Here is a 72,089-nt window from a genome sequence, read left to right as displayed (position 1 = left end):
TACTTCTACCTTACTAACCGAATTTTGACGTTGCACGATTCCATACATCATACACATCATACTTACCTGATACAACTATTCTATTTACTCATCCAACAATTAATCATCGATAGCACTTTATTACTAATCACCAAAGTATATTAAACATTCATTTAAATCGGTCCACAACATTTATATTACTCAGCAATGTAACAATTCAATTACTCAACAAATTTCACTTAACATCCACGTACATTACCTATACATAGCTAACGTTCAAAGTTTAAATTTTAAGCAAACATAAGAAAACAAAATGGTTAAGCAACCCAAAATGGAGTACAACAATACGGTGAACTTTACCAACAATTTACTCAAAATGTGATATTTTTGTCATAATTTGTCATTTTTCTGTTGGAGTGTCCCCGACAATAATGTGATCACAATTGTCGATCATAATGATCACATGTTTAAATCTCATTTTTAGAATACGTAAGGGATGATTCATTTTATAGTCAACTGATCAACATTAATCGGTAACGATTGGCTTGCTAGAGTTTGACGTTGCTGTCGTGGGACGGTGGTGGTCAGTTGATCCCTTAAGGTCACACCTAAAGGATGATGCCCTTATATGTAAAGTTGATTAATTGTATGACGATACAAGTTGATCAATTCCTTAAAATTGAACAATTCAATTGTGAGAGAGAATATTATTTCTTATTTTAATGAGATTAAATAAGATTTATTTTAGTAATAAAAATGCTTTATTACTAAAATTGTTTATTGTTTGAGAAACAATAGAGATAAGAATGAATGATTAATTATAATTACAAGATGTTGTGAATTATAATTATATGACCCATTTTATTTATGTGATCAAGTATCACTAGTCAATTTGTTGTATGTAATTTAATTAATTTATAAAATGATATTTATGTGATAAATATGCATTAAATTAATTAATAACATGTAACATACTACATGTGACATATTGTGTGACAATTGACACATTGACAAAAATAAAATGGTAGTCCATTTATAGAGGATGGACCGAAAAAGGAGGGAGTATTAGTGTGTTTTGGCTGTTTTATTTTAATTGATAAAGTAGCATGATGATGCCTACCTACAACTAGCCTTACACCTACTCTTACACATCTTACACACTTAATTCTTGTGAAGACAAAATAAGAAAAGTAACATGCCCTATGTTGGATGTTCAAACCGTGAACCCTCCTTTAATTTAAGGGAATTAGTTCTCTTATTATTCATTCTATTATTATTACATAAAAAGTTATCCTCTCTCACATATTCATCTTTTTCTTCATCAAAACATGAGATTTTTGATTCAAATTGTTCATAAAAGATTACTAATATTATTAATGTAATATATGAGTATTAGTAATCAATTTTAAGGTACACTACTAAATAAATATCTAGCACATATTATTTAGTAGAGATAAGGGATAATATTGGGTGCAATCAAGAGGAGTGACTTCTATACTTGAAGTCTTTGGAGGATCATCCTATTACCCATAATAGCTCAAGAACAAGTGAAGGTAGGAGACCTTACTTGTGCCCATAAACCGAAATATTCAATGTAAGGAACCGGTTTTGCTCTACACTTATTTATATGTTTTGCATGCATAAGATTCTTAAGTTTTTATGACTAAAACTTTATACTAAAATATGTGATATTTAAAATACGATTTCTAACAAGTGGTATCAGAGCATTATGGTTGTTGCATGCAAGATCGGGATCGTTTTTCTGAGATAATACGATTAACGAATAAAACTTGAAATTTAGGATTTATGAAGATAAATCACGAAATAATTTTGCATGTTAAAATTTTCTGGTCCTAAATGGATTTTAGGTCATATGGACGATTTATGGATTTTTATTGTTCATTTTATATATTATTGGCATTAAAATATGATTTTTATGAGAAAAATGTCATTTTTGGACGAAAAATAGCTAAACTTCGAATTTTTCAGTGGATTTTGGATATGTTTTCACATGTAATACATACTGATGGCCTGTAAATTTTTATGTTAAAATAAGTTGTTTTGCTCGAAATATGAATTTTATAAGTTAAAATCGAATTTAAATGAGTAAATAGGTTAATATGAGTTATATTTCGAACCTGGTCATGGAAATTTAGTATATTATCACATGCAATTTTACAAGATATATGTAAAATATTTGGCTATAGTAGAGTCTTTTTGCATGATTTATGAATTTTTGATGAAAAATCACATAAATAGTGACTATAATTAGTTATAATGCTAAAACATACTTCATGACTAAAGGAAAAACGTCACATATTGCATTTTATCATATATTTCAGATCTTAAAGTGAAAAGTTGATGAAAATAAATTTTCTCATATTTTAATGGTCATATTTGTTAAAACCGATAAACCGCAACATCGTTTTTCTCAATAAATTTTCAAAATTTTTAACCTAAGTTTTGAACATTATGAGTGTCATGGTATTTTTCCAGAATGTTCATGAGTTTAAATTTCAAATTTTGAAATTATTTGAAATTTTTATAATTTAATTTGAAGTTTATAGCATAATTTTGTATTTTTGGTCCATAATGAACAATATTAAGAAATCAAGTTGAATTATTGTCAAAATGTTAGTGAAGACTAAGTTTTGAGTCCTAATTTGGTTAGGGTAATTAACTTGAACATAAATATGAATTTATGTAACTTGTGATCTTAACAAGTTTATAATCACGTAAATCCATAAAACCCGATAAAATATACGATATTGGCTCTTAAAAGGCGATTTAGCATAAAATTGAGCATGTTCATATATATTATAATGTTGCATTTTATTTATGATTTTCATATTTGTAATTTTTGAATTATGTAATTTTACTTAGTATGGCCTTAGTTTTAATTGGTATTACCCGAAATGTATGGGAATATCGATTCGGTTGTAATTATTGTGATCTCGTATCACTGTTTTGAAATTTAATAGATTTAAATTTTTTAATTACAAATGTATAATAGGAAATTATGTAATTCATTTTGTAATTTAATTATTCCGGAGTTCCTTCAATACGGTGCCATTCTAGAAGCCGGTCCATCAAAGAAAGTGTTGCCTTGAAGTGCGTGCCAAGACCGAAGTTCAAGGGACCAAAGGAATTGGTTTCCGAATTTGTAATAGTTTATCATATTTACTATTTTAGGAAGGTCACACTAGGATTTTATTTTTATGCTTTGCATTTTATTTATATGTTGCATGCATCGCTAAATCGCCATAACTAAACATGCATTCTATTTTAATCGAGTTTATCAACCGTGTCAATTACAATTATCGTAGTTCACCGCTTTAGTTCACTTAGAACGTGATAGATAATAAATTGACATGACCTCTCACTAAAATAAAAAATTGAGACTTAGCCTTACCAAAAACTAGAAACCATGAAAACCTATTTCGTGAGGGAGTGCGCTCTGCCACACCGGGGTACAAACCTTGTTACGTAGTGGATGATAATGCCTATCCACCGGATTCATGTTGATCAGGGTTGTATCGCCAAAGCGTGCCCAATTTAATGTGGATTTGGATCATGGACACATTTATTCGAAATTTGGGTTGAACTCAACAAAAGTATTCTTGACCATAGCCGGATGTGTTTTGAGCTAAAGATAAATATTAATGTAATTTTATCGACCAAGAGTTCTAAAAGTAGAATCGATTAAAGAGTTAATCCACCGAGTTATATTGATAAGGGTTGTATCGCGAAAGCGTGCCCAAGTTAATATGAATTTGGATCTTGGAATCATTTATCATAGTTGAGTAGAGGTCACTATGTAAATGTTTTACTTGTTTACAAGTATTATTATAACGATAAATGTTAGTTTTCATCATTCCGTTGTCGCATCGTTCGCATTTCATTACCTCAATTTATATGATATCATTTCGATTATAGTACAAAATCTCCATTAAAACATCGTAACTTGAGACAAATATGAATTTTTCTTCTAAAACCTCGTGTTATCCATTGAAAGGATCTCTTGTGAAGAGTATAGATAAAAGTTATTCGTGATCAAAAGGGTTTTTGATTCTTGACTAACATATCTACTTACAATGAATTGTTTCTCATATGCTTAATTGAGTTAAGTACTTTGAAATGTTAAATCATTTTGGTAACTAGACTTGTTGGAAATCAAAATTGACCAAAATACCGCAACTACTTCAATGAAAGTTTTACGACTAAACGAATGAATTGAAGAGTAGTCTTCATAAAATTCAATTTTGCTTCTCTAAGCAAAGACTCATTGAAATGAGTGGGAGCATTCTCTTAACCGTTAAGAAAAGGACGAGGTTCAAAGAAGTAAAATTAGAATGGAATTGATACAAGGTAATGGTAAAAGTTAAGTTATTGAGAATAACGATACTAAACCTATCAATCCCGACCGATAAAGTTTCCATTTTGGAAGTGTTGGACACTAGAAAGGAAACTACCCCAAATCATTGGAAGATTAAGCATGTTAGTTGTGGGACATCTAATGAGACTTTCTTCTATAAATGTTTATTTGATTGACATAAATTTTGCTTGTACTACTTCGTCAATATTAGAAACCGGTGGTGGTTTTCATCATTGTATTCGATACATAAAGATGATTATGATATGACGACTAGCATCAAATAATGTTGAGAGATAGAGTCATTGTGTACTCAATCTAGTTTTGGGTTTATAGTTGTACCTTAATTATGACTATTAAGTGAATAAACTCTAAATAAGAATATAATTTTGTTCAGATACAAAAGAGGTTTCAATTTTGTGACCCTATACACCACGATTTGATGTATGGCTAGCCCATTATCAAGGTGAATATATTCTAAACCAAACTAGAATGATACAACATGTAGATGATGCAAGACTCAAATTGGTAACCCAAGATTAAACCTTAAATTATGGAATGATGAACGCAAAGAGTTATCGAGTACTCTTGAAACTATTAGATTGTTAATCTTATGGTATATGCGTATCTTGTATTCAAAGCAAGATGTCTCGTGCTTTTTGGTTGAAAAGGAGATCGAGAATGAAAATCATTGATACAGAATAGGTTGATCATTTCTTTTACCAATGATTTAAGTTGACATTAATGTGTTCACTTAATAAGGTAAATAGAGAAATCTTTGAAGAAGTTCAAAGAGTTCCAGGAATCACGATTTAGTTTTGATGGGATTATCAAAGTGGAGACTTTGATATAAGCCAAAGGAAATGTGATATTGTATCACAAGTTAATCTCTCTTAGCACGCATTATGGGATAATGTGTGGTTGGATAAAGAAATTAAACCCTATTCGATATGGTATGGACTTTAATCAAGTTACTTTGAGTTACTTGATCCTTTTGGGGATTTTATCATTTTGTCTAAAATATTTTTCCACTAAATCTAAAACGAATCATATGAGATATGAAATGGTAGGGTACCATGTTTGTAAGTTTTCAAAAGAAACAAATGCTCATTTTTCCTTACTATAATCACGAGTACAACGGGTTTGTGGCTCGTGAAGCTGTCTTTCTAGAATACAAATTTATTTCTAGAAGACAGAGTGGGAGAAATTATTCAAGAGCCACAAAGAATGTTATGTTGCAAGAAACTGGTCTTTCGTGGCTACATTAGACGTTTTATGTAAGACGTTGTTTCTTCAAAACCTAGAGGTTAAAGTCATCACTTGTTGAAGATGATGAATTAGTGTTACTTTTAGAAAGTAAAGAGCTTGTAACTTACAAAGAAATTGTTTGATTCAAGTTGATTACTTCTGAAAAGTAATGAACATATGACTTACATGAGAGTGTTTAAGTCACAACTCAATACAAGGCTTAGAGCCATGAAAATCCGAAATAAATTCCAAGTGAATTGTTAGATATCAAAGCTTGATTGGTAGCAAAGGTTTTTGCACTAGTTTAAATGCTTAAGTCTATTTGGATCTTCTTAGGGATTGTGTTTCATTATGAGATATATATAGCGAGTGAATCTAAAACCCACTTCTTCAATTAGAAGGAATGTATTCAATACATATCTTGAGTTTTGTAGATTCTTGTAATCCTAAGATAATGTGAAACTTAAGAGAGGGTCTTAAGTAGGACATCAATGAGTTGGAATTAATGTTTTGATCATGTTATAAAACTTTTCTCGATAAGTCGAGAAGTTGTGTTTATACATGGAGTTTAGTGGGAGTTATGGTAATTTTAATTAGTCTAATATGTGGATGACATATTGATCATTGGGAATGATTTAAGACTTGGAGATATATAATACATCTTTAATATCCAGATTTATGGAGATAAATCCACATGATATTAGCGTCAAATAAGAAGTCTTATGTTGATAAGATTCATGACTAGTTCAATCAAGTTGAACATATTTGATTGATTCCATTTGCTTCCGCTGCCGGATCAATTAAATAAGTAATGATGTATCGCACTTCATATACTTTGAGTATTATGAATTGTTTCAAATCGAATTTAAGTAATAGTTACCTAGTAGCCATATAGATTATCCTTAAGCACTTGAGGAAGTATAAGGATGTAAAGTTAAGTGTTTTTGAGGCAATTCACAAATTTGTGTAAGGGCTTACACTAATGACTGTTGAGATTGTATAAGGTTTCGGACAAAAACCGTATTCAAAACACCTAAAGATGGTTAAGGAACCATTGTGGCTATGTTATTAAAGAAATGGATTTGTTAGAATCGTTCTAGGCAATAAAAAACAATGAGGATGCTTACAACGAAAATTGAGTACACTTGCAATCATGAGATATGCGAGAGGGATGGGTCCCGCACAGTGTGAAAACAGTGGGAGCTGTTCTATGACTAGAGAGCTTATGTCTAGTTTGGATCTCGACACGTACTCAGAAAGTTTTGTAATGCAAATGTATACATTACAAAGGAAAACGAGTATGTAGTAAGGTTAAGTAAGGTACAAGAAGTTGATAAAACCTACTAACCAAAGCCTTCTCATAGGCTTAACATGATGAGTCATGTCATTTCAATTGGATTGAAATGAACAACTACATACAAGATCAAATTAGATTATAGAATATTAAATAGTAATCAGGCATTGACTATTCATATGTGATAATCGCATTTGTCGTTCGAGTTTTTTTTTACTTTAAAAACTCTTTTCTTGTACTTTGTTACATCCAAACGGGTTGTATGACAATGTTGAACCCCGTCAAAGTGAACTCGGATTAACATGGTATTTGCCCATAGTCACTTGTATGAGGTGACGTCTCGAAGTGACTAGAGTGTGATGCGATTGATGGCAAGTTCAAGTGCCATAGAGTCATATGAGATGACTAGTCGATCACATAGGCAGACTGTTCGGAACACTTTGTCGGGCCCAGTGACCGCTTATAGAGTTCTGATAAATTTATATAGCCTGGTCGTGGCGAGAGCTACTATAGTATTCTAATGAGTCAATTCTTTGACTAAAGACTGTTCGCCTAAGGTGTCACAGTTTCAGATTAACTTTGATTTATGTTACTACGACCTTCGTAAATGGGGTCAAATGGGCATATTTTGGATTATGATGGTTGTGGCTAGTAAAAGGGAATAGTGCGATAGGAATTGTCCACCCCCTTGTCAGGGTTAAAACAATATCTCAGGGCCACTCGAGGAGTAATGAACTGGAAATGCGTGGCCACACACGAAAGGTATCTATGGTAGATAATTCCGGTCAAATCAGTTATTCTCTTGATCGAGGGAACCACTCTCGATATGATCACTTACAAGTACGACCTGCAAGACACCTTGTATTGAGTGGGAGATAGTAATAGGACAAAGGAATTGGTGACGCACACTTGTCGAGGACAAGTGGGAGATTGTTGGAGTGTCCCCGACAATAATGCGATCACAATTATCGATCATGATGATCACATGTTTAAATCTCATTTTTAGAATACGTAAGGGATGATTCATTTTATAGTCAACTGATCAACATTAATCGGTAACGATTGGCTTGCTAGAGTTTGACGTTACTGTCGTGGGACGGTGGTGGTCAGTTGATCCCTTAAGGTCACACCTAAAGGATGATGCCCTTATCTGTAAAGTTGATTAATTGTATGACGATACAAGTTGATCAATTCCTTAAAATTGAACAATTCAATTGTGAGAGAGATAAGAATGAATGATTAATTATAATTACAAGATGTTGTGAATTATAATTATATGACCCATTTTATTTATGTGATCAAGTATCACTAGTCAATTTGTTGTATGTAATCTAATTAATTTGTAAAATGATATTTATGTGATAAATATGCATTAAATTAATTAATAACATGTAATATACTACATGTGACATATTGTGTGACAATTGACAAATTGACAAAAATAAATTGGTAGTCCATTTTATAGAGGATGGACCAAAAAAGGAGGGAGTATTAATGTGTTTTGGTTGTTTTATTTTAATTGATAAAGTAGCATGATGATGCCTACCTACAACTAGCCTTACACCTACTCTTACACATCTTACACACCTAATTCTTGTGAAGACAAAAAGAGAAAAGTAAGATGCCCTATGTTGGATGTTCCAACCGTGAACCCTCCTTTAATTTAAGGGAATTAGTTCTCTTATTATTCATTCTATTATTATTACATAAAAAGTTATCCTCTCTCACATATTCATCTTTTTCTTCATCAAAACATGAGATTTTTGATTCAAATTGTTCATAAAACATTACTAATATTATTAATGTAATATATGAGTATTAGTAATCACTTTTAAGGTAAACTACTAAACAAATATCTAGCATATATTATTTAGTAGAGATAAGAGATAATCTTGGGTGCAATCAAGAGGAGTGGCTTCTATACTTGAAGTCTTTGGAGGATCATCCTATTACTCATCATAGCTCAAGAACAAGTGAAGGTAGGAGACCTTACTTGTGCCCATAAACCAAAATATTCAATGTAAGGAACCGGTTTTCCTCTACACTTATTTATATGTTTTGCATGCATAAGATTCTTAAGTTTTTATGACTAAAACTTTTTACTAAAATATGTGATATTTAAAATACGATTTCTAACATTTTCTTCACGCGACATTACTCTTCCCCTCTTAAAAGGAACTTCGTCCCCGAAGTTCACCTTCAAGATGAGCTACAATAAACATTACACGAAATGATAACTCCACACAATCTTGACATTACGAAACAATTTTAGCATACGTTGAGACCAACAAATATCATAGCACCTCATTGACATTACGTAGACAATATGTATACATGTGCATATATTTCGGGAAACAAACGATAAATGAATTCATTAAACGCAGCGGTATCAAACCAAATGTATATGAAAATTTCTTACTTGTTTTGTAACATGAATACGCAACGTATATCCAGTTAGAAATCAGATTCATGATGATACAACTTACTACCCTTTAGAAAGACTAGCAATTAGCGAGAAACATGGCATCTCATGAAATTGATATAACCACTTTGATAACACATGGAATGCAATACGGAATGTAGAGAAACATAATTACTAAAGACGGTATAAAATATGAGCATCCAACTTTCTAAAAAAAATTGGTCGAAAGAACGGGGTATAGGGCAACAAAGGGCACTCGTTCGAGTGGAAGGCACTCGATCGAGTCCGGGCTAAGCTACTCGATCGAGTAAGGCGTACTCAATCGAGTACCAAGAGATCAGTACACTGCCTAGGTCACATCCAGCAGGTACTCGATCGAGTAAAGGGCACTCGATCAAGTATCCATTGGTCAGGTCCCCCTCCCAACATCAACACAAGTAAAGAAATTCTTGTCAAACTCCGGGATTTCATCCCGACATCTTCCACAGTCCAAACAATTCGACAAGGTAGGGCCATATGGCCAGTTACAAACCACAAAACAAATCCAATGTATGAAGAAACCAAAATAAAATGAATGTCACAAGTCTACTAGACAACAACAATAAAAAACAATCACTCGAGGTCGCCACCTCGATCCTCTTCCATCTCCTCATCTACTCCGCCTCCCCCGGATGTGCCGACTCCAGCTGTGCCCTCTTCTACGGTAGCTCCTGTATCTGAGTCTCCACCTGTTTGCCATTGCGCCAGACAACCAAAAGGATAACTACTAGGCTCCCCCTATGTAACCGGGTCAACTCCATAAGAGTGGAAGAATCCACTATCCTCCCTGACACCTCACCACCACACTGGCTGGGCCAGGTTGGTCCCAATGCCCTGCATGTATGCCATCTCATGAAGGTTCTGAAGCGTTAACGTGTTGGATACCCTCTATGTGAGCTCACTCACCTGCATCGTGAGACTAAAGGAAGAAGGATAACTGGGATACTGATCTTTGGAGGCACGGGCTATACTGGCTGGGTTTCACCATCCCTCTCGCTCACTCGTCTGGGACCTCTCCCCACCCTAGGTACCTGATCCTCGGGTCTAGCCTGGTCTCCCTTGGTCGGCTTCGGTATCACCTCACCTCTAAAAGACCATCATCTATAAGATAGTACTGTCGGGTAGGGGCAGCCTCATCATCATCGGAGTCCGATGCAACCACCACCACGGTCAAAGGCTCAGTCACAGGAAGATGCTCCGGGTCGGGTGGTCTCATCCAACTCATGCCCCACACCCTCCAAGCTAACCCACCACCCTCCAAAGTCCTCAACCAATTATTGGTTGATGAAGTAAGCTCTATCCAAGGTGAGCACAACTGAGACCATAGGTGTGAGAGCCGAAGAGGCCTCAAAGGTAGTAAACCGCTCAGCTAACCGGGTGGCAATGGCACCGCAACTCAAGTATCGGGTCGAAGAAGTTGCCATCAAAGCCAAGCTAGCACAAACGATGGCCGGGGCACTAATGGAGACTCTTTGTGCTCGGGTGGGGTTCAGATAGGTGACCAACAACATAACCTCATGCGAGTTTAACTTACTCACATCCTTTCTATCGTACAACAAACAGGTCAAAGCTCGGAGGAAGATCTTCAGAGTGATATGTTGAACATTATTAATCAACATGTTACTCAAAGTAGGAGCAAGCTTACCAGTGAAACATGGCATGTAACTACTAGCCCCACACTCAGTTGGGATATCCCTAAGAGATCCCTTCTCAGGTCGAGCAAGTCCAAGGTGAGAAGCAAACTGGTCCATAGACAAGAGGAAACTGGTGTTCATAAGACGGAACTCTACGATCTTTGCTACCGCATTATTAGCAAATGAGCTCATAAACTCCAAGGTCAAGAAAGGGTAAGAGTTATTCCTAAGACGATACAACCCCGTCAAACCCAAGGTCTCAAAGATATGTCTCACATCCACCTCTATCTTCAGGTCATCAAGGACGACCGTATCGATGCACCTAGTAGGTTTCATATGGCGCTTCATCAACTCAACAAAGGCATATCTTTGCCTAAAGTCAGCAAAGACAACGGTAGGATACTCAGAAACTGGTGGGAGAGTAGGTCCCTGACTCCCCTCTCTCACCTCAGGCTCAGAGGCTCTCGATCTCTTGCTCTAACGGGTCACAGATGCGGCTCTTGGCATCTGTTTCAACATGTTTTTAGCCACACAAAACTTTTCAAAGACTACTTATGGATAGAGAAACAACAATTCAAAGTAAACTTTTATAAGACAACCAAAAAAAATTCCAATTCATCTTACTCTCATACTTCATAAAAGATGATTTCATAGTTTTCCAAAACACCAAATTTTAACCATTACTAGGCAAGTTGGGATCTTAATCCCTCAAAAATAGTTTCACAAAAAGATTACTATCACCAAGTTTGGGGCAAAAATTCAGTTTGGGGCACTTTTAAAACGGAGTTTTAAGACGAAATTTTTGAGTGAAATTAGCCAAAATCAACACCAAACATGATACCAATAACATCCTTTAGTCTATTTTTCCCTTTAGGTAAGCAAAAGATGAACAAAATTCAAATTTCTAGGACAAACCCTAGAAATTTCGGCCCAAATCTACTCACAAATCGGTTTGATTTTACAACTTCTAGCATTATTAACAATGATTTTAAGTACTTATTACCAAAATACAATAATTAAAAACCAAAATCCATGAGTACAAATCGAATTTTTAGAAAATGAACACTTTTACATACTACTAGTTAATTAAAAACAAAGAGAAAGAGTAGTAATCTTACTATGAATGAGTTGAAAAAGGATTGAATGAATTAGCAAGATGATTTCAAGAGGATTAAGCACAATTTACTCGATCGAGTGACTCGGTTACTCGATCGAGTGGCCTCTACTCGATCGAGTTGGAGTTGCTCGATCGAGTTTCCGCTGGCAGATCTAACGATTTCGATCCAATAACCTAACTACTATATCGAGTAAGGTCTACTCGGTCAAATAAGACTAGTAACAAGGTCAAAGGTTACGAATTTGGTTAATGGTTCCTACAAAACAACAACTCGTTCCGAGTCCAAGGTGTACTTGGAACTCCTCACTGATTATGTCCATCCAATTATTATCCATTAGCACTAACTCATATCTAACACAATCACCTCAACCGAACACTACGCATATTATTCCATCATATACCCACATTTTACAAATTAATTCAACTATGACATACTTCAACTCACATGTACATATATAACAACAACATTATTCTACTTTTCTTTACGCATATCCAGGTTTGATCGTTCAACATGTGATTATAATATATTAAACATTCCATTTGGCAAATTAACTATTACTTACTATTCATACTTGCTATATTGCTTGACACCTCACAACAATCCGAAAATCACAAATTACGATTCACATTGCTACACTTATTCACATAGTATACAAAATCATTTACCTGTCAAATCCCACAGCATCACATGACATTGAATACTACCTAAAGCACATATGAAGATTTACAATTCATTACCCCTGTAACATTATCAGATACTCTTATGAAAACTTCAACACATCCACCATTCTCCATCATATACACACGCACTACCAGCTATTCACAACACTTGCACATTCTGGCACTACCACTTGCACACACAAGACATTACCTCAGCTTCAAATGCATCTATATCCACTCTATATACCACACACAACTACACACACACAGTTCCCGATTACATATTCTCATTCGAAGTGACTGGCTTAAGTATATTGGGGCCAGGATTTTGGAATGGGGCGCCTTCCCACCTAAAATCAAGCGATTGCCGGGGTTCCAACACACATACACCAGGTTCATTTTATTAGACTCACTACGTTCATTAGGCTCATTGGTTACAGGTTGTAAAATCATCGCTCTGATACCACTTTGTAACACCCCCATCTATTCGATCGAGTATGGGACTTACTCGATCGAGTGGCCTCTACTCGATCAAGTCCCTAAGCTACTCGATCGAGTAGCCTCCGCTAGATCGAGCTTCCTAAACTTCAGAGGGTTACTATGTCACAAGGTTAACTTTGTAAGGCTTCCAAAGGTCTAGACATGTCTCTAAGGTCGGTCAACGATGGTCAACGGGTCCCTAAAAGGACGGGTATTACAGCATGACACTCACACTTGCACCTAGATTACATAGTGCTTTGTTGATTGTGGGGTCACCAATGGTACATGGAATGGAGAAACTACCCGGATCTTTGAGCTTAGGTGGGGAATTCCCTTGAAGGATTGCACTACTTATCTTTGTGAAGGCAACGGTTTCCAACTTCCTTATGGACTTCTTCTTGGTAAGGATATCTTTCATGTATTTTGCATAAGCCGGAACTTGGTCTATTAGCTCCGTGAATGGTATAGAAACCTCTAGGTTCTTTACAATCTCCATGAACTTTCCAAGTTGCTCATCAAGCTTGGGCTTGGTCTGGCGGCTTGGGAACGGAAGTCTAATCACAATAGGCTTTTTCTCAACTTCTTTGGCTTTCCCTTCATTTCTCTTCTTTGATGGGTCATTGGTAGTTGGCTCTACCACCTTAGAATTTCTTTTCAATGGTTCTATCACATCAGTTTGCTTGACACTTTCTTTAACAACATCCTCTTCAAATGGCATCTTAGGTCCCTCATATCTTGTACCACTCCTCAAGTGGATGGCATTGATGGTCTCATGTCTTGTAGGAGGATTACCTTGAGGAGGTAATTGTCCTTTTTGTTTTTGGGAACTTGAGGAGGCCAATGGGACAATTGTGTTTCCAACATCTTGGTGTGAGTGGTCGGTGTATGGATTTTGGTTACTTGTCGTTAAGAGTTACCTAGACCAAAACAATATTTATAACTTCAAAAACTACTCTACTTTTACTAAAAAGGTAAGTAAAGGTCGGATCCCAAGAGACGGGTATTGATGTAGGATTTTCGATTGCAAATGGTTGTGTCTAAGGGTGTCACAAATTGGGTTGAGGTACGAGATCAACTAAACTCAATAACAATGTAAATAAAGTAATGAAAGCAAGCAAGATGATTAAAATGACATGTAAATAATTGATTAAAAGCACTAGGGTGTCATGGGTTCATAGGGGATTCATGGGATTTGATCATACAAACATATTTTCTACTAGATGCAAGTAATTATTGTTGTGATGGGATCGAGTTAGTGTATATCTTACAATCCCTATGAAGGTTTGGGTCCCGGAGCCGAATCGCTAAAATTGTACAACACCTACAAGTCGACTTAATCCTCCCTATCCAACTATATGCATGGTCTAATGAGACTTGATTTGGTTTATGTTTTACAAGTCTCATTGAAAAGATAAGTGATGGGTAAGAAATGCAAGGATTCGTAGGCTCGCATTTCATCAAACATAACATGTGCATAAGTTGGAATCACAACAAGCAAGCAAATTAATTATGAAAACATATTAAATTAAGCATGAATCAATCCCCATGTTGGTTTCCCCTAATTCCCCATTAACCCTTGTTAAGGTAACTACTCACTCATTATCAAGTTTAACATGCTAACAAGGTTGTCAATCATACTAGCAAGGCAAAACATGATGAACAAATAAAGATGATTAACAATAATTAAAAAGGATTAAGAAAGAATTATACCTATAAAGATGATTCCAAATAACAAAGCAAAGTATAATAGAAGTACTTGATGATTGTTGGAAGGTTGTCAATCCTCCAAATAAACTCAAATAATGTTCTAATTACCCAAAATAAATGATGAACAATAGAGAAATTAAGGAAAGATTAAGGAATGAGATTTGTATTAATGCTAAATTAAGAGTTGATTACAAGATTAAGAGAGTATTAAGACTTGATTAACATAAGATTAAGATGACATGCTAATCTAGGTAGTACAATGGGGTATTTATACTAGTGATTAGGTACAAAGATTAGGGTTACTAAGGGCTTAAATGACTATTAAGACCCTTAAGAAAAGTTGAGGAGGTGCTCCTCTCCAAAGAGATGTTCATCTCCTTTTTGGTAGTCTCCAATGAATATGCTCGTCCCGAGTGTCTAGGCAGCAGGGACGGTTGGTTCTGCATGGGGATCCGAGCGGATTGTAGGAAGGACGCTCGGATCATTTGGCCTCAAGACGAGCGTCTTGGCATCGGGACGCTCAGATTGTAGCAGGGAGACGCTCGTCCTAGGCATCGGGACGCTCGGATCACAGGTCAATCACTTCTCTTCTTTTCTTTCCTCAACAATCCTAGGGAGTCTTGCTGGAGATGCAAGGATCCTTTCATCATTGCCCAATCTACTTTATTTTCTACATAGGCCTTCTTGTATTGTCTTCCCTTTGATGCTTGGTCATTGAATTCGATGAATTTAGCTCCATTTTGCCATGAAAATGCAAGGTTTGCACTCCTTTCCTACCAAGGAAACAAAACCTCAAAGAATATGTAAAACGGGAGACTAAAGATAGTAAATGACCCAATTATGCACTAAACATCATAGGAACGAGGTAATTCGGGGACTAAATATGCTCAAATATGAGTCACATCAAATATCCCCAAACTGAGCCTTTGCTCGTCCCGAGTAAAGAGGTGACAAAAACTAGGACCCTTATTCAAACTAACCTACTAATATAGCCGATGTGAGATAATTAGCGGGTCTCACTCCGCCCCTTCAACTCACAACAAGACAACCATGAGGTAGAATGCCTTCTTGCAAGGCAAGGTGGGTCTTGCCAAAATGGTGATACATCCAAGCATTAAAGCACACAAAACAAGTAATGGATGCATCTACAAAAATGAATAGCCACTTTCCTCATCTAAGTGGCGGAAATTATCTAAAGGGGAAGCAATCTAAGGGTACACATTCCATTATAGATACGGTTTCTTCAAACTACGAAGCCTAGAAGGATACCAATAAATCACCTCCAAGTTGTGTCAAGCTAGGGTGCCTTTGTCCTCAATTGTTAAATGCTTTTGTCAAAAGTAGACTCCCTATGGCATTAGAAACATTGGAGGATCGCGGAATTCCCCTTTATGCCTTGACAAGAAGAAGGGTCGTCCACTCTCTACCATGCACAAAAGTGGATACGATGGAAAAGGGATCAATAGAACTTGAGTTTCATATGGGAGTTTGCTTTGTTGTTGTTTTTCCCCCCAATTTGTGGCATTTGACATTTGAGAACACTTTTATTTTTGTCATTTCTTTTGATGTTTGGCATTTTCAACACTTGACAATTTCAACTTTTTGCATTTCTTTTTCAAGCTACCCCATTTGTAGTGAGGGTGCTTATTTTTGAAGCATAGGAGTTTTTATTTTTGTCACTCCTCTTTTCTTTGATGCAATTGCAAACTTTTTCATTTTCATTTCAATACTTGAACTCAAATTTTTAAACAATTTTTGTGCCTATTCCCTTTTTGATGACAAAATGTGGTAGAACATGGATGATGGTTGCATGGTTTCAAGGGTCACCTTGGAATAAACGGTAGCCAAGGAGTTATCACACCACAAGGTACTCTTGACTAGGCCTTAATCCATGGGTCATAGGATACTAGCATGACACATCCTAGGGTGTTTTACAAGTATTCTAACAAGCAAAGTCTTAAGAAGAAAAAGTATCTACAAGGGCCTTATATACACTTGTCAAGTTTCCCAAATAGATGCTTTCACAAAAATTTTCTTAATGCAACTATATGCCATGATGAAACTATCATATATACATCCTAATGCATATGCTTTTACCAACTAGTATGCCTAATAAACTAAATGCAATCCAATAATCACATTGTTTATACCGCATCAATCAAAATAAAGCCACATAGTGATTAACATAAAGAGGAAAAAGGAGATTGGAAAGTGTTTTTTGTGGATTTTGCGCAAGGCGAAATCAGGTCAGGGTAGAGTTGTGTAAGGTTAACTTGCCCTAGGTAGTCTGTTGGTCAGGTCGTCAGGGTGCAATATAAAGCTGTAAATAAAATAACAATAACAATAATAAGACAAACAATTTTGTAAGTGGAAAACCCTTGAATGGGAAAAAACCACGGGCACCATGCCAGGAGAGGATTTCACTATGTAATTTGGGAGAATTATTGTATGATATGATAATAACAATGCTTATATTTCTCTATGTATTGCGTATGCTTCTTCTTGTGTGAGAATGAGATGAGTCCAACATCTTCAAAGTGCTCCTTATATAATCTTCAATCTTGAACGGCTGCCTGATATGGTAATGAATGCGGATTATTCTCCATTATTGTGTTGAATAATTGCTAATTATTCCTCCCTTAATTACTGCATTTACTGCGAGATCTTCACACTTAATGCTACGTATATAATTCCTTTATAATACACGTATATGGTCTAATATCGTCCTGATATTTTGACCGTTGTCCTTTCCATGGCTTGGCGCCTATCTTCATGTGTCCTGATAGCCTGACACCCTGATGGCCTGGCAGTCAGGTTCAGATGAGATACTGATCAGGAAGGTCTGCGGATTTCCAAGCCTAACAATTGCCCCTTATCTCCTTATTTGCAGTGTGCCAGGACGAAAAAATGAGGAGATAACTTTATTTTTAGGAAGATTGCCCAACGGTTAAGTTTTGCCTAGTCAGTTTCCTGTAACGGCTATTTTACTGCAGTTGATGATGCGTGTAGTATTTACTGCAACTTCCTTAATGATTATCCACTTCCTTTGCGGCTGAAACCCTAATCTTCTTCATTATAAATACCTGCGTGCTTCATTAAGTTGAACTCACCAAAGCAATTCTTCTTATTTCTCTCTTTAATAATCTTTTTCTTCAGTTCTCTTAATTCCCAACTTCTTCAATATTCAATCAATTTTCCATAATCTTTCAAATAATAGCTGCAAAAAAGAAGTCTACCGGGGCAGCGGTTCCTGCAACCCCTCCTCCCCAGAATCCTGACGAAACTTCTTCTGAAAATCTGCCTACTTCTTCTGCTGCTCCATCTCCCATAATCAGTAAGCCGAGTGATTCTCCATTGGAGATGATCTCAATATTCCATGGTTATTTTCAATTCAAGCCTACGAAGGCTTTAAATGAGGATCAGTCTCCTGCAAACCGTTTGAAGCCTGAGTTTGAGAAGATTTTGAAGCATAAGGGGATCATCCCTGCTGATGTTGAAGTCTGGATCCCTGAGAATTCTCCCATCAGGGCCGACTGGGCTTGTCCTGGTTGGTTCTGTATTCATGATTGGGCTTTCAGGGCAGGCTGTAAGCTTCCTTTTTCTCCTCTTATGGTTGAGTTTATTAAGGAGATCGGTGTTCCATCTTATCAGTTAATGCCAATGGTGTGGAAGGTTGTATGTTCCATTAAGAATCTCTGTAAAAAACACAATATTTCTTTTTCTCTTGACGATTTGAAGACTTGTTATGCTGTTAAAAGAAATAGTCTTGGCCATATAAGTTTTAAGGTCAGGGCGTCTACTACTCCTCTTTTGAGTAACTTGGACAGCGGCCATGATAAAGGCTGGGCTGCTGGGTACATGTTTGTCAGGACCAATTCTGTGGTCCTGACTTGGCGTATTTAAATCATGAGGCTTGCGTTGCTGGTGAGTCTTTTGGTTTCTTTCTTTGCCCTACATGTTTTACTTGTTAGTGAAAAATAAAATAAAATTTATAATAAATCATACCTTTCACGTGTATAGTTGATGATTGGGTTACTGAAACTGAGTATCCCACTCCCAATATTTCTGCTTTCCTTGATGTTCCTCCTTTGGAGAGGTCTTGGCCTCTCTATTGTGGGGTTGGTCACCTTCCTCGCTGTTTGAAGGCTGATGGTGCTGCCAGGGCGGCTAAACCTTCAGGGGCTGCTAGTGCTACTACCTCAGGCAGTAAGTCTATCTGAGTCTTTCTCTTCTTTTTGCCTTGGCTTCCTGGTAATGTTTGGTTTATATTGCTAATATAGTATTTTGTGTTGTAGCCACCAGGTCATCTATTCGCATTGCCAGGTTTGGTATGGCTGACCTTTCAACCAGGCTGGCTAAGATCAAGGAGGAAGGTTCCCAGGGAAGCGGGGATGCTGAGCCTGTTATTGACTTGACTGAACAGTCTGATGCTGCTAAGGTCACTACTGTACCTGCTGCCCCTGCTAAAACAAGTTCAGCAGCCCAAAAAAGGAAAATTGAAGATGTTGACATTTCTGCCCCGGTCAGGGAAGTGAGAGCTAGGGTGGACAATATGGAGGCTGCTAGGGTGAAGATCAGGGATTACACTGCTTCTAAATCAGATGTTATGCTCACCCTTGACCCTGTTGAGACTGTTACTCAGGCAGTTACTTCAATGGATCATTCATTCAGCCTCTTAGCTGGTGCCTTGGCTGTTGTAAGGGAGGTAGGCTGGAACAATTTTTATGTGTGTTTTGTTTGGGTGGTTTTTATTATTGGGGCAAATTACTTATGCTTATCTTTATGTTTTTGATCAGGGTGTTGCGACCTGTCTCCATAATGCTTATCAGGCTACTTCTTTGGTAGCCCGGATTGATCTAATGAGATCAGATTATGATAGGTTGAAGTCTGAGCTGGATTTTGCACGAGCTGACCTGGCTGCTAAAACTGCTGACTTGACAAGGGTGCAGGCTGAGAGAGATGCTGCTAAGACTGAGGCAGTTTCGAGCAAGCGGCTGTTGCAGGAGGCCTTGGACAGAAATGAGGAGCTCGCCCAAGAGAGGGATGACTTGGAGTTCAAGCTAGATGATGCTTCCCTCTACTTTTATATCAAGGGAAGGGCGGCTGCTATGTCGGAGCATGTCGAGGCCAGGGCGAAATGGAACCCTGAAGCTGAGATGACTTTCGCTGCTTCAAAGTATCCTGACCTGCATAATATGGAAAATGAACAGGAGGTCGACTCTCCAGGGGAGCAGGATGTTGACGTTGATCCGGATAAGAGTAGGGAACAGGGTGTTGATGCTGGTACTGTTTCTAAGGAGAAGCAGTAATTTATTTTTTAAGTTGGTATTTTGGCCCATCCAGGGGGGATGTCCCTGGACAAACAATATTTTTCTTTTCCTGTCTTGGGTCAGGGAGACTATCCCTGACCTTTATGAATATTTTGGCACCTTTGCCCCAGAGGGTAAAGGTTTTTATTAATATAGGCATAGTGGCCTTCTTTTGGCTGATTTTGCTTTTGACTTTGCTTGGTTTGTAAGTTTCATCTTGTTGGGCCTGTCAAACATTTTGTTTGAATAACCTGCACATCATTTTCGTTTCATTTTGTTATTCATGAGTCATTCAACCAAGTATAGTTTTTTGCTATAATGGTTGAAGGGGTGGGAAAACCGGCCTGTCAGGAGGGCTTATGTCCCCTGCCTAGCTGGAGGGCTTGGTATTCGGCCTGTCAAGAGGGCATTTTAGACTAAGTGTTTGGGAGAGAACACCCTTACACTGTCTTGTTGGCTCCCAGCCGGTTGTAATCCGTGGCGAGTAAACCTAGTCAGGTCAGGCAATTATTTCATGCCTGATTGGTCCTGACTTTTTACTGTATCTGGTGGTGCTTACCAACTCGTCAGGCACAATCAAGTGCAGAAGTTTTGTTTCAGAAATATATAGTAGAGTAGCCCTCAATCCTGAATATTTATGCATATAATCTTTTATCATGTATAATTGTTCAGGATTCAAGAAGTAAATAAATAGGTTAGTTGAACAGATATAAAATACGGACAAGGCATGTAAAACATGTAGTTCATCATGTAGCACGTTAGGTTCAGTAGTGATTGAATTTATACCTGATTGTAGCCTGATTTGATCTTTACATATGGAATAATTTTAAATGAGTTACATTCCAGGATCTTGGGATCATTTCCCCTTCTAGCGTTTGGAGCCTGTATGCTCCTTGCCCAACAATTGAATCGATTAAGTAAGGGCCTTCCCATGTGGGAGCCAGCTTGCCTGCTGATTTTTCTTTTTTATTTGGAAATACCTTGCGTAGGACAAGGTCTCCTTCTTTAAAGACCCTGATCCTGACATTCTTATTGTAAGTCCTGGCGACTGCTTGTTGATAGGATGTCATTCTGATTTTGGCAGCGTCTCTTAATTCTTCTGTTAGGACCAAGTTGTCTTGCATTAGGTTTTTGTTTGCTTCAACATTGTTGTTTGCATCGGATGTTGGTACTCGTACTTCAGAAGGAATGACAGCTTCATGACCATACACCAGGGAGTAAGGTGTTTGGCCTTGCGAGTTTTGGAGTTGTCCTGTCTACCCATAGTACTAATGGAAGTTCTTCAGCCCATCTGCCTCGTCTTTTTTTTAGCTTCTTTTTTAGGCAGCTTATGACTACCTTATTGCTTGATTCAGCCTGGCCATTAGCTTTTGGATATCCAGGGGTTGAAGTTATCAGGTTGATATTCCATTCTTGGCAAAATGCTTGGGTTCTTTTCCCCACAAATTGAGTTCCATTATCGCATACTATTTCTGATGAGACTCTATATCTGCAAATGATGTTTGTCCTAATGAAGGATATTACTTCTTTTTCAGTTACTTGCCTGAAAGAGTCAGCCTCAATCCATTTGGAGAAGTAACCAGTCATAGCTAACATGAATACTTTTTGTCCTGGAGCTACGGGCAGTTTTCCCACAATATCCATGCCCCACTTTATGAATGGCCAGGGCGCGGAGATTGAATGGAGGAGTTCAGATGGCTGATGTATGATTGGTGCATGAATTTGGCAGGCTTCGCATTGTGAAGAATATTCCAGGCAGTCAGCCCTCAGTGTAGGCCAGTAGTAGCCTGTCCTGAGAACTTTGCTTGCCAGGCTTTTTTCTCCTTTATGGTTGCCACAGTGTCCATCGTGTATTTCTTGAAGTACTAGTTTGGCTACGTTAGGCTCTAAGCATCTTAGGTAGGGTCCAGCTTGCGATTTCTTGAACAGAGTTTAATTGATGATAGCATAAGTTGAAGCTCTAATTTTAAAAGCCCTTGCCTCATGTCTACCCTGAGACAGTATTCCTCGGAAAAACCAGTCATAATAGGGTTTAGTCCAAGAGTTATTGTCCTGAATGACAGGACTGACTTGTTCAGGTTTGTTGATGGTTGACTCTAATAAGTGCATTGTGGTATTTTTTCGAAAACAGTGGGGGTAAAATTTGAACCTAGGCTGGCCAAAGCATCAGCCTGGGTATTCAGGTCTCTTGATATTTGATCTATGTCAAATAAAGCAAATTTAGCGGTAAGGTTTTTTGCATATTCTAAATATAAAATCATTTTTGCATCCTTAGCCGTATAAATTCGCTTTATTTGGTTAGCAATTAAGAGTGAATCAGTTTTTACCTTTAGGTTTTGAACACCGAGGTCTAGACATACCTTTAAGCCTACTATCAGGGCTTCATATTCTGCTTCGTTGTTCGTGGCTTTGAACTCACAGCTTACAGCCTGTGCTATTATATCTCCCTGGGGTGATTTAAGTACTAGTCCTAACCCTGTCCCCCTGGCGTTGGATGCCCCATCTATGAATAGGGTCCATTCTTGGTCTGGGGTTTTATTTTCTAGTTGGTTGACTTCTTTTATCAGGTTTGGTTCAAGGTTAGGGCTAAAGTCAGCCACAAAATCTGCTAGGGCCTGCAATTTGATCGCTGCCCTGGGTTCAAAGGATATGTCGTATCTGCTAATCTGTACTGACCATTTGGCCATCCTGCCTGAAAGTTCAGGCTTACGCAGGACAGATTTTATGGGTAAATTGGTCCTGACTATAATGGGGTGACTTTCAAAATAAGGTCGCAATTTAGTACATGACATAATTAAAGCTAAGACATATTTTTCAAGTAGTACATACCTCAACTCAGCATCTAACAGGCTTTTACTTACATAGTAGATGGATGTTCCGACCGTCTGTTCTTTTACCAGATCACACGACGACTCCGTGTCTGTGATGATAGGTATACTAACAAAGGCTCTCCCTTCTCTGGCTTAGCCAATAAGGGTGAAGATGATAAGTAGGATTTTAGATCCTGAAAAGTTGTCTCATGTTCATCTGTCCACTGGAATTGTTTATTCTTTCTGAAGAGGTTATAGAATGTTTTGCATCTCTCAGAGGATCTTGATATGAAACGGTTCAGGGCAGCTACCCGGCCTGTCAATTTCTGGATATCCTTGACAGACTTGGGTGACTGTAGTTCCAGGATAGCCTTTTATCTGTTCAGGGCTAGCTTCTATGCCTCTCTTTGTGACCATATATCCAAGGAATTTGCCTGCAGAGACTCCAAAGTGGCATTTTGCAGGGTTTAGCTTCATGTTGTATTTTTCTAATATCTCGAATGCTATTTCTAGATGCTTCACATGATCTTTTGCATTCTTGGATTTCACCACCATGTCGTTTATGTATACTTCCATGATGTCACCTATTTGGTCTTTAAACATCATGTTAACCAGGTGCTGGTACGTTGCCCCTGCATTCTTCAGGCCGAAAGGCATGGCAAAGTGTAACAAAGATATGCCTCGATGCCTGTAATGAATGCAGACTCTCTGGTCGCAGTGGTGCATCTTTATTGGATTGAATCCACTTTGGAAGCATCCATGAATGTCAAGCATCTCGTGGTCTCTTTGTTGCATCTACCATGGCATCGATATGAGGCGGGGGAATGGATCTTTAGGACAAGGCTTTGTTCGGTCGTGTAGTCTACACGGACTCTCCACTTTCCATTCTTTTTCTCGCACAACAACTATGTTAGCCAGCCACTCAGGGTACATTACTTCCCTGATCATCCCCATATCCAAGAGTTTCTCTACTTCCTCGTTTATAATAGTATTTCTTTCAACTGCAAATTTCCGCCTTTTCTGTTGTACAGGCTTAAAGGATGGGTCAACATTGAGTTTATGAGTAATTATATCAGCGTTAATTCCAGTCGTATCAAAATGTGACCAAGCAAACCAAGATGATTTATTTTTAAGGAACTTTACCAGTTCAGGCCTGACACTATCTGGTGCGTCATATCCTATTAAAACAAACCTGTCAGGGTACTCAAGGTCTAGGATTACCTTATCTGTTTCCATTCTGGGAGGTGCCACATAAGTGCTCCTGACAGGGTACTGTAATTGCTATGCCAGGGACTTACCTACCTTGGAAGGCTTCAAGGCTGCTGTGTAGCATTCCTGGGCTGTCTTGTGATCCCCTTTGATTGTGGATATGCCCCAGTCTATTGGTATCTTGATACACTGGTGATAGGTTGACGGTACGGCCTTGACGTTATGAATCCAGGGTCTGCCCAGGATAGCATTGTAGGATGATAGGCTGTCAAGGACTCCAAATTTCTCATAAGATGAGACTCCTTCCACGTAGGTTGGGAGGTGGATTTCTCCTAGAGTGCTCCTGGTTTCGCCACTGAATCCCACTAGGATGCTGGATTTTTTAATGATTTGGTCTTCGTTGATCTTCATGGCCTTTAGTACGTCAAGCATGATCAGGTTCACTGAGCTGCCTCCATCTACCAGGATCCTTCTTACTATGGCTGTTCCAATCTGCATAGAAATTACCAGGCCATCATGATGAACATCAGGGATGCCCACTAGGTCATAATCATTGAAAGTGATTGTTGGGACATGATCCGGCTTGCAGGATGACGCAGTCCTTGGCGTCCTGGCTATCTTCTTTGCTGCTGAACTTATCAGGCCGCAAATCTCCGAACCGCCAGATATGAATTTTACTTCATAGATTGGTGGTGGTGGAGGGAGACTACGATCCTGCTTATGCTCCTGATTCTCTTTATCCTGGTTTACGTTCCTGCCTTTCATTTTGATCAGGTCTTTCAAGTATCCTGATTTTAGCAGGTAGGCCACTTCCTTCCTCGGGGTGAAACAATCATCCGTGGTGTGTCCAATATCCATGTGAAATTCGCACCATTTTGAATTGTCTCTTCTAGGATTTGGATTTTCTGACTTCCTGGGCCATCTGACAGTTGATCCCATGTTGTCAAGTCTCTAGATTAATCCTGCAATATCAACACTGAAGTTATGTTCGGAGATAGGTGGAGAAACTTTAACCTTACCTTGATACTCATAGGCCAGGTTAACTTCTGACTGATCTGGCCTGGAATATGGAGTAGGTCTATAGTTGTTTCCTTTGTTGCTCTTCCTACTGCTCCTTTCATGATCCTTTGGCCTACTGGGTGATCCGAGTTTATAGCTTTTGTCTTCTTCCAGCCTGATGAAAGCAAGAGTCTTGGCCTGAACATCTTCGAAGGTGTGGCAGGGATACTTAGTGAGTTCGCTATATAAGTCACTATATGGTAGTAACCCCTGTCTGAATGCCTCCACTGCTGTTCCAACGTCACACCTGGGTATGGATACTTCCTCATTGTTGAATCTTGCAAGAAATGTCCTGAGAGTTTCATCAGGCTTCTGTGTAACTCGGTAAAGGTCACTGGATCGTTTCTCCAACTCCCTGCTACTCGCGAACTACTGGTTGAAGCTCTTGATCAGGTTGGCGAAGGAATGGATGCTCCCAGTTGGCAGGTTGATGTACCACTGCAGAGCATGGCCAATCAGGGTCGTTCCAAATCCCTTGCACATGCAAACTTGTCTAAACTCGTTGGGAATAGATGCAGCCAGCATTTTCTGCTTGTAAAGAGCCACGTGATTTTGTGGATCCATGGTTCCATCATAGACCCTTATGGATGGAATTGTGAACCTTTTTTAGTAGGTCTACTTTTGCTATTTCGTCTATGAAAGGCGAATCAGCGTAGCTGTCAGGGGAAGCCTCTTCCATGCTGGCAGGTACTCCAGGTATCTTATCGAATTTTTAATTGAGTTTCTTGATCTCCTGAACCACTGCCATCATGATGGCTGCTGCGGATTCATCAGGTTTCTCCTTATCATCTTTTAGGTCATCATCACCATCAACATTAATAGATTTAGGAATACTTGGGCTCCCAAAACTGAAAAAATCAATATTTTTAATGATTGATGAAAATCGGGTTCCTGGTTGGAATCTAGAGCCTGTCCCTTGGGTTTTTTCTAATTTTTGCTTTAGAGCTGACTCAGATTCTTTCAATTGCAGGATTTCTGCTTCAGTTTGGGCTACTTTTTCTTTTAGGCTTTCCAATTCAGCGACTTGTTGGAGAGCTGGATTCAATTGTTCTTCAACGGTGGGTTGGGCCATTTTTGTAGGATTTTTGAATTTTTGTAAGATAAGAAAAAAGGTTTTAAAGAGCTAGATGCCCCACGGTGGGCGCCAATTGTTTTGTGTGGATTTTGCGCAAGGCGAAATCAGGTCAGGGTAGAGTTGTGTAAGGTTAACTAGCTCTAGGTAGTCTATTGGTCAGATCGTCAGGGCGCAATATAAAGCTGTAAATAAAATAACGATAACAATAATAAGACAAAGAATTTTGTACGTGGAAAACCCTTAAATGGGAAAAAACCACGGGCACCAAGCCAGGAGAGGATTTCACTATGTAATTTGGGAGAATTATTGTATGATAATAACAATGCTTATATTTTCTATGTATTGCGTATGCTTCTTCTTGTGTGAGAATGAGATGAGTCCAACATCTTCAAAGTGCTCCTTATATAATCTTCAATCTTAAACGGCTGCCTGATATGGTAATGAATGCGGATTATTCTCCATTATTGCCTGGAATAATTGCTAATTATTCCTCCCTTAATTACTGCATTTACTGCGAGATCTTCACACTTAATGCTGCATATATAATTCCTTTATAATACGCGTATATGGTCTAATATCGTCCTGATATTTTGACCGTTGTCCTCTCCATGGGCTGGCGCCTATCTTCAAGTGTCCTGATAGCCTGACACCTTGACGGCCTGGCAGTCAGGTTCAGATGAGATACTGATCAGGAAGGTCTGCGGATTTCCAGGCCTAACAGAAAGATCATACCATGCGGTCTTCAATATTCTTATGTCTCGGATGTGGCGTAGTCGATCAATGTGAAAAAGGATGGACAAACACAATATATACAAAACAGTATATATAAGACTACACTACAAATGAAATGAACATGTTTTTGGATTTTTGAATTTTTCAAATTTTTATGGATTTTGTGATTAATGAAATAAAAAGACATGTTTTTGTATTTTTCAAAAATTTTCAATTTTTATCATTTTGTTTTTAAAAGTCATGTTAGAATTTCCCATCCCCACACTAGTATGGGCATTGTCCTCAATGGCCAATACGATAGGAAATTATGCAATCTATATGAAAATGCATGATTTCTAAGCTAAATGCAAATTATATGACATATATACAAAAGTGAATGCAGACTAAGCTATGCTATATGATGCATGAGTTTTTTTTTTTGGTTGGAGAGCACAATTTAGATTGACTCCCAATGCATATGCATAAACTTCCCCAAACCAAAATAGACACTATTTCTAATGTCGAAAATTGGGGCAGTTCATGCATAAGGATGCTATGCATAAAACTACAATTGTCATTTTGGATTTTGAACGTGGGTATAATTAATTTATCATTACCCAAATGTTGCCTAGGTGGAATAATAGTCCTACTTTTTACGTGGACACCAAGAATGAAACAATCAATTATGAAATAAGTTAACAAAACATGAAATTCTTGTCATGAAAAAGAAATGAGGGGGAATAAGGGGAACTTCACTTTGGCCTCGATGGGTGCCTCGTGCCCGCTCCATCTAGGCCATGAAGTGCTCTTCAAAGGTCGTCATCATCCCCTCCCGAATCACTATCCCTAGCTTCCCTCGATGCATCGCTTCCATGGAAATCTATAAACTCGTCTTCTTCGCTATCTAGCTCCACCGTGTCTCCACCATTTGAGTTTTCACTCCCTTCACCTCCTTGACTATGTGCTCCCTCATTAGCTTTCTCCGAATTTGGGAAAAGAATATGCATTTGAGCCCAAGAGGGAAGCATTCCCTCTTCACTAAAGATTCCTTGCCGAGCCTTTTGGTGAAATTGTGGATACAAGGCATAATAATTATCCATATTGGCTTCAAATTGTCGGAGATGCATATCTTGAAGGATTCCCGTCACAAAATCAGCCCTAGGGAGGATGAAAGGATTCGGGTGGTTGTAAGGTTGGTATTGGAAGGGCTAAGGTGGTATCACAATCTTTTCATTGTCATTCTTTTGTTGTTTATGTTGTTTATGTTGTTGATGTTGTGCTGGAGGTGGTGCTTGATTTGCTTGATTTGTACTTGTTGGGATGAGATATGATGGTATTGGAGAGAGAGGGCCTCGTCTTGGTGAAATTCTTGCTAGTCCTTTTATTGGTAGGTAAATGGGAGTGTTCCCCTTAGTAAGCCATTTGATCCTCTTTTCATATCCCTCATGGGTCATCCAATGGTGTTGCCTAAGGATTAGCTCTTCATTGATCCTTGTGTTGCCCGGAAGGGGCACATATTCATTGTTTTCATTGAATTTGGGGTTGAAAAACTTGGCAAGCCTTGTGATAAGTCTCCCATTGACAATATGTTTGACACCATCATCGTCCCCATTCCGGAATTTAGCCCATTTCTCGAGAAGAAAAAGGGAGGCGTTAAAATGGTACCCGCTCCTTCCTTGAATTTGGAGGTAAGATTCCATGAAGACAAGATCAAGCTCATTCACTATTGCGGGATCCCGACGAACAAGAAGAGTGTCGACTGGAAATCGGTACGCGAGCCTAATGATAGGATTTTGAATGTGAAAAGCTAAGCATTCTTTGATGTAAGAAAAATCCCGACCCGTCATTGCTCTCCAAAGGGGTGTCACGCTACACTTTCTTGGCTTTGATGTTCGGGTAGGCGAAACATCTAGCCCAAGCACACTAGCGGATTCAACAAGGGTCATCATCTTAGTGGTGTTTTCCAATATAAATTCCACACATATGGTCTTGTTCAAGGTAGTGATTTTCAAGAAGCTCAAGAATTCAAGAACTAAAGATCGATAGGTATCCTCATGCATGTGAAATAAGGTTGAAAGACCAAACAATTCAAAGAGAGCTTCGGTTTGATGAAATATTCCAAGTTTCCTAAAAGTCTTATGGCATATAAATTTAGTGGGTAGAATGTTCTTACCAAGAAGATGATGGAAAACAAGCCTTTGAACATCATAAACAAACTCTATGTTGGAAAACTCATCAAGTTTTATAAGATCAATTATCTCTTCATGTTCCCTCCTCAAAGTATTAATGTGAGAAGTAGATGAGCTCCCCATTACCCTTGGTCTTCTTCTCTCTCTTTGTAATGATCCTCTTGGCCTCATCTTGAATGTAGATCTAGAATTGGTCTTGTTGAATATGGAGATGTTCCTTTAGATCTTCTTTTGAATCTTTTGAAACCCTATATTTTGGGGGTTTTTTTGTTTTTGAGGGGTAAATGAGTGCTTGAGATATGATTTGAGTTATATGAGAGGGGGTTTTATGTTTTAAATGGAAGGAAGGATGAGGTGTCACAAAATGTGTGGTGGGGAGGGATTTTAATTGGCGAGAAAATAGAAGAAAATGACGGAAGAGCGACGAGCGGCTCGAGCATGAGACGCTCGGATCATAGCTTTTGGAGACGAGCGGATTCTTCACGGGACGAGCGTATTTCTGCATGGAGACGAGCGGATCCTTCTGAGGATGCTCGGATTCTCTGTCAAGATGAAATCCCAGAAATTGATACAATCAGGACGAGCGAATGTATGGTAAGACGACCGTCTTGACTGAGACGAGCGGATTGTTTATGGAGACGCTCGGATCTTTAGTCAGATCAAAAATTTGCTTTCCAGCTCTCTCAGGACGAGCGTCTTCTTCCCAGGACGCTCGGATTGTCTGTCAGGACGAGCGGATTCTTGTCAGAACGCTCGGATTGATCCTATTTCTTCTTCATTCGTCATTCGGTGAAAGTGCTTCCCCACACTTGAATTTCTAAATCCTTCATTCATCAAAAATGGTTAGTGACCCTCTCTCACTTACTATCATGGCAATAATCATGCTTATGAAAAATGCAATAAAGTCAAAGATACAAGTAAGAAGAGTTAGTATATTTACAAGTGGTGGTTTGGAGAGGACTCCACCAAACTCTCTTTTTGATGATCTTCTCATGGGGGAGGAGGCCCGAGGTAGGTGACCTCGACCTCTCCAATGAATGCTCCTTCATAATATGGTTTCAATCTTTGACCATTAACTTTAAACTTGCTTCCATCTTCCGACCTTATCTCGAAGAACCCATATTTTCCTACTTCGGTGATCACATAGGGACCCATCCATCTAGATTTCAACTTCCCAGGAAAGAGTCGGTGTCGGGAGGTGAATAGAAGGACTTTGTCTCCCTTGTGTAAGGCATTTTGCTTGATTCTCTTGTCATGAAGCAACTTTGTCCTTTCTTTTTAGATTTTGGCATTCTTATATGATTGTAGTCGGAATTCCTCCAACTCTTGGATTAGCATCATTCTCTTTTGACCACTTAGTTTGAGATCAAGGTTGAGAGCTTTGATTGCCCAAAAAGCATTGTATTCAAGCACAATTGGCAAGTGACATGTTTTCCCATAGACAAGTTTGTAAGGGGAGGCTCTTATGGGAGTCTTATAGGCCGTCCTATAAGACCAAAGATCGTCATCAAGCTTCATGCTCCAATCCTTACGAGTCCTGTTGACAACCTTCTCAACAATTTGCTTGATCTCTCTATTTGAAACTTCACCTTGACCACTTGTTTGAGGATGATATCCCAAGACGGTTCTATGTTGAACACCATATTTGGTCAAAAGGGATGTGAGCTTCTTTTCATGAAAATGTGTCCCTCTATCACTTATGATTGCTCTAGGGACTCTGAACCTTGGGAAGATTATTTTCTTGAAGAGTTTAGTGACCGTTTTAGCATCATCGGTTGGGGTAGCAATTGCCTCTACCCATTTTGAAACATAGTCAACAGCCACAAGAATGTATTTGTTTCCCTTAGATGTCACAAAGGGTCCTTGGTAGTCGATACCCCAAACATCGAAGATTTCCACCTCCAATATTCCTCGTTGTGGCATCTCATTCCTCCAAGAAATATTTCCCGTTCTTTGACATGCATCACAATGGAGAATGAATTCCCTAGCATCTTGGAACATGGTAGGCCAAAAGAAGCCCGATTGAAGGATCTTAGCAATAGTCCTTCGTGCTCCATGGTGTCCACCTTAAGGTGATGAGTGACATCCTTCCAAAACATCATGAATCTCCCATTGGGTTATGCACATCCGGTAAAGTCCATCACTACACTCTTTGTAAAGATTTGGGTCATCCCAAAAATATTTCTTTACTTCGAATAAGAAACTCTTCTTTTGGTTGTAGCTCAAATTTGAGGAAGAACTCCTCCAACAATATAATTGGCATAGTCGGCAAACCATGGAGTAGTATGCCTCTCAAGTTGTGAATGAATGGCCATCAAAATATCATCGGGGAAAGAGTCATTGATCGGTGTCTCTCCCTCTTCATCATGAAATCGGATTCTCGATAAGTGATCCCCCAGCACATTTTCGGCCCCTTTCTTATCTCTTATTTCTAAGTCAAATTCTTGGAGTAGAAAAATCCACCTCAACAATCTTGGTTTTGCTTCTTTCTTTATCAGGAGATGTCGAAGAGCACGGTGATCCGAGAAAACAATCACTTTTGATCCAAGCAAATAGGAACGGAATTTGTCTAATGCATAGACAATGGCAAGGAGTTCCTTCTCGGTAGTATCATAATTCACTTGGGAGGAATCAAGAGTCTTGCTTATATAGTAGATAGCATGCAAAGCTCTTCCTACCCGTTGGCCAAGAACCGCTCCAATGGCGTAGTTAGTAGCATCGGACATGATCTCGAATGGTAGTTCCCAATTCGGTGGTTGAATGATCGGTGCCGAGATTAGTGCTTCCTTAATTCTATTAAAGGCTTCAACACACTCATTAGTGAAGTGGAATTGGGTATCTTTAAGTAAGAGTTGAGTGAGGGGTTTCGCGATTTTTGAGAAATCTTTTATAAAACGGCGATAGAAACACGCGTGACCGAGAAAACTTCTCACCCCTCTAACATTCACGGGAGGTGGGAGTTTCTCTATCACCTCAACCTTAGCTTTATCGACTTCGATGCCCTTTTTCGAGATTAAATGATCCAAAACAATACCTTCATTGACCATAAATTGACACTTTTCCCAATTCAAAACGAGACTAACATCTTCACATTTTTGCAATACAAGAGAAAGATTACGCAAGCAAGAGTCAAAGTCTTTTCCATAAACGCTAAAATCGTCCATGAAAACTTCCATTATGGTTTCCAGATAGTCGGAGAAGACACTCATCATGCATCTTTGGAAAGTGGTGGGGGCATTACATAAGCCAAAAGGCATTCTCCTAAATACAAAAGTACCATAAGGGCATGTGAAGGTCGTCTTATGTTGGTCATCCGGGTGTATCGGGATTTGGAAGAATCCCGAATACCCATCAAGGTAGAAAAAGAACTTGTTTGAGGCTAACCTCTCAAGTATTTGGTCAATGAATGGTAGGGTAAATGATCCTTTTCTTGTTGTGGAATTCAATTTTCGATAGTCAATACACATACGCCAACCGGTGATCTTCCTTGTGGGTATTAGCTCATTCTTATCATTTGTTACCACCGTGGTACCTTTTTTCTTAAGCACCACTTGAACAGGGCTAACCCACAAGGAATCCGATATAGGATATATGATTCCCGCATCAAGTAATTTCATAACCTCCGCTTTTACAACTTCTTGCATATGGAAGTTTAATCTCCTTTGAGATTGGATGGTAGGTCTATGGTCTTCTTCTAGATGAATTCTATGCATGCAAAAATTGGGACTTATCCCCTTAAGGTCATCTAGACTATAACCTATAGCTTTTCATGTTGTTTCAACGCATCAAGCAATTTTCCCAATTGGTTCTCATCAAGTTTGTCATTAACAATTACGGGTTTAGTCTTAGATTCATCAAGGTAAGCATATTTCAAATTTGGGGGAAGGGGTTTTAGAGTTGGAACTTGTACCTCATTTTCTTCTATTGAAGATTCATTAAGGACTTGCTCCATTTCCATTAGACATTCCATTCTCATGGCATATTCAACTTGTTCTTCAAGCTCACTGATCTCATCATACTCAAATTCCATGACAAATTCTTCTTGCTCCTCGGCTTGTATGATATCATCTTCGGTCGCTTGTTCTTCTTTTATGGGTTGATATGCTTCCACAAGGATGTTACGTACTAATACGGATTGCTCATGAGTAAGTTCCTTGTTGGCTAGAGCGGCCTCAAGAAGATCTACTTCTAATTCCCAATGCGTATTTTTGGCCTCACTTGCTTCTAAGGCTTCCAATACTTGCATGGGGTCTTTGAAGAAAGGTATGCTCAACTGGTCCTCAACAAAACAATCTATAATATCCATCTTGCAAAATGCACTAAGAGAAAAAGATGAGAAGTACCTTGAGGAGTTTTACTTCCCCAAGGCAAAGAAAGACACAACTAAAGATAATCGAAGAAAATCAAATCAAGTTAACACCGTCCCCGGCAACGCGCCATTTTTGGTCGGTGTATGGATTTCGGTTACTTGTCGTTAAGAGATATTTAGACCAAAACAATATATATAACTTCACAAACTACTATACTTTTAGTAAAGAGGTAAGTAAAGGTCGGATCCCAAGGGACGGGTATTGATGTAGGATTTTCGGTTGCAAATGGTTGTGTCTAAGGGTGTCATAAATTGGGTTAAGGTAGGAGATAAACTAAACTAAATAACAATGTAAATAAAGTAATGAAAGCAAGCAAGATGATTAAAATGAGATGTAAAAAATTGATTAAAAGCACTATGGTGTCATGGGTTCATAGGGGATTCATGGAATTTGATCATACAAACATATTTTCTACTAGATGCAAGCAATTATTGTTGTGATGGGATCGAGTTGGTGTATATCTTACAATCCCTAGGAAGGTTTGGGTCCCGGACCCGAATCGATTAGATTGTACAACACCTACAAGTCGACTTAATGCTCCCTATCCAACTATATGCATGGTCTAATGAGACTCGAGTTGTTTTATGTCTTACAAGTCTCATTGAAAAGATAAGTGATGGGTAAAAAATGCAAGGATTCATAGGCTCGCATTTCATCAAACATAACATGTGCATAAGTTGAAATCACAACAAGCAAGCAAATTAATTATGAAAACATATTAGATTAAGCATGAATCAATCCCCATGTTGGTTTCCCCTAATTCCCCATTAACCCTAGTTAAGGTAATTACTCACTCATTATCAAGTTTAACATGCTAAAAAGGTTGTCAATCATACGAGCAAGGCAAAACATGATGAACAAATGAAGATGATTAATAATAATTAAAAAGGATTAAGAGAGAATTATACCTATAAAGATGATTGAAACTAACAAAGCAAAGAATAATAGAAGTACTTGATGATTGATGGAAGGTTGTCAATCCTCCAAATAAACCCAAATAATATTCTAATTACCCAAAATAAATGATGAACAATAGAAAAATTAAGGAAAGATTAAGGAATGAGATTTGTATTAATGCTAAATTAAGAGTTGATTACAAGATTAAGAGAGTATTAAGACTTGATTAAGATAAGATTAAGATGACATGCTAATCTAGGTAGTACAATGGGGTATTTATACTAGAGATTAGGTACAAAGATTAGGGTTACTAAGAGCTTAAATGACTATTAAGACCCTTAAGAAAAGTTGAAGAAGTGCTCCTCTCCAAGGAGATGCTCATCTCCTTTTTGGTAGTCTCCAAGGAATATGCTCGTCCCGAGCGTCTAGACAGCAGGGACGGTTGGTTCTGCATGGGGATCCGAGCAGATTGTAGGAAGGACGCTCGGATCATTTGGCCTCAAGACGAGCGTCTTGGTATCGGGACGCTCGGATTGTAGCAGGGAGACGCTCGTCCTGGGCATCGGGACGCTTGGATCACAGGTCAGTCACGTCTCTTTTTTCTTTCCTCAATAATCCTCGAGGATCTTGCTGGAGATGCAAGGATCCTTTCATCGTTGCCCAATCTACTTTATTTTCTACATAGGCCTTCTAGTATCGTCTTCCCTTTGATGCTTGGTCATTGAATTCGATCAATTTAGCTCCATTTTGCCATGAAAATGCAAGGTTTGTACTCCTTTCCTACCAAGGGAACAAAACCTCAAATAATATGCAAAACGGGAGACTAAAGATATTAAATGACCCAATTATACACTAAAAAGCATGGGAACGAGGCTAATTCGGGGACTAAATATGCTCAAATATGAGTCACATCATTGAGCAGGGATATTATTGATGGTAGTGTCTTTGTCTTGGCTATCTCTTTGCATCTGAGCAAAGCAATCTTGTTGGCTCTTTTGCATTTGGAGGACCGCTTTTTGAACATCAAAAGCTTGGTCATTGGATTTATTGTAAGAGGGTTGGTTTTGGTTGAAGTATGGCCTTTGAGTAGGATTTCTCATTGGAGGTTGGGTGTATGTGGGTTGAGGATTTTGAACATTTTGGCTTTTGTATAAGAAGTTTAGGTGGAATTTGGTGTTTTCATTGTAGTAGTTGGAGTAAGGGGTGCCATTCTTGTATGCTTAGAACGCATTCATTTGCTCACTTGTGCCCCTACACTCTTGTTGATCATGTCCCAAAGTTCCACAATTCTCACACAGTCCATTTCGGATAGAGGAAGTCGTCATCATGGCATTGACATGTTGTTTGGATGATTGAGAAGCCTCATTTATCTTTGCTAGGGCCTTCTCAAATTTCAAGTTCATTGTGTTAATATGGGAGCTTAGTTGGGCACCCAAATCGGCACTCAATTGTGTGACAGAGTCAACTTCATGTCTCCCTCCCCTAGTAGCTTTTCTTGGCCTACTATATTCAGAGTTATGAACCGTCATCTCTTCTATCTTTGCACAAGTTTGGTTGTCATCAACCTCGGTAAATCTTCCATTAGAACCCATATTGAGCACATTCCTTGCATCTTCATACAACCCATTCAAAATTGTTAAATAAGAAACCATTCACTTAGTCCATGATGAGGACAAGAGCTACATGTATCTTTAAATCTTTCCCATGCCTCATATAAGGACTCTTCATCTCTTTGTTTGAACCCGGTGATTTGGGCTCTTAACATGTTGGTCTTCTCCGGAGGGTAGAGCTTCTTGTAGAAGGCAAGTGCCAACTTCTTCCATGAATCAATACCAAGAGTAGCCATGTCTAGGCCTTTTAACCATTGTTTTGCGGTTCCGATCAAGGAAAAAGGAAATAATGCCTATCGAATTTGGTCTTGACTCACCCCCGTTTGAGAGATAGCATCACAATAGCCACAAAAAGTCTCCATATGTAGATGAGGATCCTCACTAGGCATCCCTTCAAATTGACTTCTCTCAACTAATTGTATGAATGCGGATTTGGCAATGAAATTACCGGTTAAGTGAGGTGGTGTTGGAGTACCATTTGGTAGGTTCTCCTCGGTTGGTATGGAATGAGATGAAAACTTAGGCATTGTAGGTTTATTTTGTGGTTGGTTTAGAATTGGGTTTTCCTCTCCTTGTCTTGCAAAAGCCTTAGTAAACTCTACACTATCCGATTGGACAATACCAATGTCCACAAGTTCTCCAATACCCACAATTGTCGAAGTTCCTCTAACAACTCTTCTAATATTGGTCAAGGTTCATTCAATATCGGGATCAATAGGCAAGAGTCATCCTTGTGATCTCCTAGACTTGCAAAAAAACAAATAACTAGAAAACAATTATAACTACCTTGAGGAATTTGACTTCCCCAAGGTTAAGAAAGACACAACCAAGAACAACAAACAATAACAATTCAATTGAACACCATCCACGGCAACGGCGCCATTTTGATGAGGGTCGGAACATCGTCAATTCTCCCTATCAAGCAATATTTATAAACTCAACTAACTACTCTTAGTAGAGTGGCAAGTAAAGGTCAGATCCCAAGGGACGGGTATTGTAGTGATTTATCGGTTGTAAAAAGCTATGTCTTAGGGTGTCATAATTTGGGCTGAGTTTGAGGTTTGCAATCTAAACTACTTAACAATGAACAGTAAACAAATGAAAGTAAATCAAAGCAAGTAAATAGAGTTTGCAAACAATTGATTAAGGCACTAGGGTGTCATGGGTTCATAGTGGAATCATGGTGAAGATCATACAAACAAGTTTATATAGATGTAAGCAAATTATTGTTGTAATAGAATCGAGTTAGTTTATATCTTACAATTCCTAGGAAGATTTAGGTCCAGGAGCCGAGTCGGTCAAGACTGTACAACACCTACAAGTCGACTTAGTTTCTTCCTATTCAACTATAAGCATGGTCTAACAAGGCTTAAGTTGGTTTATATCTTACAAGTCTTATTGAATGGATAAGAGATTCATGCTAGGTTGTCAATCAAGCATTTCATCAAGCATAACATGTGCATAAGTTGAAACTACAACAAGCAAGCAATCATATGAATACACATTAAATTAAGTATAGGTCTATCCCCATGATTAATTCCCCTAATCCCCCATTAACCCTAGCTAAGAGACTACTCACTCATGATCATGGTAAACATGCTAATAACAGTGTCAATCATAATAAAAAGGCTAAACATGGTGAATGAGTAAAGTAATGAACAATAATAAAGCAAAGGATAAAAGGGATTATACTAACTTAAGGATGATCCAAATAATAAGCAAAGAATAATAGAAGAACGCTTGATGAATGATGAAGAGTTGTCAATTCTTCAATAAACCTAAATAGTCTTCAAATTACCCAACTAAATCTAAGAACACTTGAATGATTAAAGAAATATTAAGATTTGATTAAGATTGAATTGTGGATTTCAATGTAATTAACCTATTAAAACTTGATTAAGAATTGGTGATTAATCGCCTAACACAATGGGGTATTTATACTAAGTACAAGTATTAGGGTAACTAAGGGATTAAATGATGATTAAGTGCCTAAGAAGAATATTAACGCCTTGCAAGTCCTTAAGGAGCCTCACGAACTCCCTATGTTGGACGCTCATACTGCATAGCGAAACACTTGACCTACTTGTAGGAGGCTCGGTCTGAGCCTCAAGACGCTCGGGTTGTTCTTCATGACGCTCAGGCTGCTCTTCAGAACACCCTGATCATGGGTCAGCTTGGCTTCCTCTTCTCTTGACTGCCTCAAGATCCGTGGGGATCATTGAGGGGCTTTGGGGGTCTTCATCATTGTCTATTCTACTTGTTCTATCTACTTATGTCTTTAGTATCGGTCTCCTCCTTGTTGCTTGGTCGTTAGATGCAATCCATTTAACTTCAAATTGCTCCATATATGCAAGGTTAGCAATCCTCTCCTACCCAGGATACAAAACCTCAAAGAATATGTAAAGTAGGAAGCTAAAGATAAGAAACGACCCTAATACATGCAAGAAAGCATAGGAACGAGGGTAGTTCGGGGACTAAATGTGTACAAATATGAGTCACATCATCTGCTCTCAGAAACTCGACCGAGTACTGGATACTCAACCGAGTACTGGATACTCGGCCGAGTACTAGATACTCGGTCGAGCACTCGATACTCGGTCGAGTTATTGCTGATACTTGACCGAGTTTCCTGGGTTTGAGTCCGTATTTTGTTTCATAGTTCATAATTTGGTTGAATGAGTTGTTAAATTTTTGGTATACGTGCCTCATAAGATTATTGGTATCGATGTGTGTAAGGTAGTAATTGTGTGATGAATTTGGTGATGGTTCAATGGTTTGGTTTGGAATTGAGACAAAAGTGATTTGTAAGTTAGTGTGGATGGAAGCATGATAATCATATGTTACTAGTTAGTGGTGTGTGTTGTATATGTCTTTTCTAGCGTTTGTGATTTTCAAGTTGTTTTATTTTCACCTTTTACAAGTATGGTGACCTTACTTCTGTTTCGTGCATGCTCGTAATAGTTACAATAATGATAATTGCTTCCGAAATACCTTACTTCTAATCGAGAGTGAACTTCGGGGACAAAGTTCCTTTTAGAAGGGTAGATTACATCGCGACAAAAGAACTTTCAAAACTTGCGAAACTTCTTTAAGTGGTTACTTTTATTATTTAAATTGTTGTCTTCATAACTTTCAATCGTTTCTATTTTAAACTATTTTAATGTCATCAGTTCTGTTTTCTAAACGATTTAGTGGTTGCTACATGGTAATAACGCAATGGTTTTATGCCCGTCATAATCATGTAGACATGTAAAGATAATAATCTTGTAGTTTATACGTTGGCATTGTTTGATGATGATGTGAGTTTACGTGACCTTTCATGTTGAATGAGTTCTACGTAATCTTTTGTGTTGTCTTCTTGCGCTACAATTGGAGTGTGGGACAAACTTCGGGGACGAAGTTCCTTTTCAAGGGGGGAAGACTATAATACCCGCCCTGTTAGGGACCCGTTGACTGACCTGTTGACCTGGAGTGCCCTTTGGTAAATGAGATAAAGGGAGAATACACTGCCTTTGCTTTGCAAAACTTGACCTAGTAGAGGTCACTCGGCCGAGTAGCTTTAATACTCGACCGAGTGCGGTGTACTCGGACGAGTATGTCCCGAGTATCGCTTCTGACATCGTGTTATTATAAAACGCGACAACCAAAATATAAATCATATCGACGGTTCATTTTATCATTTCAAAAACCTTAACTCTCCCTCTCTTCTTATTCTCTCATCTCTCTCTCCGTCTCCTGGGTAGCTTTGAACACTAATCCGGGAAGGGATGCGGTTTATGCATTAGGTCATCGAGTCGGGTTTATCGCCATCACCGGCATCAGTTGTTCTTTAAGGTGAGTTGGTGTTTAATTGTCTATTTTGCAGTAGTTCTTGAATAGTTTAGTGATAGGGTACGATTGTTGTTGTAGGGATATGGAGTCTTGCTTGATGTGGTGTGATGGATGTGTTCTGTGGATTTGCGGAAAGGTAGGATTTCCCTACTCAGTTGATTGCGTAATTTATTTGAGCTTGTTTTTGATTGATTAACATGTTTCATTGGATTGAGAATGATTGAGTTGATATTGCGATTGGTATTGTTGTTATGGGAACATTTTTGGGAGATGGTTTCAACCCCATGTTCGCCTCTTGTGCCTCCCGTCATAAGGGGGATGTGCACATTAATGATTTGGGTGCACTCGTTGCGATGAGCGGGGCTTAGGTGGGCAAGGCTGCGGTCCCCCACTGGCGGTGAGGGTTACCTATTGCATGGGTAACCTGGTAGGTCTATACACTTTGGTGTGTAGTCGGTACTGGTTATTAATAGAGTTTGGAGGATGGCATTACAATTGGATTGGATTGGATTGGATTGTATAGTTTTTCTTTGTGAAATGATTGTATTATCTTATCTTGTTTATGCAGTTGACTGACCCCGTTTATTGTTTTCAGAACTATGGTGATCCATTCAGGGATGGTGAGCCGTTGGTTTAGCAGGTAGTGGATGTTGATGTTGCTTGCGGGATATGGAGGGGATTGAGTCATCACAATGTCTAGCTAGATGTCGCTGTCACTTTTGCTTAGTGTTCTTTTCAGTAGTTTCGGAGTTGTATTTCTTTTGTCAGGTTGTTTAAACGTTAAGAAAACATTTAATAAACGTTCTGTTATGGTCTATTTGATATACTTACCTCGGGCAACCGAGATGGTAACACCCTTACTTATTGGGGAAGGTCTGGTTAAGGCTCCTTGGTAAGTGGGGGTGTTACAACAAGACTTACTGTCGCAAAGTCTAATCAAGTCTTGGCATATTAGTATATTCCCCACAATGTCTTTACCCTTGATGAAAGCACTCTGTGAGGGGCTGAATGGCTGATAATATCAGAAAGAAACTTACTCAATGTATTGCACAACACTTTATTTGAGAGACACTTATAGATGGTGTTACAGCAGGCTATGAGCGTGAACTGCATCACATTTTGAGGGACATCTAATTTAGGCACTAAAGTGATAACAATATTGTTGCATCGTTTCAGCAATTGCCCACTTTGAAAAACTGATTAGATAGCGTTAGTCACCTCATATCCCACAAAGAACCAGCAGCCCTTAAAGAATTGAATGCTAAAACCATCTGGCCTTGGGGCTTTTGTAGCAGGAATATCAAACATAGCTTTTTTTTTACCTCAGTAGAGGTCACTGGGGCCAGCAGTAACTCAGTACGAACCATGTTCAAGCGCTTACCTTATTTCACCACACTCATCTTAATAGGTGTCACATGTTTTGATGTACCAAGAAATGTCTGGAAGTGAGCAAGAGATAACTCACTTACCTTAGTTGGATTTTCTATATCACTAAATTGATCAGAGTTCACCTTCCTTAGCTATTTATTTAAGCCGTTAAGATCACCTTATACATACAGGTCCCATGCACTTTCATATTCCATCCTCTAGCAACCACCTCTTCAAATTCAGAGGTCATAGACCACATATTATAATACATAAAAGGTGATCTTCTTTTTTCCAACGTTTCTTTAAAGTTGACCAAACAAGGGCAATTGTAAAATAGACTCTCAGGTACAAAGTGGCATAACTACCAAGGTATGCATTCAACCAGTCCTCATTATTGAAAACTCTATCAACCCTGCTATAAACTTTGTTATGTTACTCATGCTTATTATTCCATATATAAAAGGAGCCACAACCCTTTAAGTCATAGAGTTAACACTTGCTCTTGAATAGCCTGAGTCATTGGTCTCATCTCAGCCCCTGTTAGAGGAGACCTCTTATTCTTCCATCAATAGCTATAATGGCATTAATGTCCCCACACACCATACAGGGCTCTTTACTCCCTCCATAATTGTGGACCAACGACACCAGCACCGCGCGCACGTGGTCGTTATTTGTTATAGCGGTGGCACTTCTTCTCACGTAACTTTGTAAACAAAGCACGTCATGTGCCGTAACCGATTTGAGAGGCTTAGAAACTGGTGAAAGGCTAACAAGCCTGCATTTAAGGAGTCGCCACCAATTTTTGTGGAAATTTTAAAATTGTTCGAATACTTTATGCCATGTCAAAACATAAAGTATCGACATGAACACTAAGAAATTTGTTACCCTTTGCATTCAATGTCTAGAATGACTCTCGCAATGCCAATGAACACGGGTGCTCACGATACCTGAGTAAGGGGGTAAGGATACGTACTAGGAAGTTCTTTAATCGAACACCTAATCCCGCTCGCCTCGATAGCGGCCTCTACTAATGATTAGGAATGTCGTTTATACTCGATATTGTTGATTATATGCATGAATGTGACACACATTTTGTTAAACCTAGCATTTGAAATTAGACTATGTCAATGAATTAGAAAGCAAATTATGAGGTCTAATAGGAGTTTACATTCTTTACATGTGAAAAAGGCAAGCAAAAAAGAATATAAAATACTTGAAATACAAAATTTGAATTACAAGGCGAAAAGGATTGAATTCACGTCATAAGGATGCTCGAAAAGAATTCTTTTTAAAAAAGAAAATAAAATAAAATAAATGGAAAGAATAAATAAAGGTGACAAACTAAAGCAAAGAAATAAAATATTAAAATTAAGCGACAAATAAGGATATTAGTCGATTTATAAAGAATATACACGGATTACATCGAGGCAAACTGAGTTCAGGGTGAGAATCCAACTCGAAACAGGCGCAGCAGATGACGCGCCCTCTCGAAGAGGCGCAGCATCCTCCGCATCTGTTTTGGAGACCGACTCTGACTGTGAAAGTCAGGTTCGCGGTTTGTTATTGTTCATGGTGTTTAAGTCGATTGTTTTTATTAACTATGACTCAAAGGAAGTGATTTAGACATATTTTATTTTATGCACTTGGATCGTCAGAAACTCGTCAAAGTTGAATTATCGGGGATTATACAGCATATTTACGAAGAAAAGAAAATCGAAATCGATTTATGAACTACAAGCTCGACCAATCATGAATTGAGGCAGGATTAATCAATTATTATGGTCGAATTTGACAAATTCAGTCAGATTATAGGATGAAAACAAATCAAAAACATGTACAAAGGTCGAATTTAAGAGATTTGACATGAGAAAATCGAAGTACTCAAACTCGGATTTGATTAAGTGGTAAAAACCCGCTAATATTGATTGCTAGGAATCTAAGTCGAGAAGGAGTTGATAAAAACAATTTAAAAATATTACTTACGCAAAATAAAGAAGAAAAAACGGAGAAAGGAAGTGGAAGGCGAAGTAACAAAGACTCGAAGAAGAAGAAGAAGAAGAAGAAGAAGAAGAAGAAGAAGAAGAATAAGAAGAAGAAGAAGAAGAGCTGCGATTGATAAGCTGCCCCTGGAAGAGGCGCGCATTAGTTGATGCGATCCCCCCCCGGTCGTTTTTCTATTGTTTCGTCAAAAAAGTGTTTTACAAAACTTGATTTTTATGAAACAAATACAACTCCTGGGCATTCTTATGACATAAAGTCTTACAAAATATTATAATAAAACAGTATTACAATATTAAAAGATGGGATTACACTCTCAGACTTACATGTTAGCGAAGCAAGATTTAACTAAATCATCTTTTAGTGGTAACTCGACTTGAACTTTAATGTATGGTGAAAGTGCCCTCGATTACTCAAGAAATTTAGCAAGATTGATTAAGATTGATTGATGTGTACTGGTCTAATTTGGTCGGTCATGCAACAAGACGGGTACCACGAAATGATTCGGGCTTACGTGTTCGAATTGATCAAGCGCGTAGATGTCAAAAGCAGTAGCGTAGGTCTAGAATGCAAAGAGAGAAGACAAGGGCGGACACTCGCTTGAAAAATATGAAGAACGAAGCCCTTTATTTATAGTTTTAGAAAAAAGATCTAGAAAAAAAATCAAAACTGCTAGAAAACAGGCCTAGGAGTAGGCATTGCTCCTGCGGCCTTTCTAAGAGGCCCGGTAAGCACTACGTCTTCTCCCGAGGCCTTTCCTCCTCGGTAAGAAATATTTGCGGTTTTGAAAGAGGAAAGAAGAAGATATACGTCTTCCTTATTCCGCAAGGCAAGATATTTGTCGAAAATTAATATTAAAATAATATTTGCGCAACGAATTTCCAGAATATTCCGACTTGGGTTGAGATGATTTTAGAAAATGAAGACAGTTTTTGACCCGAACTCCAAATAAACTCTAATTATTATTAAAACAACCGTGTAGGCACGTAGATGGCGGCAAGTGGTTGACACGAATGTTTGAGATACCATTTGTCGACGGATTTATTAAACGTCATAAAGTCGTAATGTTTGCTAAACATGTAGCCCAATCATCACCGGGTGGTTGGCGGGAGGTGCAGAAATGAGGTATCTATAGAGCCCCCACTTTGACTGAGGCTTGGACAAAGCGAAAGTCAAAGTATAGCCCGCAGGTCAATAGAAGATTACAATAACCTGGGCTATGGCGTAAGGAAGCTCGCCAGCAATAAGAAAAAACATACCTGATACCTCTTAAAGGTTAACCGGAACACGAAGAATCATTACTGCTGAACTCTGTGGGGAAACTTGAGGTTGACTGATAAAACTTGATCTTGAGATTTATATTGATAAGCAACATGACATCTCGGAGACCGCTGGAGGAGAATTGGCTTGCGTCGGTCGCAAGCGAACTCTAAAATAGGCGAGGCTGACTCGGTGCGACTTCTGAGAAATACGACGGCTGTAGGTGACAACGAACTCTCGTCGGGGAAATTGAAGAGCAATGTACTGCTGAGAAGAAAATAAACACAAGCATGGAAATCCGCCGTGGGAAAAATAAAACTTGAAAACTTGACTGTCGCAGGGGAAGTAAATCTTGAAATAAATCAAAAAAATTATCTAATTGAAAATAATCGAATTTATTTTCTCATTACAAATTTTTAACCATCTCCAAAAATCATCCTTGATTAATTATACCATGACGGGTTTTATCCCGTGTTTCGATGATATTTGTTGGTTAATTACAAATTAATGGGTAATGAAATACCCTTTTCTTTTATTTACCACTTTTCCATTTATTTACACTTTTAAGCATTTTGTTCAAAATAAGACTCATTCTTGGTTGATACTAATACCATGTTGGTTTAATCCGAGTACGATGACATATGTCGACTAATTACAAATAAATGAACTTAACATTCTTAGTTCATATCAAATCATTTTCCTTTACTTATTTTCCTTTTTCTATAACTTTTAGACTATTCATGTCAATTTTGAAAATCGATAATCAAGTTAGAGCTCGAAATCGGATATTACTTATACAATAGTAATTATCCCGAGCCATGAAAACGACATTCAGATTCATTCATTTCAAACACTTTCTTTCCCCTTTTTATGACATTTTAAAACTCGGAAGGCATCCCTTATGTCACACAAAACCTCAGGCCTAAAGGGCTTGTCTTCATGGTTCTTGTCAAATCTGACTACATGTTGTTATGGTGTAGTACGACTCACACATATATAGGCCATCGTGCTTCCTTGACCTTGTCTTTCAGCACATTTAAAACTTCCTCGATTACGGTCTAACATGGACGTATCGAAGGTTGATTTAACACACATAAACTTTTAAACATTTTATCATTTTAATCATTTATTCTTTTATTCTTTTGAACAATAAATGGATCGTATTAAACACCAAATTTGGTAAATGGATGTTTAATTTCCGTTTCACATGCAAATCAATCTAATCTCAACTTTGACACCAATTTCTTGGTACATGCATAAAACAATCGACTTAGCAAATATTCACCTCTTAGGTTAAACTAATGGATGCGCATTCATGCATTTAACCCATTTTATCAACTTTTTCACTAGCAACCACAATCGATCAGTAGAGACCGCTAAAGTGGGCGAGATTGAGTATTCGATTAAGGACCTTCCCAATACGTACCCTCACCAGTCACCCCTTACTCAGAACCTTTGGATAAAGGATGGCCTTATCCATGGCAAAAAAGAGTCATTCTAGGCATAGAATGTTAAAGGGGGACGAGTCCTTATCTTTAATATATGTATCAAGCACCCGCTTCATGCTTTGTTTGACCAAGGTATAAGTAGATCTCGAACAGTCTCCATGCACTCCATAATTGTTTGGTGGCGACTCCGAACACCTTTGTATCGTCTCGAGACCATCACCGAAACACAACCGTCTGATCTAAAACGATACGGTGGAAAGCACCTATGTCTCTAAACGTGGCTTTAGACCGTCGTAGGTCCACATATTGGCGTGCGTCGTGCGGGTAGCCTATGTCCACAATTTCACGTTGTAGTACTCCATGTTAACCAAAGATGTTATTCGGGTGGAGTACCCCCTGGAAGAAGTCCTTTGATAAGCTTAACTGACCAGTGCTTAAAGAAATTGGAAGTACTACTCATATCAACAAAGTGTCCTTTGTTTTCTGGTTACCATGCAAAAGAACTCCACAATTAATCGTGCATGGCTGGGAGTAGTCTTAGGATGGGTGACGTCCTGGGAAGGTTCCCGGGATGCGCATGAGTGAGGACAAAATTCACTGAAAAAAATTCGTGTTGATGTGTGGTCGTGTAGGCCATGTACTAATGTGACTCATATTTGTGCACCTTTAGTCCCCGAACTACCCTTGTTCCTATACTTTCTAGCGCTTATTAGGGTCGTTTCTTATATTTAGTGCCCTACTTTGCATATTGTTTGAGGTTTGTGTCCTTGGAAGGAGAGGATTGCTAACCTTGCATCTATAGAGCAAAGTGGAGCTAAATGGAGTGCATCTAATGACCAGGCATCAAAGAGGAGATCATTACTAAGGGCCTAAGTGAATAGATGAAGTATAAATGGGTAATGAAGAAGAGCCCCACGACCTCCCATCGATCCCCACGGATCCTTGGGCAGTCAAAGAAGAAGAAGAAGAGCTGATCGAAGATCCGGGCGTCTGAACCGTCAATCCGGGCGTCTGAACCGTCAATCCGGGTGTCCCAAGTAAAGGTCGGGCGTCTCAAGACTTGATCCGGGCGTCTCACCATCAGGTCGAGCGGATCCCTATGCAGCACAAGTTTGCTTCAATGACAATCCGGACGGCTCTCTCTAGGACTTGCAAAGCACTAATCATCTTCTTAGGGACTTAATCGTCATTGAAGCCCTTAGTTACCCTAATACTTGTACTTAGTATAAATACCCCATTGTGTTAGGGGATTAACAACCAAGTTTACCAAGTTAGAATTTAGGATTAATCAAGTTGTATTCTCTTAATTAAATATTAATCAAATCTTAATTCCTCTTTAATCCTTCAAGTGTTCTTAGTTTTAGTTGGGTAATTTGAAAACTATTTGGGTTTATTGAAGACTTGACAACTCGTCATCATTCATCAAGTGTTCTTCTATTATTATTTGCTTATTATTTGGATCATCCTCAAGTTGGTATAATCCTTTTTATCCTTGCTTAGTTATTACATTACTCATTTACCATGTTCAATTTTGTTAATATAATTGACACCTTCATTAGCATGTTTACCATAGTCATGAGTGAGTAGTCTCCTAGCTAGGGTTAATGGGGGATTACGGGAACTATAACATGGGATAGATTCATACTTAATCTAATATATTATCATAATATTGTTTACTTGTTGTAGTGTTAACCTATGCATATGATATGCTTGATAAAATGCTTGACTATGAAACCTTGCATTTATACATCTCTTATCTATTCAACAAGACTTGTAAGATATAAACTAACTCGAGTCTTGTTAGACCATACATAGAAGTGAATAGGAAGAAAGTAAGTCGACTTGTAGGTGTTGTACAGTCTTCACCGACTCGGCTCCGGGACCCAAATCTTCCTATGGATCGTAAGATATAAACTAACTCGATTCCACTACAACAATAATTTGCTTGCAACTATGAAAACAAGTTTGTATGATCACCATCATGAATCTCCTATGAACCCATGTCACCCTAGTGCCTTAATCTATTGTTTACAAACCCCTACTTTACTTGCGTGTTTTACTTTCATTTCTTTACATTTCATTGTTAAGGTAGTGTAGCTTGATACCTCTAATCTCAACCCAATATGTGACACCCTAAGACATAGCTTTCTACAACCGATAACTTAATTCAATACCTGTCCTTTGGGATCCAACATTTACTTACTACTCTACTAAGAGTAGTTTGTTTAGTTATAAATATTGTTTTGGTTGGTTGACTTAGACGACAAAGTTTCGAACCGCGACAAAAATGGAGCCGTTGTCGGGGACGGTGTTCAATTGAATTGTTGTCATTTGTTGTTTTTAGTTGTGTCTTTCTTGACCTTGGGGAAGTCAAACTCCTCAAGGTAGTTTTAATTGTTTTCTAGTTTTTCGCTTTTTGCATATCTAGGAGATCACAAGGTAGACCTTTGCCTATTGACCCTGAAATTGAAAGAACCTTGACCAATCTTAGAAGAACCGCTAGAGGGGCTTCGATAAGTTTGGGTATTGGAGAACTTGTGGGCATCAGTATTATCCAATCGGGTAGTGTTGTGTTTACCAACCCTTTTGCAAGAGAAGGAGAGGAGAACCCAATTCAAAACCAACCACAAAATCAACCCACAATGCCTAAATTTTCATCTCATTCCGAACCAACCGAGGAGAACCTACCAAATGGTACTCCAACACTTCCTCACTTAACCGGTAATTTCATTGCCAAATCCGCATTCATACAATTAGTTGAGAGAAGCCAATTCGGAGGGATGCCTAGTGAAGATCCTCATCTATACATGAAGACTTTTTGTGACTATTGTGATGCAATCTCTCAAACCGGAGTGACTCAAGAACAAATTCGATGGGTGTTGTTTCCTTTTTCCTTGATCAGAGCCACAAAGTAATGGTTAAAGAGCCTAGACAAGGCTACCCTTGGAATTGATTCATGGAAAAGTTAGCACTTGCCTTCTACAAGAAGTTCTATCCTCCGGAGAAGACCAACATGTTGAGAGGCCAAATCACCAGGTTCAAGCAAAGGGAAGAGGAATCATTATATGAAACATGGGAGAGATTTAAGGATACTTGTCGCTCTTGTCCTCGCCATGGACTTAGTGAGTGGTTCCTTGTTCAACAGTTTTGGAACGGCTTATATGAAGACTCACGAAATGTGCTTAATATGGGCTCCAATGGGAGGTTTACCGAGGTTGATGACAACCAAACATGGGCCAATATCGAAGAAATGGAGGTCCGTGATTCCCAATATAGTAGGCCACGAAAGGCCACTAGAGGAGGGAAGCATGAGGTGTATTCCATCACACAATTGGGTGCTCAACTAAGTGCTCATCTCGATACCACAAACTTGAAGTTTGAGAAAGCCATGGCCAAGCTTGATGAAGCTTCCAAATCACCCAAACAACATGTCAATGCTATGATGACATCATCCTCAATCCCAAATGGAGTATGTGAAAGTTTTGGAACCTTGGGACATGATCAAAATGAATGTAGGGGAACAAATGAACAAGTAAATGTTTTCCAAGCATACAAGAATGGCACCTCTTATTCTAACTACAACAATGAGAATACCAAATTCCATCCAAACCTCTCATACAAAAGCCAAAATGTCCAAAACCCTCAACCTACATATACACCACCTCCAATGAGAAATCCTACTCAAAGACCATACTACAATCAACCCAATGACTAAGCCTTTGATGTCCAAAAAGCGGTCCTCCAAATGCAAAAGAGCCAACAAGATTTCTTTGCTCAAATGCAAAGGGATAGTCAAGCCAAAGAAACTACCATCAACAATATCCTTGCTCACACCAAAATGTTGAAGACTCAATTGTCTCAATTGGCCTTTTCTAGCTCCCAAAGACAAAAGGGAAAATTACCTCCTCAAGGTAATCCTCGCACAAGACATGAGACCATCAATGCTATCCACTTGAGGAGTGGTACTAGATACGAGGGACCAAAAGTGCTGATTGAAGAAGGTATTGTTGAGAAGAATGACAAGCAAAGTGATGTGATTGAACCACTAAGGAGAAATCCTAAGGTGGTAGAGACATCTACCAATGACTCATCAAAGAAGAGAAATGAAGAGAAGGCTAAAGAAATTGAGAAAGAGCCTTTTGTGATTAGACTTCCATTCCCAAGTCGCCAAGCTAAGCCCAAGTTTGATGAGCAACTTGGAAAGTTCATGGAGATTGTAAAGAACTTAGAAGTCTCTATACCATTCACGGAGCTAATCCATCATGTTCCGGCCTATGCAAAGTACATGAAAGATATGCTCACCAAGAACAAGTCCATCCGAAAGTTGGAAACCATTGCCTTCACAAAGGTGAGTAGTGCAATTCTATAAGGGAGTTCCCCTCCAAAGCTCAAATATCCGGGAAGTTTCTCCATTCCATGTACCATTGGTGATACCACAATCAACAAGGCACTATGTGATCTAGGTGCAAGTATGAGTGTCATGCCATATTCGGTATGTGAAAGACTAGGAGTAGAAGAGCTCAAATGCACCAACATGACATTAAAAATGGCGGATCGTTCAACAAAGAAACCTTTAGGGGTATGGGAAGATGTACCCGTAAGACTTTGGAAAATTTTTATACCGGTGGACTTTATCATTGTTGATATGGAGGAAGATTCCAACATTCCAATCATTCTAGGAAGACCATTCCTATACACTGCCAGAGCGGTGATCGACGTGAAACATGGAGAGCTCACACTTGAAGTAGGTGATAAGACAATCACCTTCAACCTTGATAAGACTATGAGAGCTCCTAACTTGTTTGAACCATGCTTTATGGTTGATCACTATACTCGAAAGGGTGAGAAGAAGAAGATGGAATCTCCATTCAAAGAACAAGGGAAAGATGGAAATCTCAAAGAGAAGGGCAGAGACACACCGCCCAATTGGAAGAAAGATATCGATGATGTTGAAATGGCTCTATTCAGAGAGCATGGAAATTTTCACAACAACAATGAGAGCTTGCGAAGCTCACTCATGACAAGTAAAGATGAAGGCCTCACTGGCCATGATAACAAGGAAGGAGAGTTGCTCTTATCAACTCATGATTCACCCTACATAGGAGATAAAGCAAATAAAGTTTACGGTCTATGGGACGACAAATTTGAAGGATTGGTTAATCCCTATATTGGGAATGGTATGACTCTAGACCAAGGCTCGATGGATCCTTGTCAACACTTTGACTCGGATTACAACAATGAAGACAATAATGTGCAAGGGTCTATGCAAGACCTTTACCATGAGAATGAACAAGCCTTTGACTACTTCTACAAGGTGTTGAGCAACATCAACAACACTTTGGCTTTTCCTCCTTGACAACTCTCAAAAGAACGAGAGTTTGGTGGAGTCCTTATTAAACCACCATTTGTAAATATTCTAACCTCTTAACTTGAATTTCATTTAACTTGTACATTACTCAATTTTTGCATTGCATTTTACATGCTTTGTTTGACGAATTTGTGTGACATGAGAGCAAGTAAGGGAGGGATTTTAATGTGCTTCAAATGTGTAGTGTTTGATGATCAAGTGTGGGGAAGCACATACCTAGGCTAACCAAGCCTTTATAATGCTACCCAAGAAGAAATGAAGAATAAATGAGGAAGAAATCACACGGGGTGAAGACCTCCACGAGCAGGCCTGAGCTTGTGGGGACTGAGAAAGGGTTTCAAAATGAAAAACTACTCTGTAATGAAATCTGCCCGAGCAAACCTCAAGTCGAGCGAGCCAATGCTTAAGACGCCCGACCTCAGCTCAGGTCGTGGGACTTGAAGGAGCCCTCTATTGTAAAATTTTCACTGGAAGACAATATGCCCGTCTCCAACACAAGTCGAGCGAGCCATATGCCAATCCACACGACTTGCCTCCAAGCCGCCCGTCTCCAAAGCATTTCAAATAGTAATTTTTCCCCTGACCAAAAATCCGCCCGACTCCACCCTGAGTCTCCCATCCTGACCTGCTATATCAATAAAAACACGGGACCAAACCCCTCTTCTTCATTTCGTTTCACTTCATTCAAACACAATTATTTCCCTCACTTCAACCTTCAAACCCTCTTCCAAAAACAACAATCTCTCATCCAAATTCACCCAAATCAAGTCCAAACTTGCTCAAAACAAAAACAAATAACTACTTCATCAACATAAGACCATTCAAACAATAATTTCTTCAAAAAAATCAATCAATTTCTCTAGGGTTGGTGAAAATTCGAAAAAAAAAAAACCAAATTGATTAGGCGTTCAATTGAAACTTGAAGAAAGAAGCATTCAAGCATTTACTTGGTGTGTTGATACAAGAAGGAAAGCAATGGCAAGGACCAAGGGAGGAATCAAGGTAACAAAAACACCAAAATTGCCTAAAAGATAACAAGCTCTAGTATCCAAAGCAATGGTCTTGGTACAAAGGGAGCAAGCTACTACTTCAACAAACAATGTTATTGAGGAAGCTACTAATTCTATCCCGGAAGTGGAACAATTGAAGAATTATCAGGAGGTAACTTTCTTATCTGATAAGCATAGGAATGCATTCGAATCCCTAGCCAAGAAGAAGATTCTAGCTACAAAATTCATATGTCAAGATGCTTTGAGTAAATTAGGTGTCCTTGAGGAAACAAAGGCATTTTTCGAGTCCATGGGGTTAGCAACCCTCTTTGCAATGAATGAATTGACATACCCCTCCTTGACTTTGGAATTCATTAGTTCCTTGAGGGAGTATAATATTGAGACTCGAAATTATGTAGAATTCTGTCTCGAAAATAAGACTAGAACGATGCTCAAAGGTGAATTTGGTGAAGTGTTTTGGCTTAAGAGGTATGACCGGTTCACAAAGAAACCATTGGAATTTGATGCCGAACCAATTTGGCTACCTATATCTGGTCGTATGTTCACTACTTTCAAAGAGTGTCATGCCTTGTACATTCATCATCCGGGAATAAGTATTGGCACAAATTCGTGGCAAAAACTTTGATTGCTAGGAATGAAGCCAATCACTTGACGGAATTATACTTTGTTTACCTTGCGTCTTTCTTGAATGTTGGTGGGAAACACAAGAGTGAGTATAATGTTCTCCAACTATTGATCAAAAAATAGTTGGATATTGAGAATGGGAAAGATGGTGTGGCTTTCATTGTTAATGGAGGCTTGGTGACAAGGTTGGCAAAACATTTTAACCCGGATTTCAACAAAGATAACACTTATAAATCGGTTAAGGGGAGCCACCTTCTTGACATGAGCTGTAATACCCGCCCTTTTAGGGACCCTTTGACCATCATTGACTGTCCTTGGGAGCGGGAGTAATCTTAGGAAAGTATGCCAAAACCATCTTGGGGTGCGTGTTAAGAGTGGTACTCGATAGAGTAGAGGCTACTCGATCGAGTAGCTAGGTTACTCGATCGAGTAGGGGGCTACTCGATCGAGTATGTTGGGTACTCGATCGAGTACCCAGTTTTCAGCGAGGGTTTTATATCGCGATTTGTTAAATCCGCATATCACTTCCGCCACTTTCCTCCTATCCTTCAGTCGCCCCTTTCCCTTCCCTTCACCTCAAAACCTCCATGGAAGCCTTTTGAAGATCCTTGAACCTTAGGAAGGCGTCGCTCGTGTCGGGTAGCGGTCTCTTGCTGACTTTTCTCCCTGGTAGGTATGTCATAATCATCATCCGTGCCTTTGTTCCCTATAGTTAAGATTGCTTGTTGTAATAGATATTTGTATGGTGGTTATAGGCTTTGCTTGCTCGCTGGATATGTTGTTTGTCGGCATGGATTGGTTGCGGTTGCTTAAAGGTAGGTTCGCCTACTCAGTTTCTGTAGATGGTCTAGTGTGTCGGTCGTTATGGTAGTGTTGTGGTTGTTTGATATAGTAATTGTGTTGTGTTGTGATTGTGGTTGTGATCGTTGTTGACGGTTCTCGAGATGCGGTCTCGGCTGAGTGGGGTCACTTGCGGGAGTGGCTTCACGCCCTAGTTTCGTCCTTCGTGGAACCCGCCACGGAAGAGGATGTGCACATTAATGGACAGGGTTATCGCTCGATATGATGAGCGGGGATTTGGTGGGTATGGCTGCGGTCCCCCACTGGCAGGGCTGATCCAGTGGACAGTCAGTGACAGAGTTGGTTGGATTATGGTGGTTGAATTTGGGACTGATAGTAGTGTTGTATTGATAGTTGTAGTTGCCGTTGTTTTGTCTTATCTCAGTACTGACCTTGTGTGGTTGTTTGTTTGTTATGTGTCTGTCGTGATCCCTTATGGTGAGCAGTCGGTCTTAGCAGGTGTTGATGTGGTTGATAGCTGAGGTCCGGGCAGGGATGAGTCTTCACGAGATATGATGGTCATAGCGAGTAGTCTTTGAGTTGTACCTTTGTATCGTATTTTGGTTTGAATCACTTGTAATATAACTTAATAGTTCTTTTATTGACGTTTGATAATTACTTTCCTCGGGTAACTGAGATGGTAACGCCTTTATATGCTAAGGAAGGCCTAGTTAAGGCTCCTCTGGATATGGGGGTGTTACAAAGTGGTATCAGAGCGACGATTTTGGAACCTGTAACAAATGAACATAATGAACGTAGAGAGTCTAATAAAATGAACCTGGTGTATGTGTAATGGGAGCCCCGGCTGATGCTAGATTTTGGGTGAGTAGGCGCCCTCATTTCAAAATCTTGGCCCCATGACGCTTAAGCCAGTCACATGGGATGGGAATGTGGAGTCCGTGTGTCCATGTGTGCTATGTATGTTAATTGTGCCGGAGCTACCTCCGGTTAAGTCTTTGTTAGAATTAATAGGGGGTGTGTTTATATGATAGCTAGGAGTTATGTGACGAAATTATGGAGTTCTTTGAATGATTAGTGAGCTTATATGATAGCTAGGAGTTATGTGACGAAATTATACGTCATGGAGATGCGTGAAAGTGTGAAATCGAATGTGTAATATGAATAGTGAACACGTAGGTGTTTGCCATAAAATTTATGATGACGGAAGTTGTACGTGAGATTATAGATCCTACCGCGATGACTATAATGATAATTATAGTATAGATGAGTAATAATCCGAATCACGGTATGTGGTAATGTGTATATGCTTTGCTATTTAGTTGAAATTTTTTTCCGCTGCGTAGTATTTGATTTATGCAAGATAGATTGCTTAGGATGGAATGTAAGACATAATTGAATAAGTGGGTTGCAAAGTGTATAGTTATGTGATAAGTGAAAGGAGGAATTAATGTTAATTATACGTTTCAATTTGAAGTAAACACGACTTTAGTAATAGCATGTAAAGTAAGTTTAAGTGTAATAAAATGACACGGCTAGGTTCATAAATAACTCGGTGACAGGTAGACCGAGTTGGGTAATTTGTATAACGTAACGTGATATGTCTCTTAGTTGTTGAAGGGTTGTATTTTGCGCGACGATGGTTATAAAACGTGATTGAATGTGATAATTAGTGTCGAATCCCGAACTTAGTTTGGAATCGACATGCGGCGTTGTTTTGCAGGTATCTTCGAGTTACTTAGTGTTCGGACCGAGTACTTAACTCTACTTGACCGAGTGCGAGTGCTTACTAGACCGAGTAGACCTCACTCGATCTAGTTAGGAGGCTATAACGTCGGAATGTAGGAAAATTCCTGCAGATAGTCGACGATTTAGCTCCTACTCGATCGAGTAGGGTGGTACTCGATCGAGTACCCCAGGCACTCGATCGAGTAGGTTACTGTACAGCGAATCCTACGGGTTTTCTTAAAACCCCTAATCTTTCTATTTCTTCTTCTTATTCCTCTATATTTCGACACACCTCCACCTAATCTACTCTCAATTCCTTATTCCTCTCAAAACCTCTCTTTCCCTTGGGTTAGTAGTGAATCTTGGGGTTGATTTCTTAGTTTAATTTCGTTTCTCTACTTTGTTCATCAATCAAGGTATGCTATTCTTCCTAATGTACATGGTTATTGCTTTGAATGTGTTAAAATAGTGTAATAATCTGAAATTTTCGATTTACATGAGTAGGTAGTTGCTTTTGATAGTTGAAATATGATTCACATGCCTCCTTTCCATGTTTGTTGGTGACTAATTGCTGTAGATTAGATTAGGAATTGCAAGGGTTGAACCCGAAATTTCTAGGGTTTCCAAAATTGAAATCGATTTTTGGTTGTTTTACAATGATTAGATGGTAGAATTGAGCCTTAAGTATTGTTTATATCATGTTGGAGGATATATTTTGATGATTTTACCCTTAGAAAGTTGCCTTAAAACTCCGTCTTAAAAGTGCCTTAAATGGAAATTCGTGATTTATAACTGAAGAATTGATGTTGTAATTGACAGTATAAGCATGAGTTGAACTTCAATATGCTAATAGAAACGATGATTGATGAATATATGCCGAAATTTTTACAGCTGTAAAGACCGTCTGAAAATTTTAATTGAGTTGTTGTACATAATAGTGAAGGGTGATAATGATATGTTATAAATTATTCTTTCTCTTGAATTAGTAACATGTGATTAGGAGTGTGTTTGGAATAACCTTAGAATCATGCTAGGATACTCGAATTTGTTGAGCATAGGTAATCGTCCTGATAATTTCTTGCACCACTATGGCTCATGAGTAGTAATAATTTGAACTTGTATGTTAAAACCTTAGAAACTGCTGGTAAACATGTGTACTTAACTTAATACTCAAAGTAACGGTGTGAATTATGTGCTCCACATGCTGAAAGTTGTTGATAAATTGGTGTGCCTAGCTGATATGTTGAATTCAAATTACATGAAATCAATACTTGCATGTTTATATAAGTTGCTTGAACATATGCCTTAAGCAGATGCCGAGACTGAACCTTGGACTCCGCCAAAGTAAGCGGGGGAGGGGTAACCCACCTGAGATGGGAGAGGGGAGTGGACCTGTGGTACCCGCAGTCCCCGAATACCCTACAGTTGTTTTTGTTGACTTCAAGCAAAGGGAGCGTTTTGTAGCCTTACAAAAACGCAAAATGAGACCTACAAAGTGTATAGACACTAGTGTATTAGAGGAGTTGGAGATAGAGACGGATGTCCGTCACATATTCGAGACCTTGGGTTTTACGGGTTTGTATAGGCTGAGGAAGCATACTTACCCTTTTCTTACCTTGGAGTTCATGAGCTCTTTTAACTATGACCCGGGTCGATGTTGAGTTTAGATTGATGAATACCAATTTTTTGTTGACCATGGATTTTTTTGCCTCTCACCTTGGGTTGGCCAAGCCTCCCAAGGACTCCATCACCGACATTCCAGCTGAGTGCGGCGTCTGCCGCCAAATGCCTTGCTTGACTGGGAAGCAAGCTCCCACCTCGAGCAACATGCTGATTAATGATGTTCGGCATATTACCTTGAGGGTCTTTCTCCGTTCTCTCTCGAACCTCCTCTATGACCGAAAGGATATCAGTAAATTGAATAATCATGAGGTCTTACTTTTGATGTCGTACCTCAACCCGGAGCGGGCCAGGAAAGTGGTCTTTAATGCTCCTTCTATAGTTTGTGCTGCCCTTGCCTTGATGGCTTCTTCCTCTTCCCGGTACCTGAGTTGTGTTGCTATTGCCACTCGGTTAGCTGAAAAGCTAACCTCCTTTGAGGCTTCTTCGGCGTACGTGCCTCTAGCCACCCCAGTGCCTACCATGGATCGTGAATACTATCTCGACCTGAAATGGTTGAGGACCTTGGCTGACGGTAGCCTAGCATGGAGGGTGTATGGGATGAGTTGGATGAAGATTCCAGCTCCTGAGCACCTCCCACCCACGGAGCCCTTGGAGCCGACAGTAGTGACGGTGGACTCCGATAACGAGGAGGAGGAGGATGATGACGGACCCCGCCAGCTACAGACCTATCTCATCGACGGCGCCATTCTCGAGGAAATGCCGGAGCCGACAAAGGGTGAGAATGCGGGAGTTCAGGTGGTGGAGAGACCCAGAGTGGTGAGGGGACCCCGTCGAGTGAGGGAGAGGGCCTCGGAGACTAGGCCACAGCCAGTAGCACCACAGCAGCAGCAGTCTTTTCCATGCTACCCTTACCTCGACACCCCGGAGACGCGATCCAGTTACCTGGCGGAGAGAGTGTCATCTACCTTGACACTCCGGAACATGCACGAGATGGCCTACGCTCAGGGGATAGGGACCGAGGGACCGCATCCAGTTTGGTGGAGTGGAGTTGGGGACTACTCGGGGGTTTTCCATTCCTACGGGGTGGATCAGTCGACGTGGGGGGCACCTCAGTCCTTCCCTTGGCTTGACCCCATGGTACGTGGCCCCAGGAGCAGGAGCAGGAGTGGATGCGGGGATCGGGTCAGCAGGAGCAGGTACCTCGGGTGGTGGTGATGATGAGGTGATGTTTGAGCAGCAGCAGCAGCAGCAGGAGTGATACTCCTTGTTTCTATCTTCATTCATGATTGTTAGTAGTAGTTGTTGTTGGTAGCGTGGTTAGATTTTCGGTTGTTTTAGTTGAAACTTTATTTATGGACTTGTATCGTTAGGCCATAAGGCCGGATTAGCTACTTTAACCGTTTGCAGGATGATTGAGAGTCGGGGCGGCATCCCGACTCAATTTATGTGACAGTCATGTTTATATATGTTGGTCTATAACGGGTTGCGTAAGGTGCTTGGCCTACAGGTGCTCGACAGAGTACCCCACACTCTATCGAGTAGCTGCAGGAAAGGAAACATTCTGATCTCGGGCTACTCGATCGAGTAGCCAAGATACTCGATCGAGTAGCATGGCACTCGATCGAGTATCGCTACATACTCGATCGAGTAACACTGTTACAGAAGGTTTTTGGAAATTAAAAATGTTCAATTGTTTTATAATTGCGAGTTTAATGTTTAAAGTAGTTGTGAGTGCGTAGTAACACCCTTGAACCGTTAATTTCATATGTTACAGATCGTGATTGAAGTGTTATAAGCGTATTTGTCACAATTAGTGAAGCGGTAATGATTTCTGGTTACTTTAACATTGCATACGCCTCATTACGATCTATTTATCGGAGTTGTAACTTCGCCTATATTTGTGCATATCATTTTAACGTGTGTTGTCAACGGTAACTAGTTATTCCGGTGACTTGGGTACGATTTCTAATTTAACGAGTATGTAGTTAGCGAGTAATGTCCACAACAAATAATATGGTTTCCTTTAATGTTAAGATACAAATAATAAGTAATACGCGTTGATATTTGGGTGGTGAACTTCGGGGACGAAGTTCCTTTTAGAGGGGAAGAGTAATGTCGCGAAATAAAAAGGTTGTTTTTGAATAATGTTTTGCCTGTTTATAATGTTGTTGGTATCATGTGTTGCTTTAAAAAAAAAAAGAAAAAAAAAATTTTCTGAAGGATAACGACTTACTTTCTTTAGTTCTTTAAAATGAGTGTGATCGTATTTGAATCACGTTGTCAAGTAACATGGTGGCATTGGTTGTACCATATGATAGTTGATATGAGACATGTTCTAGATCGATAGTTTGATAGTCAATACTGTATGTCGGGTGATCGTGAGTGGTGATTCGCATTGCGGGTTTGATGTTTATATGTATATAAAGTAACGGTTAACGGTAATAGTGCTTGCATGATAGTAGTAAACGTCATTAGATATAAGTATAGACGGTGATGATGATGACATGGGGGGGATGGTGTTTACAAGGAGTAATGGTTTGACCGGGAAGATTGGTGAGATTGTGTTGGTTCCGTGTCATGAGCGGGAGAGGTGAGTTGAACTTCGGGGACGAAGTTCTTTTTAAGGGGGGAAGACTGTAATACCCGCCCTTTTAGGGACCCTTTGACCATCATTGACTGTCCTTGGGAGCGGGAGTAATCTTAGGAAAGTATGCCAAAACCATCTTGGGGTGCGTGTTAAGAGTGGTACTCGATAGAGTAGAGGCTACTCGATCGAGTAGCTAGGTTTCTCGATCGAGTAGGGGGCTACTCGATCGAGTATGTTGGGTACTCGATCGAGTACCCAGTTTTCAGCGAGGGTTTTATATCGCGATTTGTTAAATCCGCATATCACTTCCGCCACTTTCCTCCTATCCTTCAGTCGCCCCTTTCCCTTCCCTTCACCTCAAAACCTCCATGGAAGCCTTTTGAAGATCCTTGAACCTTAGGAAGGCGTCGCTCGTGTCGGGTAGCGGTCTCTTGCTGACTTTTCTCCCTGGTAGGTATATCATAATCATCATCCGTGCCTTTGTTCCCTATAGTTAGGATTGCTTGTTGTAATAGATATTTGTATGGTGGTTATAGGCTTTGCTTGCTAGCTGGATATGTTGTTTGTCGGCATGGATTGGTTGCGGTTGCTTAAAGGTAGGTTCGCCTACTCAGTTTCTGTAGATGGTCTAGTGTGTCGGTCGTTATGGTAGTGTTGTGGTTGTTTGATATAGTAATTGTGTTGTGTTGTGATTATGGTTGTGATCGTTGTTGACGGTTCTCGAGATGCGGTCTCGGCTGAGTGGGGTCACTTGCGGGAGTGGCTTCACGCCCTAGTTTCGCCCTTCGTGGAACCCGCCACGGAAGGGGATGTGCACATTAATGGACAGGGTTATCGCTCGATATGATGAGCGGGGATTTGGTGGGTATGGCTGCGGTCCCCCACTGGCAGGGCTGGTCCAGTGGACAGTCAGTGACAGAGTTGGTTGGATTATGGTGGTTGCATTTGGGACTAATAGTAGTGTTGTATTGATAGTTGTAGTTGCCGTTGTTTTGTCTTATCTCAGTACTGACCTTGTGTGGTTGTTTGTTTGTTATGTGTCTGCCGTGATCCCTTATGGTGAGCAGTCGGTCTTAGCAGGTGTTGATGTGGTTGATAGCTGAGGTCCGGGCAGGGATGAGTCTTCATGAGATATGATGGTCATAGCGAGTAGTCTTTGAGTTGTACCTTTGTATCGTATTTTGGTTTGAATCACTTGTAATATAACTTAATAGTTCTTTTATTGACGTTTGATAATTACTTTCCTCGGGCAACCGAGATGGTAACGCCCTTATATGCTAAGGAAGGCCTAGTTAAGGCTCCTCTGGATATGGGGGTGTTACATGAGCAACATTACTCACAAGTTTCAATGGATCAAGCATGATAACTTGGACCATACCTATGAATGGCTCATCAAAGATGCCAAGTCCATTGTCTTACCAAGTAAGATTTATCCCATCTCCACCCACCAGACCAACTACCTCATCCCCGTTTTCGAGCAAGCCGAGACCATCATCAAACAACAACAAAGTCCAAGAGAAGAGCCCTCCTCCTCCATTGTTACACCACCTTATCCCTTTGCCTACCAAGACTTCAAAGCTAATGATACTATGGCGGGCAATGACTACTTAACCCAACTAATGCAACATATGCATAAAGAAGCTTACAATGATCGGATGAATGCCTATTACGCCCAATATCCACCCCTCTACCATCTTTCTAGGCAAGGACTCCTTGATCCTTCGAGTTCTTTGCCGGATTAGGTGGATAGGAAAGTTTTCTTTCCTAATGCTTCTCAAGATGAAGAAAGGGATACAAGGAGAGAGGAGTAAGTTGATGATGAGAGCGGAGAAGATAGTGGGTCTTGCCAAGATGATGAGGAAGAATAGAAAAGTTCAAGTGAAGGAGATGATGGTGAAACCTCCGGCTCCATGGAGGTAGATGATGATGATGATGATGATGTCACGATGAGTGAAAATTGATGGGTTGACAAAGCTTGAAAGAGAGCACTACAATGCGGGGTTGATCACTTATGCTAGTACCAACCTATTCCATTGTAAGTCTCCTACCCCTCTTTTTGCTTTGTTTTTTTCTCATGTTTCTATAACTTGTATAGTTTCTTACTTGCATCACTTTGAGAGTCATTTCGGGCACTTGGTAGTTTTGAGTTTGGAGTCCTAGCACCACTCAAAGGACTCCCACCTCGGTCCCATTGAGGTATTTATCTTTTTGCTCCCACTACAAGAATCCAAAAAGACAATCTTCATTCTTGCATTGTATTTCATGCCTTGTGAATGAACTTCCCTTTCTTTTTCAACTAGCAATAGTGTTTTGTCCGGTTTGGGGAAGTTCAACCATAAGGAATGCGAGTTAATTCAAATTAGCTCTCCGAACAATAGAAAGCATGCATCATGTAGTATAGTATAGTTTGCATCACTTGTATATATTTATCACATGTACATATCTCACATATAATTTGCATCTAGTATAGAATCATGCATCATTCATTTTATTGCATTTGCACAATTCCATATTGTTTTGTCCATTGAGGACAATGTCTATTCTAAGTGTGGGGATGGGGAATTCTAACACCTTCTAACTCAAAAATTCAAAAATGATAAAAATTTCAAAAATTTCAATAATCCAAAAACATGTTCTTCCTTTTGTAGCATAGAAATGTATATATTTGTTTGTTTGTATTCACTCCTATTACATTGGACCGACTATGCCACATCCGAGGCATGAGCAATATAAAGACCGCATGGTATGATCTTTCCAAATCTCCTTTTTTCTCTCTATGTTAATGACAATGTGGCTTCTTTTTGTTTGATGCGGTACAAACAAATGTGAGTATAGGAGTTGCATTTAGATTTTACGGCATACTAGTGATAGTAGCATTTGCATTAGGTTGTATATTTGTTAGTTGCATCATGGCATGTAGTTGCATTTTAGGAAAAATTTTGTGAAAATGTCTAGTTGGGAAGCTTGGCAAGTGTATATAGGCCCTTGTTGATAATTTTTCTCCTTGAGACTTTGTTTGCTATAATACCTTCAAAACACCCTAGGATGTGTCATACTAGTATCTTTTGACCCATGGATTAAGGCCTAGTCAAGAGTACCTTGTGGTGTGATGACTTATTGGCCACCGTTTATCCCAAGGTGACCCTTGATGCCATGCGACTGTTCTTTCATTTCTATCATCATGTTTTGCCAAATACAAAGGGAATTGGCACAAAAATCTCCAAATTGAGTTCAAGTACCAAAGTGAAAATCAAAAAGTTTGCACAAAAGTTGCATCAACGAAAAGAGGAGCAAAAATAGACTCATATGCTTCAATAAAAGTGCCCTTGCTACAAAATGGGGTTACTTTGAAAATGTTCAAAAATGCAAAGAAATTGTTAAGTATCAAATTGTCAAACATCAAAAAGGGAAAAGAAATGTTCTCAAAAGTCAAATTCCATAAGAAATTGGGGGGAAACAAAACAAAAGAAAACTACCATTATGAAACTCAAAGCACATCGATCCCTTTTATCCATTGATGATCCTTTCTTTGTTGCATGGTGGACAGGGGACGAACCTTCTTCTTGTCTAGGCAAGAGGGGGAATTTCACGATCCTACAGTGTTTCTAACACCATAGGGAGCCTACTCTTGACAAAAGCATTTAGCGATTGAGGATAAAAGTACTCTAGTTTGACACAACTTGGAGGTGATTTGTTGGTATCCTTTTGGACTTAGTAGCTTGGAGAAACAATATCTATAATGGAATGTGTACCCTTAGATCGCTTCCCCTCTAGATGATTTCCGCCACTTAGATGAGGAAATTGGCTATTCTTTTTGTAGATGCATCCTCTATTTGATCTTGTGTGCTTAATTGCTTGGATGTATCGCCATTTTGGCAAGCCCCGCCTTGCCTTGCAAGAAGGCATCTTACCTCATGAATGTCTTGTTGTGAGTTGAAGGGGCGGAGTAGGACCCTCTAATTGTCTCACATTGGCTAGTAGTATTAAATAAAGGTCATAGTTTTAGTCACCTCTTTACTCGGGACGAGCAAAGGTTCGGTTTGGGGATATTTTATGTGACTCATATTTGTGCACATTTAATCCCCGAACTAGCCTCATTCCTAAGCTTTCTAGCGCTTATTAGGGTCGTTTCTTATCTTTAAATCCCTACTTTGCATATTCTTTGAGGTTTTGTGTCCTTAGTAGGAGAGGATTGTTAACCTTGCATCTATGGAGCAAAGTGGAGCTATGGAGTGTATCTAATGTCCAAACATTAAAGAGGAGATCATTACTAAATGCCTAAGTGAATAGATGAAGTAGAAATAGGCAATGATGAAGAGCCCCACGACCTCCCATCGATCCCCACAGATCCTTGGGCAGTCAAAGAAGAAGAAGAGCTGATCGAAGATCCGGGCGTCTCAAGCCTTGATCTGGGCGTCTCAACCGTCAATCCAGGCATCCCGAGTCCAGGTTGGACGTCTCAAGACTTGATCCGGCCGTCTCACCATTAGGTCAAGCGGATCCCTATGCAGCACGAGTTTGCTTCAATGATAATCTGGACGGCTCTCTCTAGGACTTGCAAAGCACTAATCATCTTCTTAGGGAATTAATCGTCATTTAAGCCCTTAGGTACCCTAATACTTGTAATTAGTATAAATACCCCATTGTGTTAGGGGATTAACAAACAAGTTTACCAAGTTATAATTTAGCATTAATCAAGTTATATTCTCTTAATTCAATATTAATCAAATCTTAATTCTTCTTTAATCCTTCAAGTGTTCTTAGTTTAGTTGGGTAATTTGAAGACTATTTGGGTTTATTGAAGACTTGACAACTCTTCATCATTCATCAAGTATTCTTCTATTATTCTTTGCTTATTATTTGGATCATCCTCAAATTGGTATAATCCTTTTTACTCTTACTTAATTATTACTTTACTCATTTACCATGTTTAACTTTGCTAATATGATTGACACCTTCATTAGCATGTTTACCATAGTCATGAGTGAGTAGTCTCCTAGATAGGGTTAATGGGGGATTAGGGGAACTATAACATGGGTGTAGATTTATACTTAATCTAATATGTTATCAAAAGATTGCTTGCTTGTTGTAGTGTTAACATATGCACATGATATGCTTGATAAAATATTTAACTATGAAACCTTGCATTTATACATCTCTTATCTATTCAACCAAACTTGTATGACATAAACTAACTCGAGTCTTGTTAGACCATGCATAGAAGTGAATAGGAATAAATTAAGTCGACTTGTAGGTGTTGTACAGTCTTGACCGACTCGGCTCCGGGACCCAAATCTTCCTATGGATCGTAAGATATAAACTAACTCGATTCCACTACAACAATAATTTGCTTGCAACTATGAAAACATGTTTGTATGATCACCACCATGAATCCCCTATGAACCCATGACACCCTAGTGCCTTAATCTATTGTTTACAAACCCCTACTTTACTTGCTTGTTTTACTTTCGTTTCTTTACATTTCATTGTTAAGGTAGTGTAGCTTGATACCTCTAATCTCAACCCAATTTGTGACACCCTAAGACATAGCTTTCTACAACCGATAACTTAATTCAATACCCGTACTTTGGGATCCGAGCTTTACTTACCACTCTACCAAGAGTAGTTTGTTTAGTTATAAATATTATTTTGGCTGGTTGACTTAGATGACAAAGTTTCGAACCGCACCATGTACACAGCTTGACGGGCTACCGTGAATGACGGATCCCGACCCAGGATTTGGGACGAGGTGTTACACACGTGAGATGTATTAGGATCTATTTTTTATATATATTTCGTTTACGTTTGTCTCATAGTATCTATTTTTATGTTTAGGTTGCAATCTAGATTTTACATCACATTACAATTTTTTTAATAAACATTCTCAAAAATTGAGATGTGAACATACAATTTTATGGTCATATACAAGTATTAATGTACAGGGTGTTGCGTCTCGTTTTCACTGTTGCTCTCTTAGCTTTTGTCTTAGGGTGTTGCTCTCTTAGCTTTTGTCTTAGGGGAGTGAATAGGATAGCTCATAATCTTGCCCAGGAAGCTCTTTTGTAAGCTATGTTATTTGTTGCTGTCAAAAAAAAAAGGGAGGTACTTTTTCACATACGGATTTTACTCTATCACATACGACTTTTACAATATTACCCTTGTCATTTTTTTCATTCCCTCACCCACTTAATTTTTTCCTCTCTTCCCTCACCTCTCATCACCACTTTTGTTCACCATTTCCGGTCACCTCACGATCAGTCGCCACCATTTCCGGTCACCTCACGATCGATCATTTGGTAAACGTTACTAGGACAAACTAATTAATAATTAATAAGATTATTATATTAAAAAAAAAAAAAAAAAAAGTAAAACAAGCAACAACACAACGAAACAACCCTACAGGAACTACCCTTCCCCACCACGGCACCACCGGACTACCACTATCACTGTCCTAGCCACAACCAGACCAACCACCCCGGTAGCGGCCGCACCACCCACTCCACTCCGGCCCCCATTTCAACCGACAACCCGACACCGACGCAAATGAAGCCAATCGCAAAGACTCGTATACAAGACATCCTCTTTCCTCACCAACGCACCATCCACATCACACCACCGTCCCCGCACCACCGTCGTCACCACCCATAGCCACCGAGCACATCCAGGACAACCGTCAACTACCACCATGCCTTTCACCACCCATAAACCCTAATTAATAAATGCTTTACGTATTAATTTCAATAAAAATTAAACCTAAGAATTTCGATAAGACGTATTAATACTTGTTAAAAACGAAAATTACTACACTAATCGAAGAATTATAATTCATTGTTCAAGTTTTAGATTAATTAGATTGGATAATAGGTAAAATGTATACATAAGAGTTAAATTGATTATAGTTAGGAAAAAGGGTACGATATGGAAAAATTATGAAAAAGTGTATGTGAAAGAGTAAAGTTCGTATGTGAAAAAGTAATTCCGAAAAAAAATGTACAGGGTGTATAATCCTTGAGACGTTATAAAGATAAGTGAAGAATACAAAAGAACACCATAATGAACAAACCCTAGCTTATCAATATATATACTTAAAAGAGGAACTTTTGAAGCTATTTCATTGGCTATTGCTTTGGAGCGATTTCATTGGTTGTTACTTTTGAATTTTTGAAGCGATTTCATTGGCTACAGTAAGAATTGGATATTAAATTAATTAGCCAACTAATTTGGAGTAATAAAATAATACAAAAATTATAATAGATAGAAAAAAAAGGTGTTTGTGTTTCTATAACGATAGAATTTCATCTCCACATGCCTCTCAAATAACAAACATCTGTCTAGCATTGTATATAAATAGAGACTAAATCCAACTTGCTATCTTTCGTTTTAACTTTTACTGATTTCCTTTTTTCTATATGCTAGATGAACTCTTTTTTGTGATATTGATGTGTATTCTAATTGTTTGCCAATAACTATTTTGCTTATTATGTTGTATCATACCTTCATATTGTTTCTTAGCCAATACTAATGGTGCAATTTGATTGAAAATTTCAGGTACAATACTAAATGGAGTGTTTTAACATACGGAGTATTTTATTCATGTTCGGAACATATCTTCAAGTAGTTCGGTTGGAAAGTTAATCCAAATTGTTTAACTATTGTTTAGACATGTGAAACAAATATTGAGCAACTATATGTAAAAGAAAAATGCTTATCATAGCCAGCTTAACCCTTCATAACATGTGTAATCTCCATAAAATGGTTGGCATGCTTTTCTTAAGTTAGTCACAACATTCGTAGAAACCTGCCCAAGGACATAAATTGCCTAAATCTTGACATTTTATATTTGAGGATCCCTTACTTAGGACCTTCCGTCGAAGCTTTTGGATCCGGGTTATTCTAATTGCTATTCGCCAAGGTTTGATCTGAGTTTCATCAACTATAATCCAACATTAAAATAGAAGACATACATCCATGGTTGATAGTTGTGTAAAAGGTATGTCATTAAGCATAAATCATAAACCATATATAATTCGGTCTGAATATTTTACTCACCATATCCCAGTCATTGTTTACCTTATTTTTACTAATTATTTATTTACCTTTGATTAAGAAATCCATAACAAAATATAAAATAGATAAATAAATAACTGATATGAGAGAATTTTATATGATGACAAAGGAATGGGCAAAGACTACTATTTGCCTGGAGTTCTATCCACACCGAATAGTCAGATTATATCTTTGTCTACTTCGGTCATCCACCGGAACTCGCGCGTAAAAGAACTGCTACGAAGACAATCATGGTATAATTTAAGCGAATCCTCTTACTGTCTTACACATGATGATCTTCATATAGTAATCGCTTTGATTATGACTTCCGCTTTAGTGTAGCATGTACGTACATATATATACTTCCTCCTCAGTATCAAATTGACGTAAAATAACGATCAAAATGATCTTTAAGCACGTAGCCTTCTAAGCGAACATAGAGTTTGCACATCGTACTATCAAGGCTCTCGGCTCTCTGCTCTCGCTCACCATAGAAAGTTGGCGTTTTCTCAGCCTTCACAAAATCAAATTTACAAGCTTTTACAACCTTGCTACCTTATTCTAATCTATATAATCGTCCAAGAATGAATAATTAACGTTCTTGTTCGAAGAAATTTCTAGCGAGTCTTTATACTCGTTTATCTTACCACTATTCGAAGACGAAGATGATTGATGAAGATCGAAAAAGATGAAGATTTCATTTTTTTCTTTTTATATTTTCTTTGTATTTCTCCAATCGTAAAGTTCGTACTATTTACTGCCTTTACGATTGCGGGAGGGTATTAGGAGATTGGGCCTATACTAGGCCCGGCTACCATTAGGGTTTTCCATTAGGGTTAGGGTTTGCCATTAAGTTGGGAGGTATTATAAATACCTCACCATATTGATGTAAAACACCATCAATCAATAATACAAATCTCTCTTATTATCGTCCCTCCCTCTATAATCGTAACAAAAAGAGTTACAGATTCATGCTTATGTTTAATGGTGTTCAACTCCTCAATTGAATATACGTCGGCCATTAAAAACTCCTTACGACGGCGGTATTGACTTGGTAACGTAATAATATCCAAACTTTCAAGCTAAGGCCTGAGTTTGTCAAGGAGAATACCTCTCTTGCGAATTGGTGAGATGGTGAACATGTAAATATTTCGAATCTTTGGGATTATGAAGCGAACTCTCTCTCATTCATTTGGGTATGGCACAGGCTCATTTGTATGATTTAATTAACAGATTTGACTGAAAAGTTTCGTTACAAACCTATATAAATGGAGGCGTTCATAAATTTCCAACTTTCCTAATGCACCTTAAGATACTAATGTTTTGTATTATAGATTCAAGACGAAAGGCATGAACCGTTCATTATTCACGTTTCTATCATTATTCTTACTTGCTTCATTCCTAATTTATAAGTTAGTTAATATTTAAGAGTATTACGTTGTTTCGTAGCGATCTTAAAGAGTCAGACTATTTGGAGAGACATTCATGTCAAATTAATGAAAACATCCAACTATATGAATTTTACTTCATTCACAATCTTTATATTTGCCATATTCATACATAATTGAAGCAAAAGAAATAAGTTTATCATAAATTGACAATTAACTACTTTAAGAATTCGATTATCAATAGAATAGGTTATATAATTTTGTACATAAGAGAATTCTAGCTTCACAACAACACAATATCTATTTGAGTAGGATACAAGGTCTATTTGTATATATAAACACTTTTTATATTATGATCCACGATAGATATTCCTCTTCTCAATATTAGTTCTTATTATATTGTTACTACTCCCTCCGTCCCATTCATTTATTAGCATGTAATTAAAATACACCTCACAAATAATAAAAAAAACAAATAGATAATTGGGATAGGAATATATATTTAAGCAAAAAGTAGCATTTTATCTAATATTTAGAAAATGTCTACGATACAAGATGTTAAATATAATTTCACTACAATTTGATCTGAATCATATATGTAAAAATCTGTACCAATCACGATCCTAAGTGTCCGAACAGATTTAATAAAATATAGGTGTATAAATTCGTTATAAAATGCTTTCAAAGCAATAATCTCGAGATAAATATCAGAAATTATTTTTTGATATTACCCGGCCAACGGCCGGACATGAAATCTAGTGTTTTAGTAGTTGAAGAATAAATTGCTTCATCATTACATGAGAACAAGTATATACAAGACTTTAAAAATAACATAGTTAATCGCGTTATTAACCCCAACTCATGAAAATAAAAATTCTAGCACTCTCATGCATTAGCGCTGGAGGGAGGAAGTATGGTAAGAGCTAAAGTTCCACTTATTATAGCAGAGCTAGCGCCAAGTAAAAATGTTGGTAAGTTACCGCCTCCAAATAAGTTTTCCCATATCAATATATATACTTAAAAGAGGAACTTTTGAAGCTATTTCATTGGCTATTGCTTTGGAGCGATTTCATTGGTTGTTACTTTTGAATTTTTGAAGCGATTTCATTGGCTACAGTAAGAATTGGATATTAAATTAATTAGCCAACTAATTTGGAGTAATAAAATAATACAAAAATTATAATAGATAGAAAAAAAAGGTGTTTGTGTTTCTATAACGATAGAATTTCATCTCCACATGCCTCTCAAATAACAAACATCTGTCTAGCATTGTATATAAATAGAGACTAAATCCAACTTGCTATCTTTCGTTTTAACTTTTACTGATTTCCTTTTTTCTATATGCTAGATGAACTCTTTTTTGTGATATTGATGTGTATTCTAATTGTTTGCCAATAACTATTTTGCTTATTATGTTGTATCATACCTTCATATTGTTTCTTAGCCAATACTAATGGTGCAATTTGATTGAAAATTTCAGGTACAATACTAAATGGAGTGTTTTAACATACGGAGTATTTTATTCATGTTCGGAACATATCTTCAAGTAGTTCGGTTGGAAAGTTAATCCAAATTGTTTAACTATTGTTTAGACATGTGAAACAAATATTGAGCAACTATATGTAAAAGAAAAATGCTTATCATAGCCAGCTTAACCCTTCATAACATGTGTAATCTCCATAAAATGGTTGGCATGCTTTTCTTAAGTTAGTCACAACATTCGTAGAAACCTGCCCAAGGACATAAATTGCCTAAATCTTGACATTTTATATTTGAGGATCCCTTACTTAGGACCTTCCGTCGAAGCTTTTGGATCCGGGTTATTCTAATTGCTATTCGCCAAGGTTTGATCTGAGTTTCATCAACTATAATCCAACATTAAAATAGAAGACATACATCCATGGTTGATAGTTGTGTAAAAGGTATGTCATTAAGCATAAATCATAAACCATATATAATTCGGTCTGAATATTTTACTCACCATATCCCAGTCATTGTTTACCTTATTTTTACTAATTATTTATTTACCTTTGATTAAGAAATCCATAACAAAATATAAAATAGATAAATAAATAACTGATATGAGAGAATTTTATATGATGACAAAGGAATGGGCAAAGACTACTATTTGCCTGGAGTTCTATCCACACCGAATAGTCAGATTATATCTTTGTCTACTTCGGTCATCCACCGGAACTCGCGCGTAAAAGAACTGCTACGAAGACAATCATGGTATAATTTAAGCGAATCCTCTTACTGTCTTACACATGATGATCTTCATATAGTAATCGCTTTGATTATGACTTCCGCTTTAGTGTAGCATGTACGTACATATATATACTTCCTCCTCAGTATCAAATTGACGTAAAATAACGATCAAAATGATCTTTAAGCACGTAGCCTTCTAAGCGAACATAGAGTTTGCACATCGTACTATCAAGGCTCTCGGCTCTCTGCTCTCGCTCACCATAGAAAGTTGGCGTTTTCTCAGCCTTCACAAAATCAAATTTACAAGCTTTTACAACCTTGCTACCTTATTCTAATCTATATAATCGTCCAAGAATGAATAATTAACGTTCTTGTTCGAAGAAATTTCTAGCGAGTCTTTATACTCGTTTATCTTACCACTATTCGAAGACGAAGATGATTGATGAAGATCGAAAAAGATGAAGATTTCATTTTTTTCTTTTTATATTTTCTTTGTATTTCTCCAATCGTAAAGTTAAATTTATTTCTGCGCTTTACGATTGCGGGAGGGTATTAGGAGATTGGGCCTATACTAGGCCCGGCTACCATTAGGGTTTTCCATTAGGGTTAGGGT

The 72,089-nt window shown here is 38.7% G+C and overlaps 2 non-coding genes across 2 annotated transcripts; one reads left to right on the top strand and one right to left on the bottom strand.

The window, feature by feature from the left end:
* Positions 1-36,239: 36,239 nt before the first annotated feature.
* Positions 36,240-36,346, top strand: LOC141615628 (small nucleolar RNA R71). Its single transcript, XR_012530040.1, has one exon. It is a non-coding gene; the product is annotated as a small nucleolar RNA R71 (small nucleolar RNA).
* Positions 36,347-49,109: 12,763 nt separating this feature from the next.
* LOC141616011 (small nucleolar RNA R71) lies at positions 49,110-49,216 on the bottom strand. Its single transcript, XR_012530391.1, has one exon. It is a non-coding gene; the product is annotated as a small nucleolar RNA R71 (small nucleolar RNA).
* Between the last annotated feature and the right edge of the window lie 22,873 nt (positions 49,217-72,089).

The sequence above is a fragment of the Silene latifolia genome, chromosome 11 (genome assembly GCF_048544455.1).
Source record: "Silene latifolia isolate original U9 population chromosome 11, ASM4854445v1, whole genome shotgun sequence".
NCBI classification, from domain to species: domain Eukaryota; kingdom Viridiplantae; phylum Streptophyta; class Magnoliopsida; order Caryophyllales; family Caryophyllaceae; genus Silene; species Silene latifolia.
This window is presented reverse-complemented; position numbering and strand designations above follow the sequence as displayed.